This window comes from Salvelinus namaycush, unplaced genomic scaffold (assembly GCF_016432855.1).
Source record: "Salvelinus namaycush isolate Seneca unplaced genomic scaffold, SaNama_1.0 Scaffold671, whole genome shotgun sequence".
In the NCBI taxonomy this organism is placed as follows: Eukaryota; Metazoa; Chordata; class Actinopteri; order Salmoniformes; family Salmonidae; genus Salvelinus; species Salvelinus namaycush.
Window position 1 is genome coordinate 27,269 of NW_024061388.1, and position 72,089 is coordinate 99,357.

Sequence of the window (72,089 nt, forward strand, 5' to 3'; positions counted from 1 at the left end):
TGTTATTTTATTGCAATAGTAGAATCCCAAATCAATCCCTAGCACCTATTCAGGGTTCGGCAACCTTTACGACAGCAATAGCAATTAAAACATTTTTAATCACAAAAAATGTGTTGGGGGAGCTGTACAAGAAATTGATGAGCCCTTGTCTCTAGAGCAATAGCGGCCATAGCTGGGATTTAGCACCACGAATAGCTGCAGATCAAATCACTGCAAAATCTGACTTTCAGAACCACAAAACAGTGGACAGCGGCCGTCAGCAGAGCCATATTTGTCTGTCAGGTGAAGCTGCAACAATGTGTGTTTGTGTGCACCTCTCAGAGTCTGGATGAGAAGCTGGAGGTGTGGATGGAGCGCTATGAGAGAGACATGGAGGACAAGCAGCAGGAGCTCAACAGCCTGAGGAACAAAAAAGCTAACAATCTCTCCCAGCTCCAGGAGCTGGCCAAGAAAGTGAGGACAAAGCCTGGGTTGATTTCATTAGGCACCAAACAGGGAAAAACAGACTGAAATAGGGAGGGACCACCTGGACTTTTCTAAAAAGAAACAGTAGTTTTCATTTTCCATTGAATAATGTTTTGCTTCGGTGTGCCCTAATGAATACAAGCCTGGTCTGCATGGCTCACAACCCATTTCTTTCTGTAGTATACGGTTTAGCGCACTGACACTAGGTAATGAATAGGATAGTAGGCCTGATATACACTGAGTATACCAAACATTAGGAACACCGTCCTATTATTGAGTTGCACATCCCACCTGCAAATAAACTGTTATTACAAGTCCTCAGATCATTAAAGGGGAAATCTGCAGTTGCTACATACGTTTTTTTAACTTTTAAATGAATTGTACACTACATAGCCAAAAGTATGTGGACACCCCTTCAAAGTAGTGGATTCTATAACTAAACCCGAGATAGACCACAGTCTGTCGTTTTCAATATATTGGCGCGTTCTAGCATGCATCTACATATTTCCGTCGGGGAACGCCTACTCTGTGAAGTGCGCCTGTGCAATAACTCAATTCACCCTTGCACTCCTAAACAACGCAATTTTAAAAAACTTTTACCCTTTTGCAAAGTCTACAAAACATAGTCCACTCTGTTCATAACAGATTGTAGTTTTGGGAACAGAAAACTGTATTGAGATCAAATGTTTCATCAAGGAGAAAATGTGCAGAATGTCGGCCAAAATCCACCTTCTCCAACTGCAGGTCAGTGGGCTTCCTCTCACTACCATATTTGGTACTGAGTGGAAACGCCAAGCAGATGCTTCACATCTGGTGAAATATCTGTCTCATTGTTCTGTGACACAATCTTCATAGACAAACATTGGCAGTAGAATGGCCCTTACTGAAGAGTTCAGCGACTTTCAACGTGGAATTGTCATAGGATGCCACCTTTCCAAAAAGTCAGTTTGTCAAATTTCTGCCCTGCTAGAGCTGCACTGGTCAACTGTAGGTGCCCATATTGTGAAGTGGAAACGTCTAGGAGCAACAACAGCTCAGCCGCGAAGTGGTAGGCCACACAAGCTCACAGAATGGGACCGCCGAGTCCAGAAGCGCATAAAAATGTCTGTCCTCGGTTGCAACACTCACTACCGAGTTCCAAACTGCCTCTGGAAGCAACGTCAGCACAAGAACTGTTCATCAGGAGCTCCATGTAATGAGTTTCCATAGCAGCTTTTTACTAAAATAGACTGCAAATTGCCGCTTTTAGAAAGTATACCCGTATGGAACAGAAATTGTACTCTGGATATTGACTCGGTCTTTGTACTTTCTTCTGTTCCAGTACAGAGACATTGAGCAGGTGGTCATCGAGGACAGGATTGAGAAAGAGGCCCTACGCAGGAAGCTGGAGAAGGAACATATGGAGCGAGACGCAGCCACCAAGGTAATCATTGAACAATCTTTAATAAATCACCACCACCTGCCCAGCAAGGAAACCAATCACATCCAGTGGCAGTGCAGTGTTTAATGCCATGCATCTTGTTCACAACTGTACTCCTCTTCTTTTGTTCATTACACTAAATCATTTTCTTATTCCCTGTCTGTCACTTGCAGATCCAGTCGTGGTGGAGGGGAACATTAGTGCGACGCGGCCTGGGCCCCTATAAGAAAGGCAAGAAGCCCAAGTCCAAGGAGGGAAAGAAGAAAAAGTGAGGTGTCCCTTCTTCAAGAGCTCCAGTGAAAGGAAACCCAAAAAAATTCTCAATACAGACATGTTACTTTTCATCAATGTTCAATTCCTGATTACAGACAATCTAAGTCGACACTGGCCTGTAGGCAAATATATCTTCAATGAGAAAAGCTTTTTTTTTCTTTAACAGAGTAAAGTTGGCATGGTCATTTTGAATACTACTACCACCATTGCCAGGTTCTTACTTATATGCAGTCTAACACAAGGGCAAGAATGGTAATAAACAAGCGTACTCATGAGACTGAAATGGGTAACTTTTATTAATGCACTTTAAAGAATTCCAAATATTAATTCCAGAAAATAATAATTCAATTTTGTACATGTTTTCAGGGACAATTTCTCAGCAAACGGTGTAAAAAGTTAAAAAGACCATGTTGCGGTCATGAAAGAAGGTCCTCTCTTTATCTGGTACCTACTTGTAAACATATGGAATGTATCTATTTTACTGTACAAATGTCACAGGGTCCAGACCCAGCAGTAGGGGCACATGATTTCTGCTGGAGAAAGCCCAAGTCAGTCGACATAAGTTAGGAGGGGGGAAAATATCTAAACAAAACATTTATAATATATTTAAAATCACCTTTAACTTCCCTTTTCAGAACTCTGAGTCTTATCAAAACAAAGTTAAAATGGCAAAAACATACCTCTGATATATTTTTTCACTTCAGAAGCTACGTAGGCTGATTCCCAGTCTACATCGCTTTTACTGTAGGGATGTGCATCTATGTAGGCAGATTCCCAGTCTACATCGCTTTTACTGTAGGGATGTGCATCTATGTAGGCAGATTCCCAGTCTACATCGCTTTTACTGTAGGGATGTGCATTTAAGTAGGCATGCTACGTAGCTTTTACTGTTGGGATGTGCATCTATGTAGGCAGCCTACGTAGCTTTTACTGTAGGGATGTGCATCTATGTAGGCAGTCTACGTAGCTTTTACTGTAGGGATGTGCATCTATGTAGGCAGCCTACGTAGCTTTTACTGTAGGGATGTGCTTTTAAGTAGGCAGCCTACGTAGCTTTTACTGTAGGGATGTGCATCTATGTAGGCAGCCTACGTAGCTTTTACTGTAGGGATGTGCATCAAACTAGGCAGCCTACGTAGCTTCTGAAAGGAAAAATATATATCAGAGGTATGTTTTTACTATTTTAACTTTCTTTTAGATAAGAGTTCTGAAAAGGGAGGCTGGGAATCTGCCTACAAGATCCCCGACCCCATCAATCAGTGGTCCTTGGGTCTATCTTCACCAGAGTATTATTGTCAGCTCTAAGGCTAGCACTCCCTCATCCCCCTCCCTGGGAACGAGAGGTTGTGTCTGCCTCATTAGAACTAAGAGTCAGTCCGTTAACCTGACTTTCTGTGGGTAACACTGCTCTAAGTAGAGCTGGGCCATGTTCATTAGGGCATGCAACTGAACTGCAATGTTTCTTATTGGACAAGTACAGGTAATCCCTGTTTCAGTGTGTTTTCTTCTGTTTGGTGCCTAATGAACACGACCTTGTCAATGGGGTTCACTAAGGACAGCGCTAGTGACAAATAAATACTGTTCCGGTCTGGCAGATTACTGTAACCGCTGCCAGACCAAATTAGCAATATGCACACCTGTGTGTGTAGCAAGATCCACATTTGTGTCTTTAAGATGTGGTTGAACAATTCACCAAAAACAACTTGATCATGAGAAGAATTGGAAAGGTGTCTTGAACACTGTCAATAGTTAAATCTGTAGATCCATTTGAATGTCATACAAACTTGGCTACATGTAGTGATAAAAAGATTAGTTCTGTGCATGAGGGAGACACTGTCATATTCACTACTACTTGTCTACGGTCTCAACACACCATGTTGAACTCAAATGTGAAGGTGATGAGGTGGTTTGTAAAAAATACAAGAAAAAAAGAAACGTTTGTTTGTAGAAAATAAAAAAGGTAGTGTATGTTTATCCCCAGTGCCTTAGCCCCAGAACCTGGCCGGCCCCAACAGCTCATCAGTAGAGTGGACTACAATAAGAAATAACCGTTACTGCAAGATAAAAACACAGATACTAATGCAAAGTTGCAGGCCTTGATGTCATGCTGTCAGTCAACCTGCCCATATGCTGTCAGTCAACCTGCCCATACATACACCCTTGATTAGAGACTTGACTGAGCTGTGCTCAAGGAAGAAGTTGCCTGTAAACGCTGGTCTAGGATCAGCTTGAACCAATCCCACTCGTAACGCTAACCTTTTAAGAGGCCTGTTTTCTTTTCTTATAGTACTTTTTATTTTACTTCCCTGGCCCAGCGCTTAGGGACATCGTCCAATCCATGTAGCTACACGAGAACGCAACTCCTTGTGGAAAAACACATGAATTACAGCTTTATACATGGGTGATTCTACAGAAGCGGTGCAAATTGCAATCCCACCCCGAAAAAAAAAATATATATATATATATATAAAAAAAATAAAAAGCTAAGTCTCCAAACTTAGGACATCTATATACATCACAATATGTTCTAAGGCAATACCAAATATATTGTTAAATTAATATAGTACAAAGTAATTGTTTATACACATTTCTTTTGAGAGGTGTTCTATTATATTGAAAGATACTGATCTAATAAGCAGTTGTTTATTTTTAAACATCTTTCCAAAAAAAGAATGCTGTCCCACATTTTGATATCACTAACTAAACACACACAATAAAAGACTGTGCCTTAAGCAACTCCTACAAATATCACCAGGTGTTGGGATTGCACCCCTCTCCAGCATGACCACATGGTGAGTAGTCTATCTGCAAACATTTCCGATAAAATTTTTGAGCAAGTTGGTAAATCTTCATCTATTTTTAAATAGTGTCAGTACCAAACATCTCATATATCAAGAAATGTGTAAAGTACGCTTTTGGGATGTACATACAGTGCATTCAGAAAGTATTCAGACCCCATGACTTTTTCCCACTCATCAATCTACACACAATACCCTATAATGACGAAGCAAAAACAGTTTTTTAAAAACATTTTTGCACATGTATAAAAAATACAAAAATGGAAATATCACATTTACCTAAGTATTCAGGCCCTTTAGTTCGTACTTTGTTGAAGCACCTTTTGCAGCGATTACAGCCTTGACTCTACAAGCCTAGCACACCTATATTTGGGGAGTTTCTTCCCATTCTTCTCTGCAGATCCTCTCAAGCTCTGTCAGGTTGGATGGAGAGCGTCGCTGCACAGCTATTTTCAAGTCTCTCCAGAGATTCCAGGCTCTGGCTGGGCCCCTCAAGGACATTCAGAGACGTGTCCTGAAGCCAGTCCTGCGTTGTCTTGGCTGTGCGCTTAGGGTCATTGTCTTGTTGGAAGGTAAACCTTCACCCCAGTCTGAGGTCCTGAGTGTTCTGGAGCAGGTTTTCATCAAGGATCTCTGTACTTTGCTCTGTTCATCTTTCCCTCGATCCTGATTAGTCTCCCAGTCCCTGCCACTGAAAAATGTCCCCACAGCATGATGCTGCCACCACCACCATCTTTCACCTTAGTGATGGTGCCAGGTTTCCTCCAGACGTTACACTTGGTATTCAGGCCAAAGAGTTGGTTTCATCAGAGCAGAGAATCTTGTTTCTGATGGTCTGAGAGTCCTTTGGGTGCCTTTGGGTAAACTCAAAGTGGGCTGTCAAGTACATTTTACTGAGGAGTGGCTTCCGTCTGGCCACTCTACCATAAAGGCCTGATTGGTGGAGTGCTGCAGAGATGGTTGTCCTTCTGGAAGGTCCTCCCATCTCCACAGAGGAACTCGGGAGCTCTGTCAGAATGACCATTGGGTTCTTGGTCACCTCCTAGCTCTAGGAAGAGACTTGGTGGTTCCAAACGTAAGAATAATGGAGGCCACTGTGTTTTTTGGGACCTTCAATGCTGCAGACATTTTTTGGTACCCTTCCCCTACGGACAATTTCTTCGACCTCATGGCTTGGTTTTTGCTCTAACATGCACTGTCAACTGTTGGAGCTTATATAGACGGGTGTGTGCCTCTGCAAATCATGCCCAATCAAGTTGTAGTAACAGCTCAAGGATGATCAATGGAAACAGGATGCACCTGAGCTCAATTTCGAGTCTCATAGCAAAAGATCTGAATAGTTACGTAAATAAGATATTTCATTAAAAAAAATTTTTTAGATACATTTTAAAACAAAGAAAATGCTTCCGCGTTGTTAATATGGGGTATTGTGTGTAGATTGATGAGGTGAAAAAAATATTGTATGTTTTAGAATAAGGCTGTAACGTAAGAAGATGTGGAAATTAAAGATAGCTAGCAATATGTTAGCCAGTGGAGGCTGCTGAGGGGAGGACGGCTCATAAATGGCTGGAACAGCGCAAATGGAATGGCAACAAACCATGTGTTTGATACCATTCCATACATTCCGCTCCAGCCATTGCAACAAGCCCGTCCTCCCAAATTAAGGTGCCACCAACCTCATTTGATGTTCAAAATAAGTCAAACTGAAAAAGTCACAACCGAAACAATTGACACCATGGAGATATACAGAGGTTTCATCTTTGTATCTATGCCATTATGGCATCTGTGACAGCACGGGCAGTGCCATTGAGGCCATCTTCATTTTAAAGTTGCATGCGCCATGATCTACCAACTGAGCTACAGAGGACCACCATGTACCCACTTTCAAAATTGCACCTTGTGCATTATACTACTAGAACGTTCAGGAGTAAATTGAAAGCCTGACTGAGTCCTCCCCCCCCCCCCCCCCCCCCCCAAGACCACATTCGGTCTTTAACTTGTCATGGTCTCAACTCACTGGGTCTGGATCTTGGGACCAACAAAGTCCTGGTAGAAATCTTGGTCTTGGCTTCTGGATATTACCTTACTCTTTGGTTTACAAACAATAGGCAACCCAATTTGAAGAAGCCAATGCTCTCTGATCATTGGCTGATCACTTCCAAACCCATAGGAATCCCCACACAGTTGACTACTTTTAAATAGTGGAAGCCCTCAATGGTAATGTCTATACTGAAACGAGTTATATCTATCGGAGTCCTCCATTTATGTCTATGATTGACACCCTTGCCACCGAAACGCCTGTTATTTTGTCAATTTGGTTTGCAAAATATTTCTCCAATGAATCTATAATGGAAGGTTAATCAAAATAATCACTATTGTGCATGGTTCTTCCTTTATTGCAACTTTTTCACTGTGTTTTCTAATAACACTTTTTTTTGGGGGGGGGGGGGGGTGTAAGGTAAATTCAGATAAATATTTCAAATATGCAATACAAACAAAGTGTGTGAGTAGTATATATGTCCACCTGAAATATGTTGGAAGACGTGTGCTGAAAGTTGGGGAAAAATAGGATACAAATGCGATTTTTTTTTTGTCCCAGTTTGCACCACTTCTGTATAATGACCCTGAGGGTACAAAACATTAAGAAAACCTCCTTTTCCATGACCGACTGACCAGGTGAAAGCTGATCCTTTATTAAATCCACTTCAAATCAGTGTAGATGAAGGGGAGGAGACAGGTTAAAGAAGGAGTTTTTAGACTTGAGACAATTGAGATATGGATTGTATGTGTGCCATTCAGAGGGTGAATGGGCAAGAAGATATTTAAGTGCCTTTGAACGGGGTATGGTAGTAGATGCCAGGCTCACCGGTTTGTGTCAAGAACTGCAACTCTGCTGTTTTTTTTACACTCTACAGTTTCCAGTGTGTATCAAGAAAGGTTCACCACCCAAAGGACATCCAGCCAACTTGACAACTGTGGGAAGCATTGGAGTCATCATGGGCCAGCATCCCTGTAGAATGCTTTCGACACCTTGTAGAGTCTAGGCCCTGACGAATTGAGGCTGTTCTGGGGGTGCAACTGAATATTAGGAAGGTGTTCGTAATGTTTTGTACACATTTTGAGAAAGTATAAAGCGTAGATTCCCGGAGCGCCCTCTCTCTCTCTAATCCAGCATCGGTTTTTGATTCAGCCAGCTCGTGATTTGACCACAATAACAAAACAAAAAAAGACGGGTTCATTTAATAACAGCCATTTTAAGTGTTGGCAGCATCAATGTTCCCATGATGACAGACCACCACCGTTATTGTTGCTCTTTGTAGCACATGACCTTAAAAGGTTACTTATGCAACTGACAACTTCCTAGTCTCCTAACCCTTCCCCATACACCCACCCAACCCCTCTGACATGCAAGGATCTAACATGTGAAAGTAAAAGGAATATGAAAAATAAGATGAAATAATAATAGAAAATAAAACAACCCCTACTGAACATAGATAAGAGGAGGATGGAGAGAGAAGTCAAATGACTAATAATAGAAAATAAAAAACCACTCTTACTCGCCGTCCAACTGACTGTTTGTCTGGGACAATCTCGGTTGTCCATCTGTTCGTCCGTCAGTCTTTAGAGGCTGCAAGTCGTAAGCAGTCTGTGTGAGGACACAAGAGGAAGAGACAGTCATCCCTTTCTTTGACGTACTCGTGCTCCCTCTTCTCTCTTCATTGGGGAAGACCTGTCTGGGAAGGCTGGGTGACCCTGTATGGTTGAGGGGGGGGGGGGGGTCTAGGGTTGAGGGGAAGTGGGGGGTGGTCGAGAGGGAAAGCCATATAACGTACATTCGGAGAGCGAGAGGGTGGGTCCTGTATCTGTCCATCCATGAGTGAGTGTGGAACTCTGCTGCCCTACATGGCCAGAGGGTTAGTGGTGGTGGCAGGGGAGGTTGTGTATTTGGGCGGGGCCAGCTCCAGGAGCGCACGTACCGTCCCGGCCACCAGGGGGAGCCCTCTCTCCTCCAGGATGTGGAGGGGCAGGCACAGCTGGGTCTGAGGCCAGATGAAGAGCACACGCACACAGACAACAAAGGGAGGAGGGAAAACGGGAGAACAAAAAAGGGTATGTCAATGGATGGGTAAATAATAACAAACTACCAAAAGATAACAGAAATCAACACAAATGGAAAGACAAACTCAACATAAGATGGAAAAGGAGGTGAATGGGATCCAAACGGCATGACCTTTAGGAGAGCATGGAAGCGGAGCAGGGAGCAGGTGTGCAAACACAGGCACAGGGTTACAATAAGTAGGGACTTGTGAACTGAGACACCCACTGAACAACATATCCCACAGGAGCAAATATGGAGGGAGCAGGAGAGAGAGAGAACAAGCTGAACACAAGCAGAAGTAGCGAGGAGAGAAGACAGGCGGCAAAGAGGAAGGAAGTCACACCAAATATTTGGTTCATTTTATTGTGAAAGGAGGAGCTCTGGGAAAGAGTTGAAAGGTCAACAACAGAAGACACAGGAGAGATAGACACGTGGTTACACACACTGGAAGCAAACAGACCACTGACAGAGAGAACATACACACCGCTCTTCAGAGCCAGAGGAGACATTACTCCTTGTCATTCAGCATAGACCAACAACAAACTACACACACAGCCTGCGTCCCCCGAATGGCACCCTATTCCCTATTGAGTGCACTACTTCTAACCAGGGGGCACATAGGAATCTGATTAAAAGTAGTGCACTATAAAGAATAGGGTCCTATTTGGAACAAACCACAGATTCACTCTGTCTCACAAAATATGTGCTTTGTCTTCGTATAGAACGGTATAAGAGCACTCATTGCGATATACAGTGCCTTCAGAAAGTATTCACACCTCTTGACTTTTTCCACATTTTGTTGGAACACACACAATACCCCATAATGTTAAAGTGGAATTATGTTTTTAATTAAAAATTTAACGCTGAAATCAATAAGTTTTTGTGACAAAATGTGGAAAAAGTTAAGGGGTGTGAAAACTTTCGGAAGGCACTGTAGTCCTGCCATATCCTGGGGCTGATTGTTACCACAGCTTGTGCCTACATAGACTGGTCCCAGATCTGTTTGTGCCATCTTACCCGCACAAACGCATCTGGAACCAGGCTAGTGTTAAACACATTCATCACACACCAGAGACACAAAATGGGGGTAGAGTGAAGTTGCCCCTACACTGATCTTGGGTCAGTTTAGCATTTTACCTACTAAAGGTTAAAGACAAAGTGAAACATTGTAGTAAGTTAAAAGGGCTTTTGATAACCAAATGTGATAAAGAAGCAAGTTCAAACCCTTAAACCAGTACAAAAAAAAACATTAAGAAAATTGCCTCATTGACTACTGCGTGCCGTGTGAACTTGAGTGGCTTCCAGACATGTCTATAAATTGTATTTGGGAGTATGGCTAGACAGTACACTGTCATTCTCTCAGCACATATCCAAGCTGCAGGCTAAGGTAAAATCTAGAGTTGTTTTTTTCTATCGTAATCGCTCCTCTTTCACCCCAGCAGCCAAACTAACCTTAATTCAGATGACCATCCTACCCATGCTACATTACAAAGACGTAATTTATAGATCAGCAGGTAAGGGTGCTCTCGAGTGGCTAGATGTGCTTTACCATTCGGCCATCAGATTTGCCACCAATGCTCCTTATAGGACACATCCTTGCACTCTATACTCCCATCTCAGTATACACAGTGCAAGACCCACTGGTTGAAGCTTATTTATAAAACCCTCTTAGGCATCACTCCCCCTATCTGAGATGCCTACTGCAACACTCATCTTCCACATACTCCACCCGTTCTGCCAGTCCTATTCTGTTAAAGGTCCCCAAATTACACACATCCCTGGGCCGCTCGTCTTTTCAGTTCGCTGCAGCTAGCGACTGGAAACGAGCTGCAACAAACACTCAAACTGGACAGTTTTATCTCAATCTCAACATTCAAAGACTCAATCATGGACACTCTTACTGACACTTGTGGTTGCTTAACACAATCTATTGTTATCTACCATGTTTGTGCTGCTACCATGTGGCGATGTTGTCATGATGTGTTGCTACTATGTTGTGCTGTCATGTGTTTCTGTCATGTTGTGTAGTTGTCTCTTTCGTCGTCATGTGTGTTTTGTCCTACATTATAATTTTTTATCCCCCATTCTCACAGGAGGTATTTTGCCTCTTGGTAGGCAGTCATTGTAAATAACAACTTGTTCTTAGCTGACTTACGTAGTTAAATAAAAAATGAACTTGTGCAAGTTGGGCTATCATAGCTAGGTAGTAAGACCAAAACCACTCCAAGCTCAGCTATCATTGATGGATATTTTGTTAGTTAGCTAGCGATGTTATCAGAACAGCTTGCGACAGTGCAGAATTTTACTATGGATACTGGCAGCATCGTGTGGTAAGTCTGACTACTAGCTGCAATTGATTTAATAGGAGTGGACATTTAACAACCTACATGTCTGTAGCTAACGTTAGCTTGCATTAACTGAATACTTGTTTTACTAGTCAGCTGTTTCTAGCCCAGCTAGCCTCGCTTAGGTTTGGCACATCTGAAGTCCCTCACTGCAAACCATATTGAATACTGTTTTATGCATAGTGTACACCATGTGCCTACAAAAGTGACTATTATTGTGGGCACTACCATGCGGTTTGCTAAGCTTTTTGCTCTTAGCTAGCTTGATGGCTAACTTCGGCTAACAGTACGATCGATGCCCGTCTAAACTACTGTAATGTTTAACACAGCTAGACCTTGCTCGCTGAATGAACACAGAAACATGTGCAATTGGGTTATTGACTGGACTATACAAGTTTATTCAATGCTAGCTAACTGCTTTGCTATTGTGGACGTCATGTATTTAGCTCCTTACTAATGTCGGGAAACAGTAGATCCGATGCCCCTGCCCATGTGAAAATTACAATTATATAGCCTACATCTGACTAAGCTCAAAACTTATGCAAGTGGATTTTTTGACAGGACAATACAGGCTTGTTAACATGATTGTTATTGTTTTATTGTTGTTCCATCTCATCTCTTTTCGTTTATTCACTTCTTGAACAAAAAGCCATGCGTACAGTTCGGTGCAGACGCTCTACCATTCCCATGACGTTTTTTTCAATATGGCTGTGGCCACATCTTTCCAAGCTTGTGCTAGGTGCTCCAAAACCTATCATATGTTTTAAAAGCATTTTCATAACATCACGTTCAACAACGTTACCTAATGTCGACATGTAAAATGTAGGTTGATTTGAGCATTTCAGTTCCACTAAGGTTAGGATTGGGGAAGCAGATCCTAGATCTGTACCTAGGGGTAACATCACCCCGGAGCCACAAAATGAGCGTTAGGACAGAGGGGGGCTCGATCACAGACAGTCAAGGAGAAAAAGGTGCCTGTAGGATACTTGATTGTGCGTCAGCAAGGACTCAAAGGCTTACAAATTACCCTCGGCTACCTGCTCTCTTCTTGATTAGGCAAAAACGTCCGACTGACTTTGCAGCTAAGGCGAAGCCGTGTTCGAGTCAGGAAAGAAGAGAAGCGATAGGGCGTTGAATGGTCAGATTACTCGTGGTTGTTTCTTCTCAGAGGCAGTCGGGGAGGAGGAAGCACGTAGGCTACATATGACAAGCACTCCTACTTTGATGTTATCTGTGCAATGGAAGCGCTTTCGGGTGGGAAGGTTCCATCTAAAAAACACACGCACACACGGCGGCAGGCGGACAAACTTAAGGCACAGAAGGAGGTTCAGTAGGTAGGTACAGTAGCAGACAGCTCATTGACAACATAGCAACCTCCGGGTCTCGCTGTCTCTCTCAATGGGGGCAGTGCCAGTACATCACAGAAGGGTAACGAGGGAGCATTGAAGGTCCACCTCGCCACTCCTTGAGTGGAAGCAAGTAACCTTCCCCAACAAACAACTGGAACAACAAAAGATAAAACCTACTATATGGCTTTTGGCATATGGAGTTGTTCCCTTTTCAGTGGATGTCAAACCAGGCAGTGGCGAGCGCTCCTCTTTGTTATGGTAGAGTGGGACAGAGAGGTCCACTCTCATTCTTGCGTTTTTCCCTTGTCGAGTTCTGCTGCGTCTGAATGGATACCGCTGTGGTGATGGGAGTCGGCGCAATATGAAATGAGAAGCGCGTAGGAGTGCGAGTGGTGTGTGAGCGCGCATGTGTGTGTACGAGTGGTGGAGAGCCAGTTGGGTAAGGTGAGGAAGGGGTTGTGTGGTCCAGACAGACAGTTCAGAGGTGGGGCACCAGGTTGCAGTACAGGGCACACAGCACAGACATGGTGGACAGATAGAAGAGGGCGAAGCCTGCCAGCTGGGCCGGGGGAGAAGGCATTAGGAGGGGGGGAGGAGCCATGGAAAGCAGGACCCCCAGCGTCCCGTAAACACAGCCTCCCCGGCCATCCAGAACCTCCTCCACTGTGCACAGCCTCTCCTGTCCCATGGGAGATGAAGCAGGGGAGAGAATGGGCAGGCAAAGGATACAATTACATAGATAGGGGAGTTGTGTGTTTGGACGGACAGATGGAAGATGAGTTTGAGGGGGAAGTGTTACGGTTAAAAGGAAGAAGAGCGGAGGAGCAGAAAGAGAAAGTTACTGTTAGTAACAGGCAAGCGGCTCTCCAAGTCAAGTTTACAAAAGCTCTGCAGGTTGCCAGTTGAGTTAGCTGGAGTCAACTGATAAAAAGAGCAGGGACAGAGAACTAGGCTAAACTTTAGTGTTGATACAACAAGCAGCGTAGTAGAGGGAAGAAATCTTATGACAGAAGAGAAAAACCTGCCCTGAAAGTAGCCTTTAGCTAAATTGGTGAGGTCACCGTCTGCTGCTAGCAAATTAAAATCTGAAGAACAGTCCGTCAGTACAGGTTCTCTTGTATCACATGCTTTTTCTAACCCATCACAAACACACAGACGTTTTAGCATGAGGACTAGTGAGTTGTATACCAGTCCTTTATTCAACTAGTGTGAAGGTCTTACCTGTGGAACCCCGATCCTGCGACACGCCTCCAGAAAGTTCTCCACGTTCCGCCGACACTTGGCCATCGTCAGTTTGGGCTTGATGGACAGAGACAACGATAAGCACAACGACAGCTGCTTGTCTCAAATAGCACCCTATTACCTGTATAGTGCACTACTTTTGACCAGGGCCTACGGTCACAGTAGTGCACTATGTAGGGAATAGGGTGCAATTTGGGACATAAGCAGTGTCTGATCATAACCCAAATGCAAATGTATGGCAAAGTAAAAAGGAGCATTGTTGTATTGATATGCTTGAAGTGTAGTGTTCCTGACTGACTAAATTGATTCTAAAACTGACATCTCACTAATGCACGTATGGTATGCACGCACAGCACACGCATAAAGTGCACACACAAACACTCACCACAGCAGGGGAGGGCACATGGATGCTGGGTACGGATCGTGGCCGCACATGATTTGCCAGATGGCAGAGGACGACCCCGTCGGTCAGTGCTGCTCCCAGGTCGCTGGGCAAGGACACTTTCAGACGCGACTCTATGTTCTACAAAATAGAGCAGAACACAATTACAGGGGGATAAGCACAAGTAGGGCCAGGAGTTTTTCCTGACCTTGTGATCTGACCTGGGCTCATAAAGCATCTTAGAGTAGGAGTGATGTTCTAGGATCAGATCCCATGTCCATCTAATTATGATCTGAAAGGAAAGACTGATTCTATTTCAGCACTTCTCTGAAATGCTTTATGAATATGGGCCAAGGAACCCAGTAGAAACTCCAGGCCCTAATGGCTTGGTCAAAAGGCGGGAGAATCTGTTTGTCGGGTGTTGTTCACCTTCCGCAGTTGCTCCACCAGAGCAGCCTCCTCTCCCATGGGGCCTTGAGGCTGGGTAGGGGTCACCTCTTCAGGCTCCGGCCTGGGGGCGGCACCATCACCTGGGGGGGAAGGCAGAACCAGACAGGCTCAAACATACACATACAAGATCAAAAGCTGGTGAAAGCAGAATGGGTGCTAATCATTTATTCTGAAGAGGGTGAAGTCCAGCTCTCTACAGATACAATGGCATGATCAGACGCCTGGCAAACAATGCAGAAGACAAACTACAGTAGATAGACGGAACTCTAGAGCAACAGACGGAACTCTCGAGAACTCTACAGCAGACAAACAGGCGGAGCTCCACAGCAGACAGGCGGAACTCTACAGCGGACAGGCGGAGCTCCACAGCAGACAGACAGGCGGAGCTCCACAGCAGACAGACAGGCGGAGCTCCACAGCAGACAGACAGGCGGAGCTCCACAGCAGACAGACAGGCGGAGCTCTAGAGAACTCTACAGCAGACAGGCGGAACTCTACAGCAGACAGACGGAGCTCCACAGCAGACAGACTGGCGGAACTCTACAGCAGACAGACTGGCGGAACTCTACAGCAGACAGACTGGCGGAACTCTACAGCAGACAGACTGGCGGAACTCTACAGCAGACAGACTGGCGGAACTCTACAGCAGACAGACTGGCGGAACTCTACAGCAGACAGACTGGCGGAACTCTACAGCAGACAGACAGGCGGAACTCTACAGCGACAGACAGGCGGAACTCTACAGCAACAGACAGGCGGAACTCTACAGCAACAGACAGGCTGTGACCTATAGTCAGACAGCACTCAAAGTAACAGATGGGATCAGAAAACCAACAGAGCTGAACATCATACATCATACATACAAGTCAAAAAGCCGACAATTTCCCCTCCCCCATTTAAAACATAGAAATCTGTCCATGTTGAAAATTATTCCCCACTGCCCCCCTTCTATTTTGATCAACTATCTACAATGTTGCTCAGTGACTTTGCAGGATCCCATCCAGACATGTCTATCAGCCCAGACACAGTTACCAGAACAATGTCACATACGACACTCAATTGTGACATGCTCATTGCACGCTCAATAGGTACCAACACTCTCTTCTGAAAGCTCCCAAGGCCATGCAGCAAGATCCAGAGGTTGTGATCCGGTGACATACCTCTCCTCTGCTCTTCCTTCTGGCTGAGGCGAAACAAGAAGCTGTCTGGCCGCTGGGCGGGCCCCTGGCAGGAGGGCGGGGCAACAGGGCCGGGGTAAGAAGGTGATTGGAGGGCTGCAAGCAGAACAGGATGTGAGCAGGTGGGAGAGTGGCAGAGTGAATAGACCGTGGAGTAAAATTCTTTCAGATCCACAGGAACGTCTAGGGGGTAGTGGTCAATTTGGAATACATAAATTAGTAAGGAGAGGGAGGAGTGTGTTGGAAGCCGCTCAAGTTCACATCCATTTATAATCTGGTTTCCCTGGAAGCCAGTAGGACAAGCTGCACCGAGCAGTGTATGGCAGCCGTGATGTAACCGTAGAGGGAAATGGAGGAATAGTGTGACTGGTGTCTTACCTGTGGGAGACAGGGAGGAGGAGCGATCCTCGCCCTGCTGAGTGGCCAGTCGAGTCCGAGCGGAGAGCAAACAAAGAGAGGGAGAGAGAGAGAGTTCATGTAATTTGAGTCAAGACGAAAACACCATTCATGCATATACAGTTCCCTCAACAATACTCCGGTCTCACCCCTCCTTTGACACCAGATATGTAATGGGGGAGGGTAAAGGCCTGTAAACATCACTCGACTGTTTGGTGTTTACAGACCTATCTTTTAGCGCTACAACAAAGATGTGCAACTGTTACATAAGAGAGGGTGGACTATGGGCATAGAGCAGGCTCTCTGGCTGCAGGTAGGTAGAGTGCTCCTTAGAGTTAGCTTAGAATAACAATCATATTCATGGATTGTAGAGGTCGACCGATTAACTTCTTGGCAATAGGGGGTGCTATTTGCACTTTGTAATAAATTCGTTCTCAAATTAAACTGCCTCGTACTCAATTCTTGCTCGTACAATATGCATATTATTATTACTATTGGATAGAAAACACTCTCTACTTTCTAAAACCGTTTGAATTATGTCTGTGCGTGAAACAGAACTGGACTTAGAGCAATTTCCCTATGTGGAGTTGAGAATGCAGAATTTTCCAACCTGTTCTCAGACCTGTGTATAACTCTGCCTGTCTTCTATTGGTTGAGATGCACTGCATACGCCTTCCCCTGGGTGTCAGCGAATAGAGGGCCTTGAAATGGAGTCTCTAGGCAGATCCGAAAGTCTATAAATTGATTGGAATCAAAGTGTCCCCTCTTTTGATTCTTCGCTCTGACGCAGGGAGGACCTTGGCATGTCGTTTTAGAAGCTCCTGTTTTAGCTCCTAGATATATCCGGCTCTGTTTTTATTCGATATAGGCTTTAAAGACATCATAATCTTGTTATTTTAAACCGAGTTATATCAGTTTATGTCAGTATATTGCCATTTTCGGGTATTTCATTTTCTGGCGTTGTAGGAAGTTGGGTATCTCTCTCTCGCATGCTATTGTTTACTGCTAATTGCAACGTGGAAGATGACTTTCTCCAACCCAGCAACGATTCTTTTGGACAAAGGACACCTATCCCAAGATTCTGATGAGAGGTCATCAAAAAGTAAGAACTATTTATGCTGATAATTCATTGTTCTGTTGAAAAAAGTCAAATGCATAAGACGCCATTACTTGCAGTGTAGCCTTGCTTTATCGCACGCTGTATTGCGCAGTAACGTTAATTTTAAAAATGTAATTCAGCGATTGCATTAAGAACTAATTTGTCTTTCAATTGCTGTCCAACCTGTATTTTTTTTGTCAAGTTTATGAATAGTTTTCGATAAGAATAGGTGCCTTTCCAAGATGGCGCCGGACAGATTGCTTGAGGATTTGGACACTATTCTCATTGTATAAGCACGATTTGTGCCGCTAAATATGCACATTTTCGAACAAACTCTATATGCATTGTGTAATATGATGTTACAGGTCTGTCATCTGAAGAATTCTGAGAAGGTTAGTGAAAAAATTCATATATTTTGGTGGTTTATACGTTATCGCTATTTTTGCCTTGAATCAATGCTGGTGTGATGTTGGCTATTGTGGTAAGCTAATATAACGCTATATTGTGTTTTCGCTGTAAAACACTTAGAAAATCTGAAATATTGTCTGGATTCACAAGATCTGTGTCTTTCAATTGCTGTACGCTGTGTATTTTTAAGAAATGTTTTATGATGAGTAATTAGGTAATACACGTTGCTCTCTGTAGTTATTCTAGTCGCTTTGGTGAGAGTTGTGATGGTGGCTGCAATGGTAAACTATGATTTATACCTGAAATATGCACATTTTTCTAACAAAACATGCTATATGCTATACAATAAATATGTTATCAGACTGTCATCTGATGAAGTTGTTTCTTGGTTAGTGGCTATTTATATCTTTATTTGGTCGAATTTGTGATAGCTACTGATGGAGTAAAAAACTGGTGGAGTAAAAAAAGTGGTGTCTTTTGCTAACGTGGTTAGCTAATAGATTTACATATTGTGTCTTCCCTGTAAAACATTTTAAAAATCAGAAATGATGTCTGGATTCACAAGATGTGTATCTTTCATCTGGTGTCTTGGACTTGTGATTTAATGATATTTAGATGCTAGTATTTACTTGTGACGCTATGCTAGGCTATGCTAGTAGCTTTTCTACTGATGGGGGTGCTCCCGGATCCGGGTTTGGGAGGCGTTAGAGGTTAATTAGGGGCAATTTCAAGTTTTCATAACAATCGGTAATCGGCATTTTTGGACGCCGATTGTGGCCGATTACATTGCACTGTAACGTCCTGACCAGAGTTCTTATGTGTTTTGCTTGTTTAGTGTTGGTCAGGACGTGAGCTGGGTGGGAATTCTATGTTGTGTGTCTAGTTCGTCTGTTTCTATGTTCAGCCTGATATGGTTCTCAATCAGAGACAGCTGTCAATCGTTGTCCCTGATTGAGAATCATATATAGGTGGCTTGTTTTGTGTTGGGGATTGTGGGTGGTTGTTTCCTGTCTTTGTGTTTTGTCTGCACCAGCAAGGACTGTGACGGTTAGTGTGTTTTGTCAGTTTGTATAGTGTTTTTGTTTTGTCTATTAAATTCATTATGTCCAATTACCACGCTGCACATTGGTCCTCTGATCCTTCTCGCCTCTCCTCGTCTGAGGACGAAGTAGACTGCCGTTACATGCACTCCACGAGGAGACTGCGTGGCAGGCTGACCACTTGTTACGCGAGTGCAGCAAGGAGCCTAGGTAAGTTGCTAGCTAGCATTAAACTTATCTTATAAAAAACAATCAATCTTAACATAATCACTAGTTATCTACACATGATTGATGATATTACTAGCTTGTCCTGTGTTGCATATAATCAATGCGGTGCATGTTAATTTATCATCAAATCCCAGCCTACTTCACCAAACGGGTGATGATTTAACAAGCGCATTAGCGAAAAAAAGCCCTGTCGTTGCACCAATGTGTACCTAACCATAAACATCAATGCCTTTCTTAAAATCAATACACAAGTATATATTTTTTTAAACCTGCATATTTAGTGAATATTGCCTGCTAACATGAATGTATTTTAACGAAGGAAATTGTGTCACTTCTCTTGCGTTCTGTGCAAGCAGAGTCAGGGTATATGCAGCAGTTTGGGCCGCCTGGCTCGTTGCGAACTGTGTGAAGACCGTTTCTTCCTAACAAAGACCGTAATTAATTTGCCAGAAATGTACATAATTATGCAATGTAACAGCAATATTTAGACTTAGGGATGCCACCTGTTAGATAAAATATGGAACGGTTTCGTATTTCACTGAAAGAATAAACGTTTTGTTTTCAAAATGATAGTTTCCGGATTTTACCATATTAATGACCAAAGGCTTCTATTTCTGAGTTTATTATATTAAGTCTATGATTTGATATTTGATAGAGCAGTCTGACTGAGCGGTGGTAGGCAGCAGCAGGTTCGTAAGCATTCATTCAAACAGCACTTTCCTGCGTTTGCCAGCTGCTCTTTACTGTGCTTCAAGCATTGCACTGTTTATGACTTCAAGCCTATCAACTCCCGAGATTAGGCTGGCAATAATAAATTACCTATTAGAACATCCAATAGTCAAAGGTATTGTCACGAATCCCGCCGAAGATGGTGCCTGTTCCTGTTTGGGCGGCGCTCGGCGGTCGTCGTCACCGGCCTACTAGCTGCCATCGATTCTTTTCTTTTTGTTTCTGTTAGTTTGGGCTGATTGGGTGCACCTGTTTTGAGTTTAGTTTTGTGGGTAGGCTATTTAAGGGCAGTAAGCCCGCTGGCTTTTGTGCGGGCTTGTTTCTCTGTTATTTGATTGTTATGTGGATTTATTATTTTTTCTGGACAGTTTAGTCCTGTGTTTTTGGACTCGTCTTTTCATGCGCCCGTGTGTTTAGGGCATGATCGTTTTCCCTGTCAACTGGAAAATAAATCCACTTTCTTGAAACCCTGCTCTCTGCGCTTGACTCCTCCACACAGTACTCCTAGCAGCTCTGACAGAAGCCCGCACCAACATATGGAGTCAGCAGAAGCAGCGACCACCCCTCTCCCAAGTATGGAGGAGCGTGTCCATCATCATACAGCTGTCCTTCATCGTATTTACTAGCTATGGTACTTTACTAGCTATCGGAGTCCTTCATCGTACTTTACTAGCTATCGGAGTTACTAGCTATGGTCAGCGATGGACCAGATGATGGAGAGGATGGAACGATGGGAGAGGAGTGGTCTCCCGACGCCCCCTTCAGCTCCCCTGCAGACGAGACAACCCACTCCTACAGTGTCATCGGCTGGGACCAGCACATTGCGTCTCACCCCCCCCCGAGGGAGTACGATGGAGCAGCGGCTGGTTGCCAGGGATTTCTGCTCCAGCTTGAGCTCTACCTGGCTACCGTGCGTCCGACTCCCTCGGGTGAGGAGAGTGTAAGCCTCCTTGTCTCCTGTTTGTCGGGTAGGGCCCTGGACTGGGCCAACGCAGTCTGGAACAGCCCAGACTCGGCTCGGGACCACCAGCCGGTTTCGAGCGGTGTTCGACCACCCACCGGAGGGCCGAGCGGCGGGTGAGCGTCTGTTCCACCTCAGACAGGAGACGAGGAGCGCCCAGGATTTCGCTTTAGAGTTCCGGACCTTGGCTGCTGGTGCGGGGTGGAATGACAGGGCCTTAATAGACCATTACCGTTGCAGCCTCCAGGAGGACGTCCGCCGGGAGCTAGCTTGTCGGGACACCACACTCTCCCTCGATGAACTGATAGACATGTCGATCCGACTAGATAACCTGCTAGCTGCCCGCGGGCGTTCAGAGGGGGTCCTGTCCATTCCACCTCCCAGCCCTCCCGCTCCAACTCCGATGGAGTTGGGAGGAGCTGCATCTAGGGGAACCGGAGGAGGTGGCTCCTCTTGCACCTACTGTGGCCGGAGAGGACACACTTCGGACCGGTGCTGGAGGAGTCCATCTGGGAGTCGGGATGGCAGGCGGAATACTCCTCGGCCACCCCAGGTGAGTAGGCACAAGACTCACCTAGAGCTCCCTGTTGGTCACATGTTTTTGGTTATTTTTTTCCCTGCGTTTTTCCCCTCTCTTCAGCATAAGGCGCTAGTCGACTCAGGCGCAGCTGGGAGTTTTATGGATCGCGGACTCGCCCGTAAGTTGGGTATTCCGCTGGTGCAGATAGACCCACCTTTTCCCGTGCACTCCCTAGATAGCCGACCGTTAGGGTCAGGGCTGGTCAGGGAGGCCACGATTCCGCTGGACATGGTAACCCAGGGGGATCATAGGGAGCAGATCAGTTTTTACCTTATTGATTCACCTGGGTCCAGTAGTGTTGGGGGTTCCCTGGCTAGCCATTCACAATCCCCTCATTTCCTGGATACAGGGAGCTCTTCAGGGGTGGTCAGATGAGTGTTCAGGTAGGTGTGTGGGAGTTTCCATCGGTGCCACGTCGGTGGAGAGTCCAGACCAGGTTTCCACTGTGCGCATTCCCCCAGAATATGCCGATTTGGCTATCACTTTTAGTAAGAAAGAAGCGACCAAATTACCACCTCATCGACGGTGGGATTGCGTGATAAACCTCCAGGAGAACGCTGCACTTCCCAGGAGTCACGTGTACCCATTGTCACAGGAGGAGACGTTGGCTATGGAGACATATGTCACGGAAGCTCTGGGACAAGGGTTCATTCGGCCCTCCATGTCACCCGCCTCCTCGAGTTTCTTTTTTGTGAGAAAAAAGGAGGGAGGACTGCGTCCGTGCATTGATTATCGAGGTCTAAATTCAATCACAGTGGGATTTAGTTATCCACTACCTCTCATCGCTACGGCGATGGAATCATTCCACGGAGCGCGTTTTTTCACAAAACTGGACCTCAGGAGCGCGTATAATCTGGTGCGTATTCGGGGAGGAGACGAGTGGAAAACAGCGTTTAGTACCACATCAGGCCACTATGAGTACCTCGTCATGCCGTATGGGTTGAAGAATGCTCCAGCCGTCTTCCAATCCTTTGTAGATGAGATTCTCAGGGACTTGCAGGGGCAGGGTGTGGTAGTATATATTGATGACATCTTGATCTATTCTGCCACACGCGCCGCGCATGTCTCCCTGGTGCGCAGGGTGCTTGGGCGACTGCTGGAGCATGACCTATACGTCAAGGCTGAGAAATGTGTGTTCTCCAAACCAGCCGTTTCCTTCCTGGGTTATTGCATTTCCACCTCGGGGGTGGTGATGGAGTGTGACCGCGTTAACGCCGTGCGTAATTGGCCGACTCCGACCACGGTAAAGGAGGTGCAGCGGTTTTTAGGGTTTGCCAATTACTACCGGAGGTTTATCCGGGGTTTTGGCCAAGTGGCGGCGCCCATTACCTCACTGCTGAAGGGGGGGCCGGTGCGTCTACGGTGATCGGCCGAGGCAGATGGAGCCTTCAACCAGTTGAAGGCAAGGTTTACTGAGGCTCCCGTGTTGGCGCATCCGGACCCTTCGTTAGCGTTCATAGTGCAGGTGAATGCGTCCGAGGCTGGTGTTGGAGCCGTGCTATCACAGCACTCGGGCACGCCACCGAAGCTCCGTCCCTGTGCTTTCTTTTCTAAGAAGCTGGGTCCGGCGGAGCGGAACTATGATGTGGGGGACCGGGAGTTACTAGCTATGGTAAAAGCCCTGAAGGTGTGGAGACACTGGCTTGAGGGGGCTAAATACCCTTTCCTCATCTGGACTGACCACCGCAATCTGGAGTATATCCGAGAGGCGAAGAGACTGAATCCGCGTCAAGCTAGGTGGGCCATGTTCACTACGGGGTGCCGGAGGACATCGTATCTGATCGAGGTCCCCAGTTCACGTCCCGGGTGTGGAGGGCGTTTATGGAGCGTCTGGGGGTCTCGGTCAGCCTTACCTCTGGGTATCACCCCGAAAGTAATGGGCAGGTGGAAAGAGTGAACCAGGAAGTGGGTAGGTTTCTGAGGTCGTATTGCCAGGACCGGCCAGGAGAATGGGCGAGGTACGTCCCGTGGGCAGAGTTGGCCCAGAACTCACTCCGCCACTCCTCAACTAACATGTCGCCATTTGAATGCGTACTGGGGAACCAGCCGGTCCTGGCTCCGTGGCATCAGAGCCAGACCGAAGCTCCTGCGGTGGAGGAGTGGGTACAGCGCTCTAGGGAGACCTGGCGGGCAGTCCAGGACTCTCTCAGGCAGGCCAGTGAACGGCAGAAGAAGAGCGCTGATCGCCACCGCAGTGAGGATCCTGTGTTCGCACCAGGGGACAGGGTCTGGCTCTCGACCCGAAACCTGGCTCTCGACCCGAAACCTGCCCCTCCGCCTGCCCTGCCGGAAGCTGGGGCCGCAGTGTGTGGGGCCATTTAAAGTCCTGAGGAGGATAAACGAGGTGTGTTATAGATTGCAACTCCCTTCTTACTATCGCATTAACCCCTCGTTTCATGTGTCTCTCCTCAGGCCGGTGGTAGCTGGTCCCCTTCAGGAAGGTGAGGTACCGGAGGTCCCTCCGCCCCATCTGGATATCGAGGGGTCCCCGGCGTACACAGTACGAGCTATTCTGGACTCGAGACGCCGTACTGAGGGGCCTGCAGTACCTCGTTGACTGGGAGGGGTACGGTCCGGAGGAGAGGTGCTGGGTACCGGGGAGAGACATTTTAGGTATATGAAATACAAATGTTATAGAGAGAAATTGTCCTATAATAACCACAACAAAAAAACGTATTATCTGGGAATATTGAAGACTCATGTGAAAAGGAACCACCAGCTTTCATATGTTCTCATGTTCTGAGCAAGGAACTTAAACGTTAGCTTTTTTACATGGCACATATTGCACTTTTACTTTCTTCTCCAACACTTTGTTTTTGCATTATTTAAACCAAATTGAACATGTTTCATTATTTATTTGAGACTAAATAGATGTTATTTTTGTATTATATTAAGTTAAAATAAAAGTGTTCATTCAGTATTGTTGTAACTGTCATTATTACAAATATATATATATAAAAATCAGATTTTTTTGGTCCTCCAATAATCAGTATCGGTGTTGAAAAATAAATCGGTTGATCTCTAATGGATTGGATTTATATACACCTAGTGTTTTCCTACTAGGTGCTCAAAGTGCTTTACATTGTTGTTAGGGTTGCGTCAATTCAATCTGGTATAAGGACAAGTATGACAATGAGTCACTAATTGTATGCTATGTACTTTTTATTAACTAAGTAATAAATGGCAAATGCAATTTTCGTATATACGGGTTCACTGCACCACCCCGCAGGGTAGAACAGAGAACTGACTTGTTCCTGACAAAGATATTATAATATACTCATGACAGAGATAGTTCCCGCTTCCGAGCCGGCCTGTCAGAGTAGAGACTGGGCGTGGTTTAGACTCACCCAGCCTATCGCCGGCGCTCAGGCTAGTCCTAGCCTCTTTGCGCTCTTTGGTGTCCCGGCGCTGTTGCTGTGTAGATTACGCTCCCTCACCCCAGAGACTGAGGTCAGACAGCTCTGCAACATTGTCTGAGCTATTTCCACCTGTATACAAAAGCACACTGTTCTCGCTCAAGGCTAACCACAGCTTCCCAGCACACTTATCTGGGGCTAACTGTTACTTCCAGCACACACACACACTGACACCCAGGCGCCCAGGCCAACAGTTGCTAATATTCAATCACATTGAGTATTCAATCACAATCACATATAGTATTGGGTTGTAGTGCATAATTCAGAACCTCACATTGTACAGGAGAAACACCTCAGCTCACACCTGGGTGATGCTACGGCAGCCATTTTGCACCACACATGCGCTAGCCAAACCCTAACAATCACCTAACTGGCCCTGGGCCAGTGTTTAGAAACATGCTTTAACACCCAAAGTATAAGGAAATAAAGAGAAAGAGACGGCGAAGGGAGGTTGAAAAGAAGACGTGCAAGTTCGCAGTACCTGCAGTAGACACGTGGGGACGATATCTATGGACATCCCAGACCCGGAAAGAGACTGGGGTGGGGGGGACAAAAATATAAAAGGAGAGAGACAAGAGAGTAAAGCCAAAAGGTGGATTGAAGGATTTTTTAAAATAAAAATGTAACTCAAGAAAAATAAGATAAAAAGAGACTATTAAATGCTGAGAAAGATAAAGAGAACATTGAGTACTATTCTGCTAATTGAGTAAGCACAGTGGAAACAGCATGCTGCACAGATAAGGGCAACAAAACAACAACTGTGTTTGCGTCTGTGTGATGGTACACTACATGACAAAATGATGTGGACACCTGATACAACAGCCTCCACTCTTCTGGTTAGGCTTTCCACTAGATGTTGGAACATTGCTACGGGGACTTCAGCCACAAGAGCATTAGTGAGGTCGGGCACTGACGTTAGGTGATTAGGCCTGGCTCGCAGTCGGCGTTCCACTTCATCCCAAAGGTGTTCGATGGTGTTGAGGTCAGGGCTCTATGCAGGCCAGTCAAGTTCTTCCACACCGATCGACAAACCATTTCAGTATGGACCTCACTTTGTGCATAGGGGCACTGTCATGCTAAAAAAGGAAAGGTCCTTCCCAAACTGTTGCCACAAAGTTGGAAGCACAGAATCTTCTGGAATGTCATTGTATGCTGTAGCGTTAAGATTTCCCTTCACTGGAACTAAAGGGCCTAGTCCGAACCATGAAAAACAGCCCCAGACCATTATTCCTCCTCCACCAAACTTTACAGTTGGCACTATGCATTGGGGCAGTCCTCCTGACATCCACCAAATCCAGATACGTCACTCCAGAGAACGCGTTTCCACTGCTCCAGAGTCCAATGGCAGCGAGCTATACACCACTCCAGCCGACGCTTGGCATTGCGCATGATGATTTTAGGCTTGTTTGCGGCTGCTCGGACATGGAAACCCATTTCATGAAGATCCCAACTGAGAGTTATTGTGCTGACATTGCCTCCAGAGGCAATTTAGAACTTGGTAGTGAATGTTGCAACTGACAACAGATGATTTTCACACGCTATGCGCTTCAGCACTCAGCGGTCCCGTTCTGTGAGCTTGTGTGGCCTAACACTTCGCGGCTGAGCCATTGATGCTCCTAGACGTTTCCACTTCACAATAACAGCATTTACAGTTGACCGGGGCAGCTCTAGCAGGGCAGAAATTTGTCAAATGGACTTATTGGAAAGGTGGCATCCTATGACGGTGCCATGTTGAAAGTCACTGAGCTCTTCAGTGAGCTATTCTACTGCCAACGTTTGTCTATGGAGATTGCATGGCTGTTTGCTCAGTTGTATTCACCTGTCAGCAGCAGGTGTGGCTGAAATAGCCAGATCCACTCATTTGAAGGGGTGTACACATTCTTTTATATACACTGCTCAAAAAAATAAAGGGAACACTTAAACAACACAATGTAACTCCAAGTCAATCACACTTCTGTGAAATCAAACTGTCCACTTAGGAAGCAACACTGATTGACAATAAATTTCACATGCTGTTGTGCAAATGGAATAGACAACAGGTGGAAATTATAGGCAATTAGCAAGACACCCCCAATAAAGGAGTGGTTCTGCAGGTGGTGACCACAGACCACTTCTCAGTTCCTATGCTTCCTGGCTGATGTTTTGGTCACTTTTGAATACTGGCGGTGCTTTCACTCTAGTGGTAGCATGAGACGGGAGTCTACAACCCACACAAGTGGCTCAGGTAGTGCAGCTCATCCAGGATGGCACATCAATGCGAGCTGTGGCAAGAAGGTTTGCTGTGTCTGTCAGTGTAGTGTCCAGAGCATGGAGGCGCTACCAGGAGACAGGCCAGTACATCAGGAGACGTGGAGGAGGCCAAAAAACATTTGTGAAAAACTGAACAGAGACACGACAACACAGACTGAAAATCTGCCAAAGAGCTGGACTCGTGCTTGTGTGAGTGAGTTATACTACATTATTCCAAATGTAGACTTAATAACATAGAAATTTCGATTTTATAAAAGTGGCCTTTTGTAATTCTCACCTTCACTGTAAGAAAAATGGCGGAAAAGGAAGTTGGAATGGAATGCTGGGAAATTCACGTAGTCGGTTATGACAGAAACGCATAATCAAAACATGTATTTATTTGTATCTAACTATTCAGCTGTCACTTTATTGCATTCTCGTACGTTTCACACAACATTATAATCAAAGTAGATAAGAATTTGTCATTTTTTGAAAACAATAATCAAATGTTGTGCGTTACCGGGGTAACCGGGGTAAACTACCAAGTGTGCTGCTAGACTAGCTAAACTATGCTCTAGTTAAACTACTGGCCTTTTATTGTCCATAAATATAGCGAGTAAACTTCAACACGTTCCGTGAAGACACGTAAGAAATATACCTAGCTACGAATCTGTTGATTGTGTTATTGAGCATTTTGCCCAGGATATTTTCTAACACAAAAATGTCACAGTTAGAAAACGGTATCGTTAGTAGCTAGCTAGATAAGTGATGTTGTAAATTGCTTGGCTAATTTCGCTCGAATTCAGTGTTCACAGACCATCAGGATGCCGGTTCCTTTGTCTGGGGTAGAGCTGCTCAGAGTGTGTACAGTGCTCCAGGACTGTGCTGCAGAGCTGTCAGTGCTGGGTCACATCATGCCCGACACCTACAGGGGTCGTCCAGAAGCTGATAAGGTATTATCTGATTATCCTCAGCTAACATTATACGCGGAGCTAATGTCAGTTGGCTTTTTCAAGCGATGATGCGTCTTTAGCAAATTAATGGTATGCTTGCTATCTAAGCTGTAATTTTCTCCTATTCAGCCCGTATTCATATGTTTTTGTGGAAGTTTGTGTCAGCCGACATTGGACAGGTCCTTGAACAGCAGAAAGGGGCAGAGCAGAACCTGAAAGCAGCCCGACAGTTTGAGAGAGAGTCTGGGAGACTGTCAGATGCCACCCGTGAGCTGCACAGATCCCAGAAGGAACTGAACCGCACACTAGAGGAGAACCCACTGTCCCCTGACAACCTGGCCAAGGTGCAGAGAGACAGGTGGGTTCCAGATAGCTCTTGTTCGGGGCTTTAGTGCACGTTCCGACTTGGACCAGAGCTAGGTTCCAGACAATTTAATAAAATAGAAGCCCACAACTCTGTGCTTCAAACAGAGATGTATTATGATTTATTATGCACACGAGACAACTTTTCAACTACTTAGCCAAGTTCGCACCCAGCCTCTCCAATGCTAATGCACCCCTGCATCAACTGCTAAAGCAGTCCAGTGAGTTTCTCTGGGACAAGCAACACGACATTGCTTTCCAAATGTGAAAGACTTGATCACGAGAGAACCAGGACCAATCCTTGCCTACTACGACCCCGACAAAGAGCTCAGACTCCAAGTAGACGCGTCGAAGTATGGACTAGGTGCAGTGCTACTGCAAGAAGGAAAGCCCATCGGCTACGCTTCCAAATCTCTCACAGACTGTGAAATCAAATTGAAAAGGAGCTCTATGCCATTCTGTTCGGATGTAAACGTTTCCATCAGTACGTATATGGACGACAAGTAATTGTGGAATCCGACCACAAGCCCCTTGAGTCAATCATGAGGAAACCACTAGCCGCAGCCCCGCCAAGGCTACAGAGAATGATTCTTCAACTACAAAAATACGACTTCACAATCACTCACCGTCCAGGCAAAGGCATCCCTGTCGCAGACACACTCTCCAGGAAGTTTCTTACCTATAAGGACAGCAGCCTCAGTGAAGGCATGGACATGCAAGTGCACACTGTGTACAGCAACTTACCAGTTAGTGACACAAAACTGAAGGAGATCCAAGCAGAAACAGAAAAGGACTCACAACTCGCACAGCTGAGGAAAGTCATACAGGATGGATGGCCTGAGGAGAGGAGAAAATGCCCTCAGAGCGTCTCAGAATTCTGGAACCATCCTGATGAACTATCACAGATCAACGGAATAATTTTCAAAGGAGAGAAAATCATCATTCCTACCAGTCTCAGGAAGAGATTTTGACAAAGATCCATGCTGGACACATGGGCATGGAAAAGTGCAAACAGAGAACACGGGACATTTTGTTTTGGCCCGGAATGTGCAAACAAATAGAGGACATTGTTGGTAAATGCGCCATATGTCTTGAACGACACCCCTCAAACACCAAAGAGCCAATGTTACCTCACTGTATCCCAGACCGACCCTGGCAGGTCGTGGCAACCGATCTGTTCACCTGGAACAACGAGAACTACATCGTAACAGTTGACTACTACAGAAGATAGTAGTCTACTACTCGACAAGCTTCATAGCACCACATCTGCAGCTGTGATACACAAGCTGAAAGCATCCTTTGCCAGGCATGGCATTGTAGAGACTTTAATATCTGGGCCCTGTTACAAATCAAATGAGTTTGAATCCTTCACAAAAGCATGGGAGTTTACACGTCACCACAAGCCCACATTACCCTCAAAGTAATGGCCTTGCTGAAAAATCAGTGCAGATTGCTAAATCACTCATGGACAAAGCAGACAAGAGAGACCCCTACCTCAGCCTCCTTGAATACCGCAACACTCCAGTTGACAACTTCAAATCACCAGCCCAGCTGTTGATGAGCCGCTGACTTCGCTCAATCCTTCCCAGCACCAACCAGCAGCTACAACCTGAGGTCGTCAGCTACAAGGAAATGCATGAAAAACGTGCACAGAGACAACAACAACAAAAGCGATACTACGACAGGTCAGCTAGACCACTGCCACCACTGATCGACGGAGAGTCAGTTTGAATCCAGGAGCATGGCCTCTGGAAGCCAGCAGTCGTCATCCAGCCAGCTAACACTGAACGTTCATAGCACGTCCTCACCGCAGAAGGAGCGGTGTACCGCCGCAATCGTCGTCACCTACTGAACACAAAAGAACAACACACTGATGAGATGAACTTTTCCCCTGAAAGAGAACGTGATGGACTAAACACACACACACACACACACACACACATCACAACATACACCATACTTACCTGCAACACCACAAGAACTGTTGACTGACACAGAAGCATTGTCAGCATCATATCGCACAAGGTCAGGAAGAGAGGTCAAGCCCAGAGCTGTCCTAGAACTGTGAAATGTCAAAGGGTGTAGGCGGATCGCTGCCCTAAAAGAGTTCCACACTGTAAACTTGTTATTGAAAGTTCACTTGAAATGCTTTGGTATTGTATTTGTTTGAAATGTTAAGATGTATTTCTACTGTGAAAGCTGAGTTGCTGAGAATCCCTTGTTCGAAAAGTAACAGTATGTTGGATCATTGTTTCAGAGTCTATGTTGATTCAGTTGGTGTAGTATGCAATATAAATGGTTACTTACCTTGAGTTCAAACTGCAGAGCATGTTTTCAAAAGAAACGCTTAGAATATGTATTTTTTTTTTATTTTGTTTTAAAAGAAGGGGGATGTAATATTCATATGTGTAAACATACTGAGTTATAATTGGATGCATTTTACCGCCATATCATACTGTGCTATGATTGGTTAAGACCACCCAAATGGTTAGGTCATGGTTAGTTTGATCCTGGTTGGCGATACGTGAACATGCCAGTTATAGCTAGTGTTATATATAATAAATATACATCTAGCTTATGCATACATACATAACCATATCTACATATATATGAACATACATATAGCTTGTGCATACAGTACCATTGGGTTAGTTAACTCAATGGTCAGACTAGTTAACCTTTAGATAACTCCTGTTTTAGTGTCATCTGGCTGCGCTAGAGACTGTGTGTGACCATAGGATTAAAAGCTTGTACAACACACCCCATGACTAAAACACAAGACTGCTGAGGCACCGAACAGGATACCCCATCGTCACAAAACTGATGACCGCACTGAACAGTTATGAAGCGCCAAACTAAACCGCCTGACTTAAGTAATTGCTCACATCCCTCTAACTCAGGAAAGCCCCTAGCCCATCTCATGACTCCTGGACACACAAAGAGTTACATCGCATGAACCCAAACACACACACACACACATTATCTCCCCTCTCTACTGGTCAGGTGCCAAGAGTGCACCAATGGGGCCCCTGTTCTGGCCAGAGCAGACCCGCCTCCAACTCTTCAGGACCAGTCAGGAGAACAGAACTACCAGACTCAACCTACGTCACATTAATGTATAAAATCTAATGCACACTTTGTTTAGGGGCTCTCTTCTGCTGGTTCCCTCTGACCCAAATGAACGAGCCCGTGCACGCTTTGCAAGATATCTTTGACTCTGAATAAACTGCCTTTACTATATCTAAGTCCACCCTGTCCAGCGTCTTGACTTGGTCTCATTCTCATGTAAATGATCATCAACACTAGCTAATAAAGAGTTACGTTAAGAAATATCCTGTAGTACTGCATTTTATTATTTTGTACAAAGTGTGCAAAACAAGACAGTGCAGACGAGGAATGCATTAGTAAGTACTTGGCGCTAAACTCAAGCGAACTTTCAGGATGCTTCCATCTTTCCATAGCTAGCTAGCTTGACCGGCGTTGTCATTTCAAGGGGATGAACTTGGCTAACCTAGCGCAACTATCGTTAACGTTAGTTGTAAATACTGTAATGAAACAGGCAGGGAGCAGGTCTCGAACCCTCGACCTTCTAGCCCGAAGTCCAGCACGCTATCGACTGTGCCGCAAAAGCATGCTCGTGCGGCAGAGTCGATTTCCACGCTTATAAACCCAGGGTTGTTACACTGCCATTGCATAATAACCTAAGCTTGCTTAGTTGTAGCCGAAGCGAAGTCTCAGCCAGTGTTGGCTACTGCCTGACTAGTTGCCAAATTCTGGAACTATAATAACTGTGTTTCTGTAGTAACTACATTAGTAGCTTGCACCATGTAAACAAGCTTTTGGCCTATATATTTTCTTGAACCCAAAGGCAAAGCTACACAAGGGCCCATAGCTAATCCAAACTTGTGAACATTGACTAACTAACTACATGACAACTTGCCAATTGATCTGGCAGTCTTCTTAGTTAACTAACTAGCTAGCTACACACAATAATAGAGATGTGAGCTTAATTGTAATCAACTACTATAGTTACTTACTAAACTGACCATTAATATATCACACTTCTGTGTTGGTTTAGGAAGCAAATTGCAAGATGGATTATAGGCCTGGTTAGCTATAAAGCTAGCTATTGTTGACATAAAATACTGGCATGTCATTAACCCCTCTGCTTGCAAGTTCTTCTCTTTTTACATCTACCTTATCAAGACAAAAACAATATTCTATTTAGCCTTAATGCTTGGCTTTCCTTTTGGATACTCTGGCTCTGTAAAAAGAGAAGCAGATAAAACAAGGCTTACAATAGTGATGTGTATTCTATTCACACCCTGATTGTGCATGGGGCACATAGGGAGGACGCTGAGGTAATGGGCTGGAATCTTTGGTAGGCGTGAAACAACTGATCTTTGAATCATTCCTCTCCACAGTGCTCCTGTGCCGGGGCAAAGCTTTCAGCGATTTCACCGGACCAGACTGTCGGTTTCTGTCATTTAAAAAAGGAGAGACTATATATGTCTACTATAAACTCTCAGGCCAAAGGACAAATATATGTGCAGGGAGTGTAAGTATGAGTTAATATTAAATTACAGTACCTGTCAAAAGTTTGGACACACCTACTCATTCAAGGGTTTTATTTCACTATTATTCTACAATGTAGAAAATAGTAAAGACATCAAAACTTTGGAAAACACATGGAATCATGTAGCAACCAAAAAAGTGTTAAACAAATCAAATATATTTTAGATTCTTTAAAGTAGCCACCCATTGTCTTGATGACTGCTTTGCACAGGCTTGGCATTCTGTCAACCAACTTCATGAGGTAGTCACCTGGAATGCATTTCAATTAACAGGTGTGCCTTATTAAAATGTTATTTGTGGAATTTATTTCCTTATATATGCGTTTGAGCCAGTTGTGTTGTGACAAGGTTGGGGTGGTTCACAGAAGATTTGGTAAAAGACCAAGTCCATATTATGGCAAGAACAGTGCAGTCGCAAAAACCATCAAGCGCTATGATGAAACTGGCTCTTATGAGGACTGCCACACGAAAGGAAGACCCAGCGCTACCTCTGCTGCGAGTTAACTGCACCTCATATTGAAGCCCAAGTAAATGCTTCACAGAGTTCAAGTAACAGACATAGCCCAACATCAACTGATCAGAGGAGACTGCGTGAATCAGGCCCTGAATCAGGCCACTACTGAAGGACCCTAATAAGAAGAAGACACTTGCTTGGGCCTAGACACACGAGCAATGGACATTAGACTGGTGGAAATCTGTCCTTTGGTCTGATGAGTACAAATTTGAGAGTTTTGGTTCCAACCTTCGTGTCTTTATGAGATGCAGAGTAGGTGAACAAATTATCTCCGCATGGGTGGTTCCCACCGTGAAGCATGGAAGAGGTGTGGGGGTGCTTTGCTGGTGACACTGTCTGTGATTTATTTAGAATTCAAGGCTCACTTAACCGGCATGGCTACCACAGCATTCTGCAGTGATCTGCCATCCCATGTGGTTTGTGCTTAGTGGGACAATTATTTGTTTTTCAGCAGGACAATGACCCAACACACCTCCAGGCTGTGTAAGGGCTTTTTCACCACATTTACCCGACCTCAACCCAATTGAGATGGTTTGGGATGAAGTGGACCACAGAGTGAAGGAAAAGCAGCCAACAAGAGCTCAACATATGTGGGAACTCCTTCAAGACTGTTGGAAAAGCATTCCTGTTTCAACAACACAACATGCATTTTGCTACACCCGCAATTACATCTGCTAAATACGTGTATGTGACCAATAAAATGTTATTTGATTTGGGCTTCTTTGAAGAATATAAAATATATTTAGATATTTTTTTGTACACTTTTTTGGGGTTACTACATGATTCCATATCTGTTATTTCATAGTTTTGATGTCTTCACTATTATTATACAATGTAGAAAATAAAGAAAAACCCTTGAATGAGTAGGTGTGTCCAAACTTTTTACTGGTACTGTATGTGATAACATTGCAGTCTAGAAGGAATGTTGAAGCTTTTTCTGTTTTGTTAACATGTTTCATTCTCTGTTTTGTTTCCATTTCTTGCAATAGGTTGGTAACCGCTTTGGTTACTTCAATAAGGACCAACTCGTAATCAATCACATATACACTGAAAAATAATTGGAGATTCCTGCTGAGGTAAGTCAATAAATAGTTGTAGGCCTAGTTCACTACTGCCAATGCATCATCGCTTAAAACATTGTCTGGAATGACTGAACTTCTTTCTGAAATAGGTAGTATGACTCAAACAATGTTTTCTTTTTCTTTTCAGGAAACCGACATTGTTTGCTTTGACACTGGACACGATAAGTTTGACAGTTATGACATTGATTCACTGTTAGGTTCCTCTTTATTGTTAACAGACAAGGAGGAATCTGTGCAAGTAACCACAGAGACTTTGTACCTAAACAAAAGTGCTGAGAGCACCACAGTGGAAGTGGATGAGCCTCCACCTGAAGTGACACTGTTAAAAAATGATGAGATTGATAGGGATGTACCTGAGGACATTGATAAGGTTGTAGAGGTTCCAGATAATGATGATCTGAGACATTTTGAGGCTTTAGAGTCCTCTCTGCCTCAGCCTGAAACTCTTGACACAAAGGGTGTGGAATCTAACACTGTACTTGAGACCACAGCTGAGAGGATCAAAGATTACCTTCAGAAAGATCAGCAGAGGACAGAGGACTCTGTGCCGTACAGTGTTGTTGAACCAGAGGAAGGTGAGATCAAAGAAACCCCCTCAGAACCTGATTCCAAAGATGATCCTGCGTTAGAAAATGCACCTGATGGTTTTTCAGAAGGCAGACCTATTCCTGATTTAAAAATCATACTTGGAATAACTTTTGATGCTGTCACTTCCAATAATGAGGACACTTGGAAGGTGACTCCATATGACGAGGAAAGTGACAAGACTGAATATCAGCAGGATGAGGAAAGTGATTATCATCTCAGGGAAACTCCATTGCTGGCTTTTTCTGAAGAAAGTTCTAATTTGGAACACGAGAACATTCCGGAATCTGATCAGACAGATGAGGAAGACAGTCTATCAGAGGTACCTCATACACAGAAACAGGACTCCAAGGACAATAACCTGTGGTCTGCATTTGGTGATACCGTTTTTAACATTGTCAGTGGTGGGGAAAGAATAGCTTATGTTGCCGGTTCAGAGGAAGATGACGAGGAGGATGATGACGAAGGTGAGATTACACCAGAGGAGCCTCCCAAAATTGAAGAACCCAAGGAGTCATTTGGCTGTTCTACTTCCTCTGAGCTAATCTTTGAGGAACCTGGGCACTCTAATTTCAGTGAGGATGCTGTCAAAGTACCTGATGAGGATTCTCAGACGTTGCAGTTTGAGGATGAATCTGAAGAAGGTGACATCGAACCTTCAACACCTCCTGCTGATGAGGCGAGTCCCTTTGAACACACTGAGGCTTTAGCAGAGAATCTTACAGAAGATGACAGCCCAGTCCCTAAACAGCTCTCACAGACAGACATGCTCTCAGACTTTGATAGTAAAATTAACGAATCAGAGCAGAAACAAGCTGTTGAAGAACTCCCCATACAAAATGCGGAGTCAGTAGATTTCTCACAAGTAGAGAATAGTTTTAAACAGGGTGGTACAGAGCTTTTCAGACTATTTCAAGAACCATACCAGAAGGTCCCAGATCCAAGTAGAAACACAATGGTGAAAGAGAGCCATCAAGAACTCCCCATAGAGGAGGAGGATTCAATACACCTAGAGGGGGAAGAGATTGAGGAAGAGTTGCTAGAGGATGAAAATGCAGTATTATCTTCATCCAAAACTGAGCACACTGATGAAAATGACACAGAAAATCTATCTGAATTTGGGTCAGAGCAACCCAATAATTATACACAAACCGATGTTGTATCCAGTGATGTGTTGGATGTGGTCCAACACGACGAGGCTATTGACATAGAACCTGAGGTGCATGAGACTGAAAATGATGCTGAAAGCCACACACCCTCACTTAAAGATAAAGTTCTGGATCCCCTTCCAAACAAAGAGACGGAATACAGTGACAATGTGTTGAGGCTGACACTATTGCGAGACCGCTGCAAGGAGGAGGATATGGAGCGCCTCCAAAAGATTCTAGGTCCCGTGAACCTCTTTAGGTTGGAGTTCCTGTTTTTTGACCTGGAGCTGAAGGCTGCCCGGCTGTCCCAGACAAACGCCCGTGAGGACATTGAAAAGGTGCTGGAAGCCATTTTGGAAGCCTCTGAAACCCCAATCCTGGATGAGATTGAGAGGATGCTGGATGCCCATGAGAACGCTGACCAGCAGCAGGAGTCTGGTGAGTTTGTTGAGGAAGCTTCCATCTTGGACGACTTCCAGGAATTTGTGTTCACCCTGCGTCAGAATTACTCGACGGCCAGAAACAGTGCTCCCATGGCAGTGGGCAGTCAACTACACCCTGACACAGGTAATAATGCTTTTTTTCAGTTTATGTTCATGTCAGAGTATAGGAGGATTAAAACCTTTTGTTAAATACATATTTGGAAAGTCTCATACATTGCTAATGACATGATAATACTGCCTGGAGATTTGGTTTGCAGAATAAGCTGTATTTAAGAAATGCCCAAGAAGTACAACAAAGTAAATAGTAATCTGTTGACAGAACAAATACACTTCCTGACAATGCCAGTTAGATTGCAATGCATGAACATTTACTCACTGTTTGAACCTCTCTGAATGGTTCAAAAGATGGGGATATGTCTGAAAACACCTTGGACATGGGACTTAGCGTAGACATGGATCACCCTCCCTCAGGTAGGTGTTCATTATACTTCCCTACTTTTGAAATTGTGGTGAGATGTAAACTGTATGCATTAACCTAATTTGCTTGTGCTGTATTTCCAGGATCTCTGGAGTCACCTCCTGTCACTGATTTCCATGAAGATGAGCAGAGTGGTTCATCATTCGTATCAGTGCTAATTTTATCTGGTCCTCTCGTCACCCTGTTTTATGAGTATCTTGGAATATATGGTGTTATGGTAAGTTACTTCATGTATTTCTCTCTTGTGAATGGGCTTTCCTTCCTATTGTAATTGACTAATTGCCTGCATGTAGTGCTTAGGACTCAAGTATTCATACTTATTTTATTATTGCTGGGACAATGCATGTATTATTTTTATTTGGGGGGCGGCATTTGCCATGCTGACAGCGTTACCCAACCCTTCCCCTTTTTTCAACTGGTAGTTGAGTACAGCACCGTTTCCGTTAAATTAAACGTTCCAGAACGTAAAAACGTACTAAATGCAGCCCAGGTTCAGTGATCCTTTCCCATTTTTTTGTTGACTTGTTCTAGTGAAGTGTAGACTGAAGTTAAGTGTCCACAGCCAGTGTTTTGCTTATTGAGTGGGATATAAATGATACCCCGCTCGTTTTACCAGGCTTTGTGCGTTTTGCTTAGAAAGTAATCACGTTCAGAACTCTAAAAGGAGGCTAGTAGACATGTTGTTGGCGAAGCAGAGCCAGCATTGGCAAGCTAACCTTCAAGCTTAGGTTATAGTAGCTAGAAAGATAGGTACATATTGTCCTCTCCTGGGTAAAGAGAACCACGATGAAGGATCCTCTCCAGTAGTCGACTGTCTTGTTTTGCACACTTTGTACAAAATAATAAAATGCAGTACTACAGGATATTTCTTAACGTAACTCTTTATTAGCTAGCTATAACTGGCATGTTCACGTATCGCCAACCAGGATCAAACTGGCCATGACCTAACCATTTGGGTGGTTCTTAACCAATCATAGCACAGTATGATATGGCGGTAAAATGCATCCAATTAGAATTCAGTATGTTTACACATATGATTATTACATCCCGCTTCTTTTAAAACAAAAGAAAAATGTTTACATATTCTAAGCGTTTAAAAATAAAACATGCTCTGCAGTTTGAACTCAAGGTAAGTAATATTGCATACTACACCAACTGAATCAACATAGACTCTGAAACAATGATCCAACATACTGTTACTTTTCGTACAAGGGATTCTCAGCAAATCAGCTATCACAGTAGAAATACATCTTAACATTTCAAACAAATACAATACCAAAGCATTTCAAGTGAACTTTCAATAACAAGTTTACAGTCTGGAACTCTTTTAGGGCAGCGATCCGCCTACACCCTTTGACATTTCACAGGTCTAGGACAGCTCTGGGCTTGACCTCTCTTCCTGACCTTGTGCGATATGATGCTGAGCATGCTTCTGTGTCAGTCAACAGCTCTTGTGATGTTGCAGGTAAGTATGGTGTATGTTGTGCTGTGTGTGTGTGTTTAGTCCATCACGCTCTCTTTCAGGGGAACAGTTCATCTCATCAGTGTGTTGTTCTTTTGTGTTCAGTAGGTGACGACGATTGCGGCGGTACACCGCTCCTTCTGCGGTGCGGACGTGATATGAACGTTCAGTGTTAGCTGGCTGGATGACGACTGCTGGCTTCCAGAGGCCATGCTCCTGGATTCTAACTGACTCTCCGTCGATCAGTGGTGGCAGTGGTCTAGCTGACCTGTTGTAGTATCGCTTTTGTTGTTGTTGTCTCTGTGCACGTTTTTCATGCATTTCCTTGTAGCTGACGACCTCAGGTTGCAGCTGCTGGTTGGTGCTGGGAAGGATTGAGCGAAGTCTGCGGCTCATCAACAGCTGGGCTGGTGATTTGAAGTTGTCAACTGGAGTGTTGCGGTATTCAAGGAGACTGAGGTAGGGGTCTCTCTTGTCTGCTTTTGCTTTATCCATGAGTGATTTAGCAATCTGCACAGATTTTTCAGCAAGGCCATTACTTTGAGGGTAATGCGGGCTTGTGGTGACATGTGTGAACTCCCATGCTTTTGTGAAGGATTCAAACTCATTTGATTTGTAACAGGGCCCATTGTCAGATATTAAAGTCTCTACAATTCCATGCCTGGATAAAGGCTGCTTTCAGCTTGTATATCACAGCTGCAGATGTAGTGCTGTGAAGGTTGTCGAGTTCGAAGTATCTGCTGTAGTAGTCCACTGTTACGATGTAGTCCTCGTTGTTCCAGGTAAACAGATCGGTTGCCACGACCTGCCAGGGTCGGTCTGGGATACAGTGAGGTAACATTGGCTCTTTGGTGTTTGAGGGGCGTCGTTCAAGACATATGGCGCATTTACCAACAATGTCCTCTATTTGTTTGCACATTCCAAGCCCATGTGTCCAGCATGGATCTTTGTCAAAATCTCTTCTCTGAAACTGGTAGGAATGAGGATTTTTCTCTCCTTTGAAAATTATTCCGTTGATCTGTGATAGTCATCACGATGGTTCCAGAATTCTGAGACGCTCTGAGGGCATTTTCTCCTCTCCTCAGGCCATCCATTCCTGTATGACTTTCCTCAGCTGTGCAAGTTGCGAGTCCTTTTCTGTTTCTGCTTGGATCTCCTTCAGTTTTGTGTCACTAACTGGTAAGTTGCTGTACACAGTGTGCACTTGCATGTCCATGCCTTCACTGAGGCTGCTGTCCTTATAGGTAAGAAACTTCCTGGAGAGTGTGTCTGCGACAGGGATGTCTTTGCCTGGACGGTGAGTGATTGTGAAGTCGTATTTTTGTAGTTGAAGAATCATTCTCTGTAGCCTTGGCGAGGCTGCGGCTAGTGGTTTCCTCATGATTGACTCAAGGGGCTTGTGGTCGGATTCCACAATGACTTGTCGTCCATATATGTACTGATGGAAACATCCGAACAGAATGGCGTAGAGCTCCTTTTCAATTTGAGCGTAGTTGATTTCACAGTCTGTGAGAGCATTTGGACGTGTAGCCAATGGGCTTTCCTTCTTGCAGTAGCACTGAACCTAGTCCATACTTCGACGCGTCCACTTGGAGTCTGAGCTCTTTGTCAGGGTCGTAGTAGGCAAGGATTGGTCCTGGTTCTCTCATGATCAAGTCTTTCACATTCTGGAAAGCAATGTCGTGTTGCTTGTCCCAGAGAAACTCACTGGACTGCTTTAGCAGTTGACGCAGGGGTGCATTAGCATTGGAGAGGCTGGGTGCGAACTTGGCTAAGTAGTTGACCATGCCAAGCACTGTTTCCAGCTCTGCACGGTTCTTTGGTGGCTCCATTTCTTTTATGGCTAAGATCTTCTGTGGATCTGGCTTGATTCTAGTCGCTGTAAGAACATGTCCGAAGTAGCTGACCTCTGTAGCGCCGACTGTGCTCTTCTTGGGGTTGAGCCGGACTCCTCTCTCGCGGGACCTTTGCAGCAGCATCGCGCAGGGGTTTCGGTCGTGCTCATCTTTGGTTCGACCATAGACAAGGATGTTGCCCACAATTGCCACAACTCCGTTGAGGCCTTCGTACACTTCGTCGATCTTTCGCTGAAACTCGTCTTGGGCTGAGATAATCCCAAAAGGCAGGCGACGGAACCTGTAGCGTCCAAACTATAAAGGATTTGCGTCAATTCAAATCTGGTATCAGGACAAAATGTGATTCAGAGTCCCCGAATATATTTTAAGTATTTTTCTTAAACTCAAGCGATAAATGGTAAATGCAATTTTCGTATATACGGGTTCACTGTAACACCTCGCAGGGTAGAACAGGGAACTGGCAGGATGTAAGTAAACAGCTGTTCTTATACTGTGATGGACGTAGTTCCAACCCGTATGTTGGCCTATCACAGTAGAGGCTGAGCGTGGTTTAAAGTTGCTTAGCCTATCGCCGGCGCTCAGGCTGGTCCCAGCCTCTTGGCGCTCCTTGGTGTCCGGCGCTGTTGCTGTGTAGATTACGCTCCCACACCCCAGAGACTGAGGTCAGACAGTTCTGTAACATTGTTTGAGCCACTTGCACCTGCATAGAAAGCACACTGTTCTCGCTCAAGGCTAACCACAGCTTCCCAGCACACTTATCTGGGGCTAACTGTTATCGCTCAAGGCTAACCACAGCTTCCCAGCACACTTATCTGGGGCTAACTGTTATTTCCAGCACAGACACACAGACACCCAGGCCAACAGTTGCTAATATTCAATCACGTGATGTAGTATTGGGTTATAGTGCAATAAACACAGATCCTCACAAAACGGTGTGTTGAATGTTGTGAGCTTAGATGACTCTTCTGTGAGCTTGATAGCCCAGTAGCCTGATCTAGCGTCCATGACACTGAAGTAGTGTGCTCCCGCTAGCTTGTGTGTGATGCCATCTAGCGTCGGTAAAGGATAATGGGGGCGTTTGATGGGGGCGTTCGGAAAGGCCGATTAATCAGGCCGATTTCACGGTTTCAGAACAATCGGAAATCGGTATTTTTGGGCGCCGATTTGCCGTTTTTTTTTTTTTTTTACACCTTTATATAATCTTTATTTAACTAGGCAAGTTAGTTAAGAACACATTCTTATTTTCAATGACGGCCTAGGAACAGATTTTTAACCTTGTCAGCTCGGGGGATCCAATCTTGCAACAGTTAACTAGTCCAATGCTCTAACACCTGATTACATTGCACTCCACGAGGAGCCTGCCTGTTAGCGAATGCAGTACGCTAAGGTAAGTTGCTAGCTAGCATTAAACTTAACTTATAAAAAACAATCAATCAATAACTGTCATTGCTCCAATGTGTTACTTAACCATAAACATCAATGCCTTAAAATCAATACACAAGTATATATTTTTAAACTTGCATATTTAGCTAAAAGAAATCCAGGTTAGCAGGCAATATTAACCAGGTCAAATTGTGTCATTTCTCTTGCGTTCATTGCACGCAGAGTCAGGGTATATGCAACAGTTTGGGCTGCCTGGCTCTTTGCGAACTAATTTGCCAGAATTTTACGTAATTATGACAACATTGAAGGTTGTGCAATGTAACAGGAATATTTAGACTCATGGATGCCACCCGTTAGATAAAATACGGAACGGAATAAACGTTTTGTTTTCGAGGTGATAGTTTCCGGATTAGTCAAAGGTATATGGTTTAGAGAGAAATAGTCGACGCATTATAATTCCTGTAATAACTTGCCGCTTAACGTGAAAGGGGTTCCTTATTTTACCCTTCATGTCTTCCATAGAGAATGTCTTGATCTACTTCAAATAAGGTCTGTGTTTCGTGCAGGTTTAAACCGCCTCGACGTTTTGATACCCGTGTAAATCTCACTAGGATAAGGTGACGTTTGTCAACATATTTTCATAAATCCACTCTACAAATTTTTTTTATCTTCGCTTATATTTAGCCAATATTGATCAGAGTTACCTTGTCCTATGGATATCTACACAGTTATAAAATTGGCACGGTGGTGTAAGCCTACACGAAACACAGACCTTATTTTAAGTGAATCTAAAAATATCCTATGGAATAAATGAAGGAAGCGCTTTTCAGATTTTGCTAGAAGGTGTCATGGGAATTATGATTCGCACTTTGGTTGTCAATTCTTACCATGCCCATTATTAAAATAGGATTTCCTGCATATAGAAATTAAAGTTTTTGTTTTCAACATTCATCACAGGTAACTTAAACTCTATTTTTATTCAAACAGTTGAGAGTATTTGTCTCCTAAGCAGACTCTTCAGTATCATTGTCACTTCAGAGCTGTGTGTGTGTATGTGTGTGTGTATTTATGTATTATATTAAGTTAAAATAAGTGTTCATTGTTCATTCAGTATTGTTGCAATTGTCATTATTACAAAAATGTGTGTGTGTGTGTATGATATATATATATATAAAACATTTTTTTATCGGCTTTTTTTGTCCTCCAATAATCGGTATCGGCGTTGAAAAATCATAATCGGTCGACCTCTAGTCGAGACATACTCTGAGCTTGCCTCTGCGTACTTTCTCCACCACCACTAAGGCATTTACCCAGTCAGTCGGTTCTGTAACCTTGGTGACTATGTCAGATTGCTCCATGCTCTCCAACTCTTTCTTCAGACGGGCACAGAGAGCAAGGGGAATCTTTCTCAGTGGGCAGACCACAGGGGTTGCGTCTGGGTCAAGGTGAATGGTACATTCTCCTGGGAATAATCCTATTCCTGTAAAAACATCAGTCAACTCCTCCAGTACATTTTCTGTCTCTACTGGTGCTGTCACTGATAAAACTAGCTTGATGAGGTCCATGTCTAAACATGCTTTAAGACCTAGCACTGCAGGCGCTCTAGTGTCAACAACATAAAAGTCCAACATCATGTCACTTTCCTTGTATTTGCATTTGAAAGTGCATGTGCCTTTTACTGGGAGCTGTTCACCACCATAACCAGTCAGTATGCGCGTGGTGGGCTGTAGCTCGCACTCAGATGTCAAGCTGCAGGTACTTATTCAGAGGAATAATGTTTACTTGTGCACCAGTGTCTAGTTTGAACTTTAGCTCTGTGCCTTGTGTTCCTATCTCAATGTCAGCAAAGGCTTGCTCTGTCTCTGATATTTGACTTTTCTGTGTCACTGAATCAATAAACAGTTCATCAGCGTTTGACTCTTTGATTGACATTTCATCTTCACTCACTGTGTGTACTGTTTTTCCACGGTAAGCTCTGCACACTTTTGCAAAGTGATTCCATTTTCCACATTTAGTACACTGTTTGCCTTTAGCTGGGCAATTTCCTTGTTCGCCATGCACTTTGTATCCGCAACATCCACATGTTTTGGGGCGTTTTGAGTCTGTGTCGCTCTGTTTTGGAGTTATGTCTCTCTCTGTTCTAAAACGCGCTCTCTGTGCACCGGAGGTGTGCTTTGATGTCTGCCTGACTGCGTGCACTGCTTGTTCACGTGATGCGCTCGTGTTACCACGCGAAATGGTTTTCATCTGAGCCAGTGCTAGCTCGTGAGATCTGGCTATGTCGATAGCTTTGTCCAACGTTACCTCAGACCCAACATTCAACAGTTTCTCTCACTCGCGGTGAGTGTATTCCAAATACAATACGGTCCCTGACCATCTCATCCTTGTTTGCATAATCAGTCTTTCACAAGCAGACGCAGTTCTGTCACAAACTGTTCAAAAGACTAGTTAGTTCCCTGTACTTTCTCATGGAATTTGTACCAAAGGTACTGAAAACATACTAGATCGTTTTGAAGCATATGTTGTGCCGAAGACCATTACTGTCTTGTTTTGCACACTTTGTACAAAAAAAGTTAAAATGCAGTACTACAGGATATTTCTTAACGTAGCTCTTTATTAGCTAGCTATAACTGGCATGTTCACGTATCGCCAACCAGGATCAAACTGACCATGACCTAACCATTTGGGTGGTCTTAACCAATCATAGCACAGTATAATATGGCGGTAAAATGCATCCAATTATAATTCAGTATGTTTACACATATGAATATTACAGTCGACTACGTTGATCAGTTGGTGAAATGAGGATTTTCGGGTTTAAGCAAACGAGTTGCATTGCAAGTCACAAGCCAAACTAACTAGATAGCCAGCTCAACTGTCAAAGTAACGTACAGTAGCGATGGATTCGGAAGCAACAACATCTTTACCCACTTTGCCCCTGATGACAGAATCTGATCAACTGCCTGTCTTATACTTCGATATGTAAGTAGTTGGCTACAATATAGCTAGCTGGCTAGTCAAGTCTTAGGCCGCAATATGGCTGGCTGGCTAGCTACATTGAAACTGAATCTTGTTGGCAACGTCATTGTCTTGCGGAATGATTTTGTCCAACAATACCTAATGCATTTCCCAAATAGCTGCAGCCTAGAATGGATCACTTAATTGCTCTTTTAGTTGATTTTTTTCAAAGTGGAAGTTGCCTGTCCTCTTCCTCATTTAAAAAATGGCTCACTTTCCAGACTAGCAGTATCCGTTCTTTCTATATCTGGGTCTCAGATCGAGAGGTGCCTTCAAGTTGTTGAATTTTGCTTTGACAGCTTCCCCTTACATAACTATCACTTGAGGTTACATGCCATTAAAATCTACATGTGGCTCATGTCTAGTGATATGTCATGTAATCATCTATTTTGTTTATTGGCCATTTTACAGGGTGAAAGGCTACATGATGCAATCTTTTGCACTCTAAATCCACATAGGCCTAAGGCTTGTTAGTTAGATCCACTCTGTGGTGATTCATTTAGCCAATCCCTGAATTTCACTGAGCGACTGCGATGGAAGTTCTGTATTGTGCAAAGGTCACCATGGTTGGACAGTGGTAGGGCCCCAGTCCAATCCAATCCCCATTAATTGCATAAGGTCAAGGCAAATCTTCTCTCTATTGATTTTGATCAACAACTAGGTTATAGGCTACATCTATTTCTAAACCCACCTTGATTTGATCTGAAGATATGCCTCTGCATTGACTGAGAGGGTGCTCAGTGGGATAACCATTAGCCATGCTTGTAAACAGAACACTGGAATGCCTGATGGTTTAGTTCAATGTTTTTAACATCACTTATTTTCTTCTGTCATCTCAGCCCAGCTATTACCCAACTTATTTGCTAAGCCTGACATGTGCTGTAGTAATTGATTGGACCTGTCTCTCCCCAGATGGTCACCAGCCTGCCAGAGCACTGGAAGCCAGGTCCAGACTTCTACGGCGTGTCCTGTGAACCCGTGCTGGTCACTGCAGGTGCCGGGGTCATCGGCTTCCTCTTCTGGAGGAGCATTCTATCTGTAAGTTGTTGTTGCACAGTTACTGCTTTCATAATTTCATTATCTGATTGCTTTATGTTATTCTATGATGTATTGTATGCTACCGTTGAGGAGGCTGTTTGCTGCCACCTTTTCTTTTCCTTCTCACAGGTCAAAAGCAAGTCATATCTAAGTAAGTTCTTCTCTCTGGCTATTTAGGGTGCATAGTGAATCCTCATTCATATTGCTTACAGGCTGGTGTTCTTGTCATGTGTAAACCATGTCTGATTTCATACTCTTGTCATGGTTTTTATTCGCTACTGAAAAAGAGATGGTGGACAGGATGAAAAAGCTTGAACAAGAGAAGAAGGAGATACTCCAAAAGGTCGCTGAACTGCAGCAACAGGTAAGTTGCAGAGACTTTTCACTGACTAAGATCCAGACTTGAGTTCAATGTGAATTAAGGTACATAATGTTTTGACAGTATATTTCTACTGGGTTCCCCTCAGGGTGAAGAACTTAAAGAAAAGCAAAAGCTGTCTGAAAAATCTGCCACTTTATCTCTGGAGAAGATCCAGGAATTGGAGGTGAGTCTCTAAGAAATATTATCTTGATCACATGTCATTGTCATGCTGACAATTATTAGATTTTTTATTATTTTTTTCTTCTCCATAGTGTTTAAATTGACTAAGCATTTTCTTTTTCTATCCAATAGAATATTGTGCAAGAGATGGAGAGACAAAATGAGCGCCTGGACGAGGAAAATAACTTACACGCCATATCCTTTGACAAAGAGCGGGCCAATACTGCGAAACATGAAGATATGGTGAGTAGTATTGAGCGATTTAGCTGTAATTAAAATGTTTCAGAACAACCAATTCTCTGACGTCGGTTCAATTATTTGAATTCCATTAAGTTAGTTTATTATGTGAGCTCAATGTGCCGTTTCTCTAGAGAGAAATCAAATCAAGCACATATTTCGGGACGTTGTAGTTTTCAACAGGAGAATAAATATTCCACATAGTTTAGTGCAGAAAATGTGGTAATTGACTAAAATGACCACAATCCATTGCACCTACAGCTGCATGGACTTGCGCGGGCAGTCAGAGAGAAAGGGACAGCCTGCAAATGAGAGAGAGACACCCTAGAGAGCAGTTGCTTTCGTGATGTAGACAGCATAGGCAGCTACTATTAGCCAGCTACTATCCTAAATAGGATGGCTCGTTGATGAGGACAGAGAAAGATGGTTGTCATTATGCTTATCATTATCTTTGCCCATAAATGTCCGAAATGGACAAAACCATTGAGAAGTTGAAGCGCAGCAAGAAGAAGACCCAGGATGCACTTCACATTTTGTTAAGATACAGCCTTATTCTAAAATGGATAAAATAGTTTCCCCCCCTCATCAATCTACACACAATACCCCATAATGACAAAGCAAAAACGGGTATCGCAAATAAAAAAAATACAAAATTCTAATATAACATTTCCATAAGTATTCAGACCCTTTACTCAGTACTTTGTTGAAGCACCATTGGCAGCGATTACAGCCTTGAGTCTTCTTGGGTATGATGCTACAAGCTTGGCACACCTGTATTTGGGGAGTTTCTCCCATTCGTCTCTGCAGAGCCTCTCAAGCTCTGTCAGGCTGAATACTTATGTAACTGTGATACTTGAGTTTTTTTATATGCGATACCTGTTTTTGCTTTGTCATTATGGGGTATTGTGTGTAGATTAACGAGGGGGAAAAAACATTTAATCAATTTTAGAACAAGGCTGTAACGTAACAAAATGTTGAAAAAGTCAAGGGTTCTGAATACTTTCCGAATGCACTGTACGTACATTGTACATACTGTACATTTTAAGAAGGACTACCACATAAGTACTGTGGTTGGTTTGTATTACCTTACAAGGTAAATGTAAGTATATTGGCAGGTGAGGGTCTACTTGGGGTGAGTGGGTCCTCCAAGAGACTGAAATGGGATGAGTGGAAGACCCAAGCACACCTCAGAGAAGTGTCTGATGCCCTCCCAATCACCCCATCCCAATCCCCTGGATATAGTCCCTCTCCATTATCACCAATATCCACCATTAAATTGCAGTTAAAATGACAAACGAGGAATAATACAACTTTGACTTCCTTTCCTATCTGTCCAGATCTCTTATTAATTTTACAATGGATTTACAAGTCATAATAAAATGAAGAAAAAACCCCATCCCAAACCAAATCCATCTCTCTGCACCACCCCCTCCCTGCTCTCCCCCATTTAACCCTACCCAAGTCAAGCTTATCCCCACCTCCCAACCTTACCCCCCCAAGCCAAGCTTGTTCCCCCTCCCATCCTTAACCCCCCAAGCCAAGCTTATCACCACCTACCCTCCTTCCCTTACCCAGCCAGGCCAAATTTATCCCAACCTCCACCTCCCCTGTCCCCTTTTCTCAAACACACCCACACCCCTCTACACATCCATTCTCTTTCATTCACACACAACATATACTCCATGCCCCCGCACACCCATTCTCTCCTGCCCTCCTACACATATTCATCCTCCCTCCCTCTCCCCTTCATATGCACAGACACATACCCACCCATACACTCTCTCACACACACACACACACATTTGACAGTTATTGACTTACACTACCGGTCAAAAGTTTTAGAACACCTACTCATTTTTTACATTGTACAATAATAGTGAAGACATCAAAACTATGAAATAACACATATGGAATCATGTAGTAACCAAAAGAGTGCTAAACAAATCAATATATATTATATATTTGAGATTCTTCAAATAGCCACACTTTGACTTGATTACAGCTTTGCACACTCTTGGCATTCTCTCAACCAGCTTCACCTGGAATGCTTTTCCAACAGCCTTGAAGGAGTTCCCACATATGCTGAGCACTTGTTGGCTGCTTTTCCTTCACACTAATGTGTGAAGACATTTCACTGGAGCTAATGTAGAAGGAAAAGCTGTGTACATTTGCAAATACTGTGCCAAATCATATGTGAAGAACTTACAGCCAGAAGCAAGGAATAATTAATGACATAATCTCCACCTCTCAACCAGTTTTCTACAAGAACAGACACAAGGGACAACAGACATTGCAGATGAGCTGAAGGCAGTCATCAATGACCTTGGACCACAGAAGGTATTTGCACTGCTGACAGACAATGCTGCGAACATGAAGGCTGCTTGGTCTAAAATGGAGAAGTCCTACCCTGACATCACACCCATTGGCTGTGCTGCTCATGCATTGAATCTGCTCCTCAAGGACATCATGGCACTGAAAACAATGGATACACTCTACAAGAGAGCCAAGGAAATGGTTAGGTATGTGAAGGGTCATCAAGTTATAGCAGCAATCTACCTCGCCAAGCAAAGTGAGAAGAATAAGAGCACCACATTGAAGCTGCCCAGCAACACCCGTTGGGGTGGTGTTGTCATCATGTTTGCCAGTCTCCTGGAGGGGAAGGAGTCTATCCAAGAAATAAATGGCCATATCAGTCTGCCGATATGGACAGCCCCATCAAGAGGATCTTCCTGGATGATGTATTTTGGGAGAGAGTGGTAAGCAGCCTGAAACTCCTGAAACCTATTGCAGTAGCCATTGCACGTATTGGGGGAGACAGTGCCATCCTGTCTGATGTTCAGACTCTGCTTGCAGATGTAAGATAATAAATCCATACTGCCCTGCCCACTTCACTGTTGCTCCAAGCAGAGGAAACTGCAGTTCTGAAATACATTAAAAAGCGTGAAGACTTCTGCCTGAATCCCATACACGCCGCAGTGTACATGTTGAACCCCAAGTATGCTGGCAAGAGTATCCTGTCTGGTGCAGAGATCAACAAGGCCTATGGCGTCATCACTGCCGTGTCTCGCCACCTTGGCCTGGATGAGGGCAAAGTTCTAGGCAGTCTGGCGAAGTACACTTCCAAGCAGGGGCTTTGGGATGGAGATGCAATATGGCAGTCGTGCCAACATATCTCATCAGCCACCTGGTGGAAGGGACTTTGTGTATCTGAGGTTCTTTCCCCTGTTGCCTCCATCATCCTCCAAATCCCACCAACATCAGCCACCTCAGAGCGCAACTGGTCCTTGTTTGGGAACACACACACCAAAGCACGCAACAGGCTGGCCAATACAAGGGTTGAAAAATTGGTGGCCATCCGGGCAAATTTGCGGCTTTTTGAGCCTGACAACGAGCCTTCCTCAACAAGGTTGGAAAGTGACAGTGAAGATGAGGCCTCAGAGTCTGATGTTCAAGAGGTGGACATTAAGGAGGTCCAGGGAGAAGACATGGAAGGCTGAGAGGAAGACAATCAAAGATTTCGTTTCTAGACTATCCTTTTACGTATGTTGAAAACGTTTTTGGGAGATGCGATGGATCATTGGGATTATTCAATATTCCCTTTATTTTGTTGTTCAGTGAAATCATCCCATGCGAAGAGTCAACTCATTTAATTAAAGTTCAACTAACTAAGTTTTTTTTTTTCTATTGGAAGGATTTAATAATTTGCAATTATGTCTACTTATGATAAGGTAAAAGATTAATGTTTGTCTTCATATGATTTGGTAAATATATCCAATGCAAAAAAACATTAAATAGTATTAATATTAATTTGCATATATTTGCATTAATTCCCATATATTCCCACAGAAAGTTTTCACCTCTGAATATTCCCCAAAATGTGAAACCCTAATCCCCATAGCAGGATGATGCCACCACTATGCTTCACGGTAGGGATGATGTTAGACAGGTGATGAGCTGTGTCTCGTTTTCTCCAGACGTAGCGATTTGCATTCAAGTCAAAGAGTTCAGGAACCGGGATTCGTCAAACCAGTCAATGTTTTTCCACTCCTCAATTGTCCAGTGTTGGTGATTGTGTGCCCACTGGAGCAGCTTCTTCTGGTTTTTAGTAGATAGGAGTAGAACCCGGTGTGGTAGTCTGCTACAATACCCCATCCGTGACAAGGGCAGACGAATTGTGTGTTCCGGGATGTTGTCTGCACACCACTGTTATACTTTGCCATTATTTGCCGGTTTGTGGCCCGCCTGTTAGCTTGCACGATTCTTGCCATTCTCCTTTGACCTCTCTTCAACGAGCTGTTTTTGCCCACAGAACGGCCCAGCTCATGGAAAATCAAATCAAATCAAATTGTATTTGTCACATACACATGGTTAGCAGATGTTAATGCGAGTGTAGCGAAATGCTTGTGCTTCTAGTTCCGACAATGCAGTAATAACCAACAAGTAATCTAACCTAACAATTCCACAACTACTACCTTATATACACAAGTGTAAAGGGATAAAGAATATGTACATAAAGATATATGAATGAGTGATGGTACAGAACGGCATAGGCAAGATGCATTAGATGGTATAGAGTACAGTATATACATATGAGATGAGTAATGTAGGGTATGTAAACATTATATTAAGTGGCATTGTTTAAAGTGGCTAGTGGTACATTTTTACATAATTTCCATCAATTCCCATTATTAAAGTGGCTGGAGTTGAGTCAGTATGTTGGCAGCGGCCACTAAATGTTAGTGGCGGCTGTTTAACAGTCTGATGGCCTTGAGATAGAAGCTGTTTTTCAGTCTCTCGGTCCCTGCTTTGATGCACCTGTACTGACCTCGCCTTCTGTATGATAGCGGGGTGAACAGGCAGTGGCTTGGGTGGTTGTTGTCCTTGATGATCTTTATGGCCTTCCTGTGACATCGGGTGGTGTAGGTGTCCTGGAGGGCAGGTAGTTTGCCCCCGGTGATGCGTTGTGCAGACCTCACTACCCTCTGGAGAGCCTTACGGTTGTGGGCGGAGCAGGTGCCGTACCAGGCGGTGAGACAGCCCAACAGGATGCTCTCGATTGTGCATCTGTAGAAGTTTGTGAGTGCTTTTGGTGACAAGCTGAATTTCTTCAGCCTCCTGAGGTTGAAGAGGCGCTGCTGCGCTTTCTTCACAACGCTGTCTGTGTGGGTGGACCAATTCAGTTTGTCCGTGATGTGTACACCGAGGAACTTAAAACTTTCCACCTTCTCCACTACTGTCCCGTCGATGTGGATAGGGGGGTGCTCCCTCTGCTGTTTCCTGAAGTCCACAATCATCTCCTTTGTTTTGTTGACGTTGAGTGTGAGGTTATTTTCCTGACACCACACTCCGAGGGCCCTCACCTCCTCCCTGTAGGCCGTCTCGTCGTTGTTGGTAATCAAGCCTACCACTGTAGTGTCGTCTGCAAACTTGATGATTGAGTTGGAGGCGTGCATGGCCACGCAGTCGTGGGTGAACAGGGAGTACAGGAGAGGGCTCAGAACGCACCCTTGTGGGGCCCCAGTGTTGAGGATCAGCGGGGTGGAGATGTTGTTACCTACCCTCACCACCTGGGGGCGGCCCGTCAGGAAGTCCAGGACCCAGTTGCACAGGGCGGGGTCGAGACCCAGGGTCTCGAGCTTGATGACGAGTTTGGAGGGTACTATGGTGTTAAATGCTGAGCTGTAGTCGATGAACAGCATTCTTACATAGGTATTCCTCTTGTCCAGATGGGTTAGGGCAGTGTGCAGTGTGGTTGCGATTGCGTCGTCTGTGGACCTATTGGGTCGGTAAGCAAATTGGAGTGGGTCTAGGGTGTCCGGTAGGGTGGAGGTGATATGGTCCTTGACTAGTCTCTCAAAGCACTTCATGATGACGGAAGTGAGTGCTACGGGGCGGTAGTCGTTTAGCTCAGTTACCTTAGCTTTCTTGGGAACAGGAACAATGGTGGCCCTCTTGAAGCATGTGGGAACAGCAGACTGGGATAAGGATTGATTGAATATGTCCGTAAACACACCAGCCAGCTGGTCTGCACATACATAAATGTATGTGTTTATGCAACAAATGTTGTGCAACGTATCGCATCAATTCGTTCTCTAATCAAACCAAAGTGTTTCAAATAAACCTTTCATTGCTGTATTGTATCGGAGCACATCCCTAGGGGACCAAATACATAAAGTGCTTTCATTTCTAAAGGGTAAACATATGTATGACATTTTTTTTATTTTTAAGGTGACATTATTTACTGTCTCTTCATATGATCCCGAATCCAAAATGCCGGAGTATACTATAGAGCAAAATTAAAAAATTTGGCCTCACTGTCCAAATAAATACTAAGCACACACCATGCCTGGTAAAACATGGACTTATCCCCTCCCCTTATTTTGAGGGCTGAGGACATCTGACAAACTTTTATTTTGGAGTGTCCATTTAAAACTAGCTACTTTCTTTGACACAATTTGATCAGCTTACCTGATATGGTGGTTCCAAACTGGACCCTGACTAACAAAATGATGACAATAATCTGGGTCACCTACACAAAAGATTAGGAAATGTCATTTGTGTCATTCATTATTAGTTAGCTACAGAACGAAATGTGTTTTCACATGCCAAAATCTAGGTTTAGGACACATTGGGAGTCTGTACCTACACAGAGGGCTTCCTTTAGCCAGTAATAACAGGCGTTCGTCCGATAATAAAAATAAAAAAAAGCCAATAAATAAAAGTGGCACCGTACAATTGTCCAGGAGAAGAAAAAATCTAATTTCTAAATTTGCCTATTAGCTTTTTAGCCTATTCATTGATGGATTCACCAGTCTACGTACATACATTTGACTGATCATGCTTAATTTGCATAATTTTGTGGAATTAAATTGGTGCATGTGTACACTATATTCCTTATGTATCTTTTTTTTATCACACACATACAGAGCCATTGAGTGGAAAATATGTCAGACTCTGCAAGAGCTACTGCTGCAGCATCTTGCTGTGCTTTCAAGACAACTGGGAACTCAGAAAAATATGAGGTCATTTCACGACGTCAGTGATCTTCAGGTCGTAAAGTCAGTGCTCTACAGGCCCCAGTTGGATGACGTTCAATTTTTTTTTTCCCAGGCAGGCTTCATCAACGCGTCAAACATCACTTTGCAACGAGCTGGAGGCTCATTTTTAAAAACATTTATTTTGAACATGTATCATGTATTTTGAAAACATACTTAACTGTTTAAAACCAGAACGTTTTAATACATTTTACGAGGCATGTTTTACCTTGCTTCAGATTAGCCTATTAGATCTCCTCTTTCTACATTTCTAACGGATATTTTCATCTGTCACGTGAAACCGCTTGACTGTGCAGTGCCCTCTCGACAATGGTGTTTTCCCGCCAATTGCATTATGGAACGAACATTCCTGCGTAGCCTACTTACTGCCCTGTGTGCATTACTGCGCTTATAATCTTAAGAAATAATAGTTTATCAAAGCTAAGCTAAATGTTCTGATCTGTTGCATCAGACTCATTGCTTTTTAACGTCTTTGTTTTATGTAGCCTAGGCCTTCTGGCCTACTGGTTGAATTTGGGATCTATCTTCCCACAAATGTCCAGACTCTGGAATAGACGATCTTTCTCGACAAGCTGACCAATATAATAGGTAGCCTAAACTTTTCTACTATAGTAGATTCACATAGGATAGTGATTTTGCTGTTCATTAACTTACTCATTTTGTTGGCTGAGGAAAAGTAAATGTCGACAGTTATTCTAACATGTTCAAAGTGCACATCAGAATTTGGTAAGAAGGACAGCACGTCTTTAAATTCTGGACATGCATGTTCTGTTAACCTGTTTGGCGTGCAAGCCCGACGTCGGTACACTTATGACAACAGCCACTTCAAGTGCAGGGCGCGAAATTCAAAAGATATTTTTTTTAAATATTTAACTTTCACACATTAACAAGTCCAATACAGCATATGAAAGGTACACATCTCGTGAATCCAGCCAACATGTCCGATTTTTAAAATGTTTTACAGGGAAGACAAAATATGTAAATCTATTAGCTAACCACGTTAGCAAAAGACTCCACTTTTATTACTCCATCAGTTTTTGACTCCATCAGTAGCTATCACAAATTCGGCCAAATAAAGATATAAATAGCCACTAACCAAGAAACAACCTCATCAGATGACAGTCTGATAACATATTTATTGTATAGCATATGTTTTTTTCGAAAAATGTGCATATTTCAGGTATAAATCATAGTTTACATTGCAGCTACATTCAGAAATTGCACCGAAAGCAGCCATAATATTTACAGACACCAACGTCAAATACCTAATTACTCATCATAAAACATTTCTGAAAAATACATAGTGTACAGCAAATGAAAGACAGGCATCTTGTGATGCCAGACAATATTTCCGATTTATTAAGTGTTTTACAGCGAAAACAAAATGTTGCGTTATATTAGCTTAGCACAATAGCCAGAAACACTTGGGCGCCGGCGACTACGACAGATATATGAAATAACATCATAAATTGGGTCTTACTTTTGCTGATCTTTCATCAGAATGTTGAACAAGGTGTCCTTTGTCCAGATGAGTCGTTGTTTGGATTCAGAATGGCAACTTTCTCTCTCCATTTAGCAAGCGCGCTAGCCGGGTTGCACGGATCTCTCCATGTAAACAAACGGAAGAGAACGGAACACGGCAAAACTCCCGAAAAAATGTCAATAATCTGATGAAACTATATTGAAAAAACATACTTTACGATGATATGGTGACATGTATCAAATAAAATCAAAGCCGGAAATAATAGTCGCCTATAACGTCAGCAAAACAAAAGGCAACCCCACTGTCCAAATCGCGTTCTTCAGAGTACCGGAACTGGGGTACACGTCATTCCAAGAGGATTTATTCCATCCCAGATCGAGATAATCACCTCATTTCTTCTCTCACAGCCTTCTTGACACCCAGAGGAAGGTGTATGACGTGCATGTATACTAATAGGTCTTGTGCCCATGTATAGGCATGAAGAAGAACAGAGCATTGATTTCAGACGTTCCACTTCCTGGTCAGGAAAAGTGCTGCAGAATGAGTTCTGTTTCACTCAGAGAAATAATTCAAACGGTTTTAGAAACTAGAGAGTGTTTTCTATCCAATAGTAATAATAATATGCATATTGTACGAGCAAGAATTGAGTACGAGGCCGTTTGAAATGGACACATTTTATCAGGCTACTCAATACTGCCCCTTGCAGCCATAAGAAGTTATTAATGAATTACCATGATATCCCAAATGTGATTTCTGTCATTCTGAGAACTGTGGGCCGATGTGGACGCCCTAATCAGGTTATGAACCTGATGCATATGAGTCCGGTAAATGAAAATATTGCCGGTCAAATGTTCTGCGCCGCATTTTCCTAACATAAACCCTGCTACAGACTCGCGATGTTGTGTCCCAAACTAACGTTAAGCAAGCAAAATGTTATGTTATGTTTCAGTCAACTAGCTAAACATTTACAACTTTTTGTATATATATTTTGCGACACTAGATGATTGACTAGTAAGCCTTCAGGGTTGTTACTAGCTACCGACTGCTAACACGGAATTCTGGGATTTGTAGTGCAGACAAACTACAACCAGAGATATTAGCAAAAATAGAATAATGAGCCAGATTCAGTTTCTACAGGAAGCTCAGGGACCGGCAGTGGTAATTTACTCATCGATTAAAAATGTAATCTCAATACAGTTTTCTGTTCCCAAAACTAGAATATGTTACGAACAGAGTAGATTAAGTTATGTAGACTTTACCTTTTTAGAAACTGTAGGAGTTATTGTTACATATGGAGGTAGATATCACACTATTAAACAATAGACAGGTGTACATTAGAAAATAGTATAAGAAGGCAGACATGAGTGCATTTGCCATTCTGGTAAATACAGGAAACCAAAGATTAGCAGATGGCCAAAGCCATACGTGCCTTGAAGTGCATTTATGGAAAGAGCAGGACACTATTATGAAGATAAAATAGAGAGGAAAGGCCATAAGTGCTTAGGGTAAAGGCCATAAGTGCTTAGGGTAAGATAGACATATATTAATTTTAGGAGACAAGAGGGTCCTGCCTCCATTATAATCTAATCAAGAGCGGATACAGGCGTTATTGGGCGTAAACAAGCAGGAAGCCTGAAATGAAGGATAATGGTGGCAGATGACCTAAGAGAAGTAATTTAATTAATGTATGTAATGATCTCATGTGTGTGTATTGGTATAAAGAGAGAGCCAGTGCTCTGGGAAGCTTGTGATACATTGTATTAAAAGTCTTTATTGATTTTACAAGTTCTTATACGAGTGTTATATTTCTGAGACGATTATCCACGACATATTTGGCGAGCTTAGCCAGGAGGGACAGGGACTACGGAATGGCGTTCGGGGCTGGTGATAGTTTCTTTGGACAATCTTGCAAACAATGTGGCCACAACTATAAAAAGGTAAGCTTGTTCTTACATAGTTGAAATGTTTGTATGGATTGCTTCAGAGATCCTGTCTCAGCGAGAAGGGCGCCACGTAAGTCTCTCTTTCAAATTTCCTAAAAAGAAACCAGTAAATACTAAAGAACTTTTGAATTCAATGAATTTGCATGTATGTGTAATTTGGGGAATTGTATTAAATATAAATGTATGCGCATGTGTAGAAACTTAGTGATTAGAAGCTGTGAACTTTGCGGGTGTCAGGCGTTTAGCGGAGCGGGCATGCACTCGTTCTGATCGGACCGTTCGAATGTATGGCTTAAATGATGCGGTTGTTTGCGCCATCTGGCTGAGATGCCTGGCTATAATGTGGGACAGCCCATACGGTCAAAACAGATAATGTAGGTCGAAAATCCTGTAATACCTCTTCAATAAAATTAGTAGAAGGAACGCTTGGACAGGTTACTTATGGATGTGGCTCTAAAAAGAGAGAGCTGCATAAATAAGTAGTTAGGAAGCCACGATACCGCCCTTTAAAAAGGAACATTTTAGAAAGGGGTCTGCTTGGGTGGGATATTCACGGCAGGAGGGTCTGTGGGTGAATATTTAGGACGCAGGAAGAACGCTGGCCTGATTGTGCGGGGTTCAACTGCAAAAGAAATCCTGCGGATAAGAAATGCTCCGTCTAGCTAAACGGGGGTGGAAAATCGGTAGGTCACGCCACGATATTGCTCTAATACGGAATAGAGATCAGTATTGGGTGGGTGAATAGGATATGAAGACAGGCTGGCCCGATTAGGTAGTAGTCTCGTCATATCGTAAAAATCCCATAAGTATAATTCCGGTTTATGTTGAGGAAGTGAATTAAATTAGTAGGAATAACTATGGGTTGTTTTAAGTAAAAACGAAGAGTATGCGTGAATAAGATGAATGAGAATTCTTTGTGATGAATGAGCAGATTAGGAAAAAATTGGAAAATAGTGTGTGTGTGTCTGTGACCAACTGCTGGTAGGAAGAGGAATGCGCAAGCCTCTCTGACAGTTAACTGAGTGTAATTTGAGAAGGAGAGTGCATTTAACTCTCACAGGGAAGAGGAACAGCAAGAGATCAGCTGCTCTGTACCCACAGAGACTGCAGTCTAAAAATAGCCTGAAGGACAGAGAGGGGTGTAAAAATACTGAGGCTTGTTTCACTAAAACCATGAATCAGGAATTATATAGTAAAATAAGTTAAATGACAATGGAAAGAAAGTGTAGACATTATAACTAGCTAAATTATAAGGAAACATTTATTAAATTGGATTTAATACACTGAATAAAGTTAAAGTGATAAAATAAGCAAATTAATAAAATGAATAAATAATTATATCTGTAAAGGAAAAAACACAGAGATATTTGAAGTACTGTACTAGAATAAGACATTAAGTCATCTGTAGTATTCAGAAATAATGTCTGTACTATATATAGAGTAGGCTTTGATAGGAGAAATTAAGTGATGTGACAAATTGAATTATTATCTGGGAAAGGGGATTAGCTCTACCTTGGAAAAGTAGTAAATAAAAGGTGTATAACAGAAGTGGAGTATTTAGGAAAAATAAATAGTGGCATGAAAACAAAAGGACTGTTTCTCCCTAGCATAGAGAGATGAGGGATTTAAAAAAGCCATGGAGTCATTGAAAGAAGCGCACCTTAGTTCTACCGAATTCGGATTGAATATGAAAAAACTGGAAAATGGAGGACGCCATTACCCGGTAACATTATATAATCAGAAAATACATTACGATGAATGACAAATATGGTTCCGCTCGTCCTCGCAGACGTGCGGGTGATTAGCAGAACTATTGACAATATCTAAGAACCAATAAGAAAATAGCTCCCTGTTTTGCATATGGTGATATCGCGTATGGGGAAAATGAGTGTACGGTGACACTGGAACTTAGTGCGGTAGCAGGAAATGCCGCTATACAAGAGTTTGTATCCTTGTCAAAATAACAAACAACTAATCGGTTTGAGGTTAGTAAGAATGGAATTTTCACTTGGCGGTGTATAGTCTCTGATCGAACAATGAGTGGTTCATAGAGATTACAGTTTATATGTGGTCAAGAAGAAGTATTAGATCACGTTTGATTTGACATCTAGTAGAGTACAGATGGAATTTTAATTGTTAGACATTCTATACCGTCATTCTCTGAAACTGTTAAGACGCTTATAGAATAAAATCTATGTATAAGTAATACTATTGGTTTGCTGATTAAAAGGTAACATTGTGAATATTAACGATATGGGTTTAATCTTCTCTGGTCAAAATGTCATTGGAGACTGCATTACTGTGGAAAACAGTTAGTTAAAGTCAGCCGCTTTAAAAATAAAAAATATCTGGATAAGGCTAAAAATGGAGTTCTGGATAAGTGAGTCCAGTCCCTTTGTGTTCTTGGCCTATGGTTCACTAGTAAGTACACCATGTACCGGGAATGAATATGCATTAGTGGATATATTGGAAGGGTTTTTTCCAATTCAGTTTCAAATTGGGTATGCAGAAGGATGGAAATGTTTTTTGAAAAATGTATTTAAGTTGTTTCTAAAGAAAGGGGAGCGGAACATTTTTAATGGTGTCAAAATGCCCTGAATCCTAAGAATTTCCTGTGAAAGACTGATCACCTTCACTAGCAATTGTTGGAACAGGTGGGATTTAATTATAAAATGATTAAGAAACACCAGTTTCTATTCAAAGTGTATAATTACTTTGAAAATCTATTATTTCCCTGGGGAAATTATGAAGAGTTGTACTCTTAAATTGACTAAGGTATTCAAATAGGTTTATTTTTTGATATAACATGGGTTCATAGGTAAAATTATCAGTTCCCTGGGGTTATGGTCTTTGGGTAAATACACAAATGTGCTTTGTTCATTCTGCATATAAAAAGTGATGAAAGTTACTCCAAAGGGTTTATTGGAGTGTGGGTCTCTGAGGGTTATGTTGATAACTACATAATCTGTAATTCGTCTGAGAGATCACCAGTAGAATAAGGGAGTTATCATGGAAGGTGACGTCAGAATGCTTTAAGGCATGGGAGAGAATATCACCACAACAAGTGGGTGTGGAGCTCAAACCCACCCTAACCGACTGAATAGTGAGGGACAACTGTGTCTGATGACCTGTGAACTGTATCTAAAAATAGACATGCTGAAATGATATGGGCCAGGGAGAAGAAAGACTAAAAGGAATTGGGGTACTGACCTTTTATTACCAGGCCACTCATGAGAGAAAAACTGAGACAAAAGGGCTATTTGGAAAATAGATATTACTGGTAATGAAAGTGTTTAGTATAAATGTTAATTATTAAAGGGATGATGTGTATTGAATAGATAAGGTCAAATTTGAGTTAAAGTAAACACTAAGGACTGTTATCCTGAATATTGGGTTGGAAAATGTATTTTAAAAAGAACGGTTTAGTTATTTGGAGATAGAACTGTTTAAATTTAATAGGCCTAGGGAAGCTCTGGAAACTAATCCTGAGACAAGGTGGTTGACAAAACTTACAGAATATTAGATTAAAGGTTTTTTGTTTCTTTTGTTTTATAATGCCATTGGAATTGTAATGATAAAATGTAATAATATAAGTAATTGAATAAAAAGGTAGTCTGTTGTGCGATGATACCCATGGATGAAGAAGAAAGAGACCAACAATAACATTGGCATAGAATGAAACGGATGGACGTGTTCCCCAGGTTTTAATTACATTACAAATAGTGGTAATTTATTGCAAATGAGCAGTTATTATAATTTATTTTTCTCTTTTTCTCGTTTGGTCAATTTATTTTTGTTTTGAGGAACATAGGGTTGTGTATATGTTCCTGAGGAGGGAATGATATAAAATTGATTAAAATTGATTTGAGAATGTTTTAAGTATGTATCAAACAATGGCTGTTATGGGTTAGAAAAACTGACTACATTGGAGATATGAGGGGGCTCATAAATGAAGGTTATGGTAGTGAAGGGGTGTTATTTCTAGAAACTATGTATATTTTTAGAGGAGATAACTCACAGAAAAGGAAAGATAGCTGGCTGTGTAAAATATAGGGACAATTCTAAAGTAAATAGAACAATTCACATACCTAAATTATAGTAAAAGTAATAAGTGGTGACATTTTGAACACTAGAGCAAAAGTTTAAGAAACTTATGACTTAGTTTTGTTAGGATTGGATATTCTTTCAACTGGAAGACACTTGACTGATTACATGTTATTTTACAGCAGTTGCTGTAGGGACCATCATTTGACTATCATTATGAATATTTCTGTGGCAGGAGGCCAGGTATTTGAGGCAGAATGTTTACATAGGGCTGTTATTTAAAAATTAAGATTTAGTGATCTTGCTATAAGAAGAAAGTCTGTTGTCAGGAAATAACCCATGTGTTAGTGTGTATGTCCTCAGGAAAAAACAGCCAGAAATGGAAGGGCTTGGGCTGAATTCTGGAGACTGAGTGTACATCAAGATACACCAGGCTGGGGGTATACTTCTTACAACACTGCAGTGGTAAAGATCTTCATGTCTCTCTTTGATGGGTGCATAAGTCTCACGAGAAGTGAGGTCCAGCTGAATAATGGGTGAGCTTGAAAACACCATGACAGAGGACGTGGAACGAGAGAGAGAGAGAGAGAGAGAGAGAGAGAGACTAGATTCCACTATAGACATACTGGGTTGAGTTTGGGGGATACTTGTTTTATTTTTTTAATGCATCATGTGAAAAATAATAGATGATAGGATATTGTACTCTAAACAAACATGTTAAAGGCATTGATGTGAAAGCATATACAGTGTTGAATTACGTCAAGAAGAGATAATGTTGATTAAGGTTATGCACATGATTATCAGTTGAAATGGAGCAGATGGGAAACTAAGTAAAAAATGACATGACTTGGGAACACCTCTCAGAACCTGGGGCCGAAAGGGGAAGACTGGGTGGAAGCATGAGGAAGCTTTTTAGGGCTTTTATTTTTGTGGAGTCCAGCAGAAAAGTATCCTGGAGGCATAGACAGGTAAAGAGAGAGTGGGAATTGTCATGGTCTCAGATTTCAGTTTTCATGAATATATTTATGCATAACACATAACATTGTCAATGCTGTTATGTTTTGTCTTTTGCTTTCCAAGTCTTATGTTTAGGAAACCAGAAGGAGAGGAGTTCGCCAGCTTCAGCTGGAATGTCAGTTTGTTGTGTGATGAGTGATGGAAGTAAGAGGATGTATTGTGTAATCATAGAACAGAGGCCATAAGTCTCTAAGTCTGAATGCCTCACAGAAAGAAGGCAGAAACCTGAACCAGGACGAGAGGTTCCGCGTCTGATGATCCAAGGGGACCAGAAGGACCTCTCCCAGTGACACCAGGAGATCTAGTCTATGTTCGAGTGTTCCGAAGGAAGTGGGATCAACCGAGGAGAGAAGGACCCTATGAGGTGGCCAAAGCAACAAGAACGGCCGTCCAAGTGAAAGGAAGCCAGACGTGGTACCATCTGAACCACTGCACCTGAGTCCCAACAGAGAGAAGGACACAACCATATAGAGATGAGGACACAGAGGATGCTGATTCACCAGGAGGGAACCCGGAGGGAGCAGGAGCAGCGGAAGCGATCGAGACGCCAGGGAGGAGCCAAGAAAACAGCAAATCAAGTGAAAGCCAAAATGTGACAAGTGCACCGACTAATGCACCCAGAAGAGGAGGAGAGGCCTCACAAGGAACAGAATGAGAACATCTCTTCCCTAAAATTGAAACCCTTCCAGATGGAAGCCAGTCCGGCCTGAGGAGGGAGCCTCAGGGGAAGAAAGAGGAAGAGAAACCTCACGAGAAACAGAAGGGGATTTCCCCACAATTGACTTTTCAACTCTTGAAGGGTCTCCTTTACAGACAATTGAAGTTAGAACAACAACAGAATAATGACATTGACATAACAGAAGTAACAGTGAGTGCTAGTTTAGAAACAACAGACTCATGCACAATCAAGATGTATGGTGGAAGCAGGAAGAGAAGAGAGGAACCAGCCAAACAATCCAAAAAGACTGACAAGGTTAGAATCTCTGTTCCACCTCAACTCATAACAGAAGCAGGAGAACAGAAGTCTATCTCAATCATAAGGATCAAACCCTTACCGGAGATTGCACTCTGGATGGACACATCACCAAACAAAGGGAGAAGTCGTTTGGGACACGAAAGGATGTGACCTGACATTAATCAAAGAAAAAGACGAGTAGGTGCTCATTATGAACAAGATTGAACCAGTGGAAGGTGAAGACCTACCCCTGCACCTGAACAGGAAGAACCTGTGACAACGACAACAACAAGGGTGGCGGCTGCTGTGACGACCACAGTAGCTACCACTAAGATGACATCGACTGCCCTTACCAAGCAGACCACCGTACCCACAAAGCAACCTGAGACATCAGAGTCAGGAGAGTTTTTTAATGACATTTGGAACTTTCTGATAAACTCTAATGATCTACCTCAAGATAAGAACATTGTAAAAGCGACAGAACTAGATGTATCAGAATCAGAACCACTCAAGGACAGCACACGAGAAGAAGTAGTGAAGAACGAGTGGTACGAATGGGCTAAGTATATGGCAAACAAACACAGAATGGACAATTGTATTTTGTGTAGAAAATCACCTTTGTCTGATCTTTTAATAGTCTCTGAACCGGCATCATTTAAAAACTGTGTAAGTTGGAAAAATGACCATTGTACCAATAGAAAGTATTCTATTCCCTTGTGTGACATAGAATGTAGGATTACTCTGGGTAAGCACTAGGGGTAAAAATATGTTGAATGAGACCATGCTGGGAGACAATGATTGTGCTGCCTATAACATTAGAACTGAATTAAATGGACCTCAATTAGACAGAAGTACCGTGGTTAAAGGAAAATATGAATGTTTTTACAGACACCACACCGAAGGAATTGATGTAGGAAACACCACTGTAGAATGTGATACTATTTGGGTGTTAGAGAATGCGGGAGTTCGTAAAAGTAATGATAAAGGGTTGATTATGAATAGAAAAGGGTTGTGTGGTCACATAACTCAGGTTGCGCCATCTCTTACTATGTTGAAAAATCAAGACAGAGGTATTGCTGATAGTTTCTGGATGTGTGGAAAAAACAAACTGTTGAATGTAGTGCCTGATGGATGGATTGGTCTTTGTGCCTTAGTTAAAGAAATTAAACAGGATACTATTATTAAATCACCCCATGATGACTATGTTAAACCTAGAGTTAAAAGGGCTTATGAGAAGGATCCTGAGGTATACCTTGATGCAATTGGACAGCTTAGAGGTGTACCTCGGGATTTCAAGGCCAGAGATGAGGTTAAATCAGGATTTGAATCTATATTCTTGTGGATAACACCAAATAAGAACTTAGAGTGGATTCATTAACTATACTGACTCGGCTCTAACGGCGTTGGGGGAACAGGTACAGGCTACCAGTAAAATGACATGGCAAAATAGACAGGCTCTCAATTGGCTCTTAGCGGAGAAGGGTGGAGTTTGTGTCATGTTTGGGGATGACTGTTGCACCTTTATTCCCAATATTGCTATGGCCAAACTCAAAGGATTACGAGCAGAAGTAAAGGCTAATGCTGGTTTAGACTCTCATGTATGGGATTGGTTGGACCTAGCATTAGGAAAGTGGGGAGCCATGTTTGCTAGGATGGCCATCATGTTGGGAGGAGGGTTGTTGGCTTTGGGTATTGTATTTTGTTGTGTTTTACCCCTGGTAAAGTCAATTGTGGTTCAGACAACAGTTAAACAGATGTCTGTAAGGAGAGATGACCCTCCTGTGGTGATTGATCCTGTACCGGGAAGCCCAGGCAATTATACCAATAAGTATGGAAAGCCTTGCAATGCGGTTGGAGGACCTCTTGACTGCCCCTTTGGTAACCCTAACTATCTCTATGAAGTGATTGGGGGGGGTGGTCATGCGTGTCACGGCTCCCTGTATATGTTCAATTACCCAGTTCAGATGAATGTTTACTCATACATGTCCACAAAAAGTGTCATTTGCGTCACAAATGCAAGTGGTGTACAAAAATTAATGAGGATGGTCATTATCATCACCCAGAACCTTTTTTCTGTGCAAAGTGTCAAAGAGGAGATTGTCTTATTTGTAAGGATGAGGACTGTGCTCCTAGATAATGGGGTTTTAGCATATCTATTTTGCCTAATGCTTTGTGTTCTTTGTATGTTTGTTTGAATTTTTAGATATATATCGATGAACATATATATTTTCTTTTAATTAAAGTTAGTTTTGCCTTCTAAAAATAGGATCATGTTAAAGTATAATGGTTGATTATAAGTGTTTTTTATTAACTAGATCTTTCACTCCTATTTTATGTTATTAATTGGAGATGTTTGGTCTAGTTGGGTTTTGTAAGTGTATTATGTTTCAAATTGGATCTTTTATTCCTGTCTGTGTTTATGTATTGGAGATGTTTGGTCCAAGTGATTTGTAAGCTTTATTTTGATAATGTTTTAGTCAATTGTTGGTATTGATATCTACTCTCTATATGTCATTTTAGTGTAGTTTTTGAGGCTAATTACCCTCAAGAGGGGGGATTATGTAGGAGTTATTGTTACATATGGAGGTAGATATCACACTATTAAACAATAGACAGGTGTACATTAGAAAATAGTATAAGAAGGCAGACATGAGTGCATTTGCCATTCTGGTAAATACAGGAAAACAAAGATTAGCAGATGGCCAAAGCCATACGTGCCTTGAAGTGCATTTATGGAAAGAGCAGGACACTATTATGAAGATAAAATAGAGAGGAAAGGCCATAAGTGCTTAGGGTAAGATAGACATATATTAATTTTAGGAGACAAGAGGGTCCTGCCTCCATTATAATCTAATCAAGAGCGGATACAGGTGTTATTGGGTGTAAACAAGCAGGAAGCCTGAAATGAAGGATAATGGTGGCAGATGACCTAAGAGAAGTAATTGAATTAATGTATGTAATGATCTCATGTGTGTGTATTGGTATAAAGAGAGAGCCAGTGCTCTGGGAAGGGGTGTGATCTGCGGATCACCCCCTTGTGATACATTGTATTAAAAGTCTTTATTGATTTTACAAGTTCTTATACGAGTGTTATATTTCTGAGACGATTATCCACGACAAAACTTTGGTAAAAGTGCGTTGTTTAGATGCGCATTTCAGAGTAAGCGTTCCATAACGGAAAAACGCAAATGTATTCAAAAACGCCCCAATAGGATCTCACTATCTCGTGCTTGTCCTGCCGAATATGATTAATTTGCTTATTTTGTGAATGGGTGGAAGAAGGTCACCTAGCTGTTAGTGTTGGACTAGTAACCCAGCCGACAAGGTTGATTTGCCCTTGAGCAAGGCACTTAACCTTAATTTGCTCCAGGTGTGCTGTACTGCCATGGCAGACCCTATAAAGCACCACATTTCACTGTACATATCCTGTGCACGTGACAACAATTAAACATCTTATTTAAAATCTTTGATAAAGGCTAGAGTACCCACATGGACCTTTCTCCAACAGCTTCTGCTATAACTGCATCCCACATTTAATTTAAGTGCATGTTTCACTTTCAATCACTTCTAACCTGATAACACATATTTACTTTTCTATTTGTTTAATGTAATGTTAAGAATGTAGTCCTGACAAAATAGAAATATATCCAGAATGCACCCTAAGTTATAAAGATCTGTGTGAGTTGGTTAGGTGAGCATTATTCTCTTCCGCCCGACATTTCACTTGAACCATATTGAGCAGGAAAACAACAAGAACACTATTGTCCTTTCATGGAGTTGGGGAGATAGTCAAAACCACTTTCAAAAGTACTCATTCCTAAAATATGTCCTTGCTATATATAAAACACTTGTCTTATTATATTCTCAGAATCTATCTAAACCCCTACTCACTCTAGCCTGGTCCTATACTGCACGTGTCACAAAGAGTTGGTTAAAGAGCATTCAGCACGGGACCAGGCTACCACCCCACCAACCCAAGCCTTGTCCCATTTTGTATTATATGTGCTGTAGCCAACTCTTCCACACAGAGAGGAGTTGGCTACAGCACAAAAAGGCTAATCCTACCCCAACCCATCCGTTCTTATGCAATTCAAACAGCTAGGGTTCAGTGATCATATTCAGTTGTTATTGTGTCCATTGGTATAATCACAGAGGCCTTTCCCAGCCCTGTTTGGCAGTATGACAGTCAGTGCCTGTAGCCATCTCTCTATCAGTCTCCCTGAGAGGGTCCCTGCTACTGATCCAAAGAGTTCAGTTGGAGAGACGTTCTAGAATGCTTGATTTGATATGAAGTTCGTCATCTCATCAGACAAGGCCTGTATTCATGAAATATCTCAAAATAGGAGTTCTGATCTAGGATAAGTTTAGCCTTTTAGATCATTATGCATAAGATTACATATGGGGGGGTGGGCTGATCCTAGACCAGCACTCCTACTCTGAGATGCTTTATGAATACATGCTCTGGACTGCATATGTATAATTGGTCTCGTCGTCGTATCCAATCCCTCAGTTCTTCATCTAGTTTAGTCCTCTGCCTTGGCCTCCATCTCTCCATCCTCGTCATCTCCGTCCACCTCAGCGTTCTCTCTCTCCAGTTGCTCCAGCTGGCGGGCCAGCTCTGTCTCATCTATGTCGGTCACAACCTTCGCCTGGAGGGGAGGAAAACATATAAGACAATTAACACATGGACATTGAAAGCGCAATGTCCTGAACATTGTTGCTGTTTTTAATACTGTTTTAATGTGAGATCTCTGGCGAGTAAGACTTCCAAAGCATGTATTACATATGGCAGGAGTTACAATTTTCTGTTTTACATGAAACTTCTACCACCCCACCTTGGACTTTCCATTGTCCCCCTCTTCCTAATGTATTAAAATACAGCAAACATGATTTTTATGTAAAATCCTCCATCTGGATGTTAAACACTCCTCGCTTCTCCTCAATCTTCTCTTTGATGGCAGCCATGGCCTGGTTGAGGACAGAGAGACCCTCTGTGCGCTCCAGTGTGGTGGTGGTCATGACGTAGTGCGGCGGCGCTATCAGATTAATCTGTCAGAGACCCAAAGAGACACAATGTTGTGATGCATATAGCCTTTTCCCTGACACAGATCTTGGACTAAAAGTCACTTTCAGTGGATGCTTTTGTCTTTTTTAATAAAAAAATGTATGTATATACAGTACCAGTCAAGAGTTTGGACACACCTACTCATTCAAGGGTTTTTCTTTATTTTTAACATTTTCTACATTGTAGAATAATAGTGAAGATATCAAAACTATGAAATAACCAATATGGAATCAGCTAACCAAAAAATATATTTTATATTTGAGACTCTTCAAAGTAGCCATCCTTTGCCTTGATGACAGCTTCGCACACCATTGGCATTCTCTCAACCAGCTTCATGAGGTTGTCACCTGGAATGCATTTCAATTAACAGGTGTGCCTTGTTAAAAGTTAATTTGTGCAATTTCTTTCCTTCTTTTAATGTGTTGTGACAAGGTAGGGGTGGTATACAGAAGACAGCACTATTTGGTAAAAGACCAAGTCCATATTATGGCAAAAACACCTCAAATAAGCAATGAGAAACGACAGTCCATCATTACTTTCAGACATGAAGTTCAGTCAATGCGGAAAATTTCAAGAACTTTGAAAGTTTCTTCAAGTGCAGCCGCAAAAACCATCAAGCGCTATGAAACTAGCTCTCATGAGGACCGCCACAGGAATGTCCCAGAGTTACCTCTGCTGCAGAGGATAAATTCATTAGAGTTACCAGCCTCATAAATTGCAGCCCAAATAAATGCTTCACAGAGTTCAAGTAACAGACATCTCAACATCAACTGTTCAGAGGAGACAATCAGACCTGTCTGAATCAGGCCTTCATGGTCGAAGTGCTGCAAAGAATCCACTACTAAAGGACATCAATAAGAAGAAGAGACTTGTTTGGGCCAAGAAACACAAGCAATGGACATTAGACCAGTGGAAATCTGTGCTTTGGTCTGATGAGTCCAAATTCGAGATTTTTGGTTCCAACCGCAGTGTCTTTGTAAGACGCAGAGTAGGTGAACGGATGATCTCCACATGTGTGGTTTCCACCGTGAAGCATTGAGGAGTACAGGGTCTGAATACTTATGTAAATGTGATATTATAGTTTTTTTTTTAAATATACATTTGCTAAAATGTCTAAAAACCTGTTTTTGCTTTTTCATTATGGGGTATTGTGTGTAGATTAGAAGCCTATCAGAAGCTTCTAAAGCCATGACATCATTTTCTGGAATTTTCCAAGCTGTTTAAAGGCACAGTCAACTTAGTGTATGTAAACTTCTGACCCACTGGAATTGTGATACAGTGAATTATAAGTGAAATAATCTGTCTGTAAACAATTGTTGAAAAATTGACTTGTGTCATGCACAAAGTAGATGTCCTAACCGACTTGCCAAAATTATAGTTTGTTAACAAGAAATTTGTGGAGTGGTTGAAAAACGAGTTTTAACGACTCCAACCTAAGTGTATGTAAACTTCCGACTTCAACTGTATACACACACACTACCGTTCAAAAGTTTGGGGTCACTTAGAAATGTCCTTGTTTTCTAAGAAAACATACATGAAATTAGTTGCAAAATTAACAGGAAATATAGTCAAGATGTTGACAAGGTTATAAATAATGATTTTTAACTGAAATTATTGCTTTCGTCAAAGAATCCTCCATTTGCAGCAATTACAGCCTTGCACACCTTTGGCATTCTAGTTGAAGTCGTAATCTGAAGAGATTTCACCCCGTGCTTCCTGAAACACCTCCCACACGTTGGATTGGCTTGATGGGCCGTTCTTAGGTACCATACGGTCAAGCTGCTCCCATAGCTCAATAGGGTTGAGATCCGGTGACTGTGCTGGCCACACCATTATAGACAGAATACCAGCTGACTGCTTCTTCTCTAAATAGTTCTTGCATAGTTTGGAGCTGTGCTTTGGCTCATTGTCCTGTTGTAGGCATAGCGTTGCAAAATTGAGCGATAGCCTTCCTTCTTCAAGATCTTTTACCCTGTACAAATCTACCACTTTACCACCACCAAAGCACCCCCAGACCATCACATTGCCTCCACCATGCTTGACAGATGGCGTCAAGCACTCCTCCAGCATCTTTTCATTTTTTCTGCGTCTCACGGATGTTCTTCTTTGGGATCCGAACACCTCAAACTTAGATTAGGCTGTCCATAACACTTTTTTCCAATCTTCCCCTGTTCAGTGTCTGTCTTCTTTTGCCCATATTAATCTTTTATTTTTACTGGCCAGTCTTAGATATGGATTTTTCTTAGCAACTCTGCCTAGAAGGCCAGCATCCCGGAGTCGCCTCTTCGCTGGTAACGTTGAGACTGGTGTTTTGCGGGTACTATTTAATGAAGCTGCCAGTTGAGGATTTGTGAGGCGTCTGTTTCTCAAACTAGACACTTCAATATACTTGAGCTCTTGCTCAGTTGTGCACCGGGGCCTCCCACACTTTCTATTCTGGTTAGAGCCAGTTTGCGCTGATGGATGCTGATAATGGACCTCTGTACGCCTACGTAGATATTCCATTCCAAATCAGCCATTTCCAAATACAATAGTCATTTACAACATTAACAATGTCTACACTGTATTTCTGATCAATTTGATGTTATTTTAATGGACAAAAAAATGTGCTTTTCTTTCAAATACAAGAACATTTCTAAGTGACCCCAAACTTTTGAACGGTAGTGTGTGTGTGAACTTGTTTTCCTCCAGTGTTTGTAAACATTGTAAATGTAAACAAACACTGTATAGCCTCATAACATGGTTAAAACAATGTGTGTCCAAAAATGGATGTAGCACCTACCCCTTTTTTTTTTTTTTATTCTATCAAATGTGTGCGAGTTTGAGCATGTGTCCATTAGGCCTATGGATTCTAATGTACTTGTCCTCTTGCTCAGTTGTGCACCGGGGCCTCCCACTCCTCTTTCTATTCTGGTTAGAGACAGTTTGCGCTGTTCTGTGAAGGGAGTAGTACACAGCGTTGTACGAGATCTTCAGTTTCTTGGCAATTTCTCGCATGGAATAGCCTTCATTTCTCAGAACAAGAATAGACTGCCGAGTTTCAGAAGAAAGTTCTTTGTTTCTGGCCATTTTGAACCTGTAATCGAACCCACAAATGCTGATGCTCCAGATACTCAACTAGTCTAAAGGCGGCCCGTTTTATTGCTTCTTTAATCAGAACAACAGTTTTCAGCTGTGCTAACATAATTGCAAAAGGGTTTTCTAATGATCAATTAGCCTTTTAAAATGATAAACTTGGATTAGCTAACAACGTGCCATTGGAACACAGGAGTGATGGTTGCAGATAATGGGCCTCTGTACGCCTATGTAGATATTCCATAAAAAATCTGCCGTTTCCAGCTACAATGGTCATTTACAACATTAACAATTTCTACACTGTATTTCTGGTCAATTTGATGTTATTTTGATGGACAAAAAATGTGCTTTACTTTCAAAAACAAGGACATTACTAAGTGACCCCAAACTTTTGAACGGCAGTGTATGTCAGAGCGGCATTGGACGAAGATACAGTGGCATAGTATAGAATACAGTATATACATATGAGATGGGTGATGCAGTATGTAAACACAATTAAAGTGACTACGATACCGTAGAATAGTGTGGAGTGCAGTTTATACATATTGTGACGACCCTCCTGCTCTGTCTGCCGTATTCTTTCGCTTTGCTCTTGTTTTCCTTATTAGGATGTTGGCGGGCAGGGCTGGGAGGGTCGTCAGCGACATGGGACACACCTGGGCCAGGGTGTGTTCCCGGATAAATGCACCA

The 72,089-nt window shown here is 42.9% G+C and overlaps 3 protein-coding genes across 3 annotated transcripts in view; 2 read left to right on the forward strand and 1 right to left on the reverse strand.

The window, feature by feature from the left end:
• The window catches only part of LOC120042401 (dynein regulatory complex protein 9-like), a 21,376-nt gene extending 18,525 nt beyond the window's left edge, over positions 1–2,851 (forward strand). Inside the window, exons 7-9 of the mRNA XM_038987234.1 lie at positions 322–453; positions 1,787–1,888; positions 2,059–2,851. Of these exons, the coding sequence (XP_038843162.1) occupies positions 322–453; positions 1,787–1,888; positions 2,059–2,157 (333 nt within the window). The 3' untranslated portion in view covers positions 2,158–2,851. The remainder of the gene's footprint in view (positions 1–321; positions 454–1,786; positions 1,889–2,058) is intronic.
• Positions 2,852–8,180: 5,329 nt separating this feature from the next.
• Positions 8,181–16,519, reverse strand: LOC120042400 (DISP complex protein LRCH3-like). The gene is made up of 6 exons (XM_038987233.1): positions 16,380–16,519; positions 15,984–16,097; positions 14,803–14,903; positions 14,377–14,514; positions 13,971–14,048; positions 8,181–8,996 (listed from the first exon to the last, which is right to left on the reverse strand). The coding sequence occupies exons 3-6, from the start codon at positions 14,839–14,841 to the stop codon at positions 8,856–8,858; spliced, it is 396 nt and encodes a 131-aa protein (XP_038843161.1). The 5' UTR covers positions 14,842–14,903; positions 15,984–16,097; positions 16,380–16,519; the 3' UTR covers positions 8,181–8,855.
• An 11,392-nt stretch (positions 16,520–27,911) lies between these two features.
• On the forward strand, positions 27,912–50,742 carry LOC120042395 (transport and Golgi organization protein 1 homolog). The gene is made up of 12 exons (XM_038987230.1): positions 27,912–28,040; positions 28,196–28,398; positions 35,561–36,873; positions 37,155–37,220; positions 37,311–37,444; positions 45,859–45,984; positions 46,114–46,135; positions 46,272–46,348; positions 46,452–46,529; positions 46,658–46,768; positions 47,224–47,283; positions 50,737–50,742. Exons 1-12 carry the CDS (start codon positions 27,912–27,914, stop codon positions 50,740–50,742), a joined length of 2,325 nt encoding a protein of 774 aa, XP_038843158.1.
• The last annotated feature ends 21,347 nt before the right edge of the window (positions 50,743–72,089 follow it).

Bases quoted from the DNA above. Each gene is read 5' to 3' on its own strand.
- LOC120042400 (XM_038987233.1), bottom strand. From the start codon at position 14,841: ATGGGAGAGGAGGCTGCTCTGGTGGAGCAACTGCGGAAG. The intron at 14,515-14,802 runs GTGAACAACACC...TCTATTTTGTAG, and splicing joins TGGTGGAGCAACTGCGGAAG to AACATAGAGTCGCGTCTGAA. The intron at 8,997-13,970 runs GTAAGACCTTCA...ATCTGGCCTCAG, and splicing joins GCAGGATCGGGGTTCCACAG to ACCCAGCTGTGCCTGCCCCT.
- LOC120042395 (XM_038987230.1), top strand. From the start codon at position 27,912: ATGCCGGTTCCTTTGTCTGGGGTAGAGCTGCTCAGAGTGTGTACAGTG. The intron at 28,041-28,195 runs GTATTATCTGAT...TTTTTGTGGAAG, and splicing joins GTCGTCCAGAAGCTGATAAG to TTTGTGTCAGCCGACATTGG. The intron at 28,399-35,560 runs GTGGGTTCCAGA...TAACATTGTCAG, and splicing joins GCCAAGGTGCAGAGAGACAG to TGGTGGGGAAAGAATAGCTT.